General features: G+C 36.6%; 2 protein-coding genes and 2 pseudogenes across 4 annotated transcripts; 2 read left to right on the top strand and 2 right to left on the bottom strand.

The window, feature by feature from the left end:
* Window positions 1-21,796: 21,796 nt before the first annotated feature.
* Window positions 21,797-25,806, top strand: LOC145052409 (putative pentatricopeptide repeat-containing protein At1g10330 pseudogene; annotated as a pseudogene). 2 transcript variants are annotated; one of them, XR_013684059.1, is made up of 3 exons: window positions 21,797-23,218; window positions 23,589-23,647; window positions 24,296-25,806. The product of XR_013684059.1 is annotated as a putative pentatricopeptide repeat-containing protein At1g10330 pseudogene, transcript variant X1 (transcript). The 2 variants fall into 2 exon arrangements; XR_013684060.1 differs by lacking the exon at window positions 23,589-23,647.
* Window positions 25,807-26,703: 897 nt separating this feature from the next.
* On the top strand, window positions 26,704-31,837 carry LOC145049490 (pentatricopeptide repeat-containing protein At4g18975, chloroplastic-like). The gene is made up of 7 exons (XM_078997887.1): window positions 26,704-26,805; window positions 30,146-30,205; window positions 30,436-30,509; window positions 30,794-30,890; window positions 30,970-31,113; window positions 31,235-31,447; window positions 31,540-31,837. Exons 1-7 carry the CDS (start codon window positions 26,704-26,706, stop codon window positions 31,729-31,731), a joined length of 882 nt encoding a protein of 293 aa, XP_078854013.1. The 3' UTR covers window positions 31,732-31,837.
* Window positions 31,838-32,486: 649 nt separating this feature from the next.
* On the bottom strand, window positions 32,487-40,085 carry LOC145052408 (alpha,alpha-trehalose-phosphate synthase [UDP-forming] 1-like). Its single transcript, XM_079000233.1, has 18 exons — window positions 40,035-40,085; window positions 38,790-39,153; window positions 38,512-38,609; window positions 37,715-38,103; window positions 37,242-37,356; window positions 36,937-37,038; window positions 36,606-36,756; window positions 36,162-36,250; window positions 35,771-35,819; window positions 35,253-35,353; window positions 34,866-35,053; window positions 34,641-34,758; window positions 34,386-34,559; window positions 34,015-34,134; window positions 33,738-33,825; window positions 33,510-33,640; window positions 32,956-33,054; window positions 32,487-32,829 (listed from the first exon to the last, which is right to left on the bottom strand). The coding sequence occupies exons 1-18, from the start codon at window positions 40,083-40,085 to the stop codon at window positions 32,515-32,517; spliced, it is 2,742 nt and encodes a 913-aa protein (XP_078856359.1). The 3' UTR covers window positions 32,487-32,514.
* A 28,155-nt stretch (window positions 40,086-68,240) lies between these two features.
* Window positions 68,241-68,358, bottom strand: LOC145056298 (5S ribosomal RNA; annotated as a pseudogene).
* Window positions 68,359-72,089: the final 3,731 nt, after the last annotated feature.

The following is a 72,089-nucleotide window of genomic DNA, read 5'->3' as shown; positions in this document are numbered from 1 at the left end:
CAATAATTAAAAGGTAGCGATTTAAATAATGGGTTTAAGGGATTTTATGGTTAATACAATTCATTAAAAGATATAAATGATGTCGAGAGGTTGGAATGTCATTAAAGGAAACATAAAATTATTAAGAAATCTATGGTTGGAGTATGTGACATCCTCATTTTCACGGCTAGAAAAGGCCGATTTCATTATGTTTATTTCATTTCAGAGTATCATTTTTAAAGAATTATAATGCAGAATTTGTTCCCAATAATGTGATAATATTATTACCAAGCATTTCCAAAGAAATGCGTTTCATTAATAATTTTGGGAGGTCATCGTCAATACAGAAACATAAGCATAACAAAAATATTACAGGTCTTACAATAGCTAATGGCATATATTTCCATTAATCTCTCATCATATCCAAACATTAAGTACCTTCGTATCGATACTAGTGATACAAAGAAAACGAGTGGGTCAGGTTGGGAAATCTGGCGAGTACATATGGATTTCAATCTCACGATGTTAAAATATTGTAACATCCCAAAAACAACAATAAATTTTAACTTTTCAAAAACAACCCATTAACCATAAAGTTTCTACAAAAAAAAACCCATTGTTTCAAAAGTATTAATCAAAATCAGAGTATCCCAAAATCCAATGTCATGAAAACATGAATATATGCATGATTAAAACTTCGCTTTCCCACAATCCTCTGAAGTACCTAAAACAATAAACCGAAACTATAAGCCAAAGCTTAGTAAGTTCCCCCAAAGTATCATCACACAACATAACAAAAATAGCATGCAAATGTGACATCCCCATTTTCACGGCCAGAAAAAACCGATTTTGTTTATGCTTTATAAAAATCAGATTATCTCTTTCAATAAAAAACGTTGCGAAATTTGTTCCTATAAAAACATGATAATTTCATTATCAGGGCATTTCCAAAGAAATGTATTTTTATTCCTTTTAAAACATTTGGGATGTCATCGCCAATACAGAAACATAAGCATAAACAGAACTTACATTCATTTACACCAGTGATCTATATCTTCTTAATCTCTCAGTGTAATGTAACTTCACATCGTCACATGTGATAGAAGTAAACTGAGCGGGTCAGGTTGGGAAACCTGGTGAGTATATAGGGTTATCAACCCACAGTAATATAATTATTATGTTTAATCATCAAACAATTAACCCAATTACCCATCCCCATTATCTTCTTTATTCCTAAGTACCTTCCCTAAGGATTTATCCTAAGGGTTGTCTCCTACATCATATTTACCTCTCATCTCCTTATATCGCATTTCCTTATATGTTTTGTTCCTAAGGACTTTCCCTAAGGATCATCGCCTACATCGCATAGAAAGTATTGATTCAGGGATTACTCCCTCAATACGTGCCCAACAAGGGTTAGGGTATCATCGCATTAATACATAGTTACAACATCGCCTGAACTCGTAATTCATAGTAAGGGGTCAGAGTATCATCGCATGAATACGTAGTTACAACATCGCCTGAACTCGTAATTCATCACCTACAGGTTATGAGTCTGCTGGTGTTTCCACGGGGTTGTCTATAATAGTTTGTGGTCACCATCTATACTCTGGTAGATGACTACATCTCCAAATTGTCGAACAATGTTTTAGTATCTTTCATCCTACATCACCGATTCATCATCACCTATCTATCCTCACCTAATTATCATCACCTTCCTCTCATCACCTATCTCTCATAATTTTATTTCATCATACACCAACTATTTCATTTACCCATGTTTTATCCCAACATAATTGTAGATATAAAATAAATATACAGTTTGAATCATTTAAAACATGTATAAAATCATTCATCCAACATAGACAGCAAGTATTTAGATAATATGCACACATAGCACGTAATTTATATAAAATACTTCATATCTATGTGTAAGATGAAAGTAACTATGCACTCACTTGATAAGGTGGTGACTCGGTACTCGGACAACGCTTCGTTTACTTTAAAATAATTTCCTTCGACGAAACCTAGTATTATTACCACTAGATTTTAGTCTAATATTTACCGTGACTAATTATTAGTCTTATTATTATTATATAAGCATTTAAACAATACTTTTCAACTACTATATGCAGAAAGGGGTCAGACATAAAACACCGGAGGGCAGGACCATTTTGGCATATAACACTTCTGAAATCCAACAACCCTATGCAGTCCTTTAAACCAGATTCTCTGTACCGCGAGTAGTTAAAAAGATATTATAACGACACTTATATAATAATAGCTCAAATATTTATTATAAGGTCATAATAACAATACTAATTTTAAATATAAGCTATATTAAAATAGGGTAATCATAACTTACTTACAAGGGGGTTTTAGCTAGGAGCCGGGCTCTGCAGGGGCAGAACTTCGTCGCTGAATCTTTCTAAGAAAGATTCGTGCAGTGCTTCAACGCTCACCTTACTATACTAAAACTACAAAAAGAGAAGTCGAATCACGAGGGACAAAAATGGTCGGGGGATAAGAAGAGAAAGACTCTTGAATCAAGAGAATGGTGCAATAAATATGAGAGCCTAAGCCTCTTATTTATAGTAATTGAATTTATAAAAACTACCCTCCATAATTACTTAATGACCTTATAGTTATATAAACGACTAAACACTCCTTCATAATACTATTTTAAATAGATTTAACGATATTTGTACAAAACTAATGTTGAAAGTACTCAACACTAGTCTTATAATAACCAAATCTTCGATACCTTTCTGTGTACGTATATATGATTTTATACTTTATTTTAATACGTAAATATGCTATTATAATTTGTAACTCGTTCATACGAACTCCATTTTTGACATTCTTTATATCCACGCGTTGGTATTTACGAGTACTACAACTTTCATTTATATGCCGTCAGGCAATTCTCATTCTATCTCAGATTTACAAAACTGTATCGAATTTATCGCGCTCGAAGAGTAGGGACCAAGCTTCGTCCATATCTTTCGCATACGAGCTCCGTTTTTTACTGTCTTTAATCGTTTAAGTCCTATTTGATGGGTTTTGGTCATAAGACATCCTATGTGCTCATACAAACCCTAATGCTTGGATCTAGGTTTCTCTATTGTACATGCTTTGAATCCAAGACTATAAACCCTAATTTTAGCATATGGAAATCAGTATTAACATAAGAATAGGTTTATAATGTTACCTTGATTGTTATGTAGTAATAACAATCCCAATTCCTCCTTGAATTGACTTTGGAAGGCTGAGAGTCACAAGTGTCACTCCTCTAATGGCTTACAAACACCATAAGCAAGTGGAGAAGGTATAAAGAGAGAGGAGAGAGGTAGGAATTCGTCCTTAGGACTTCTAGGGAAGGCATACACGAATTCATGACCCTTGGGGGGTTTATATAGGTGTAAAGATTAGGGTTTTAGTCCTTATCCTTATCTAGTTGCTTGTCCACCAAGCAACCATAAGATAACTCTTAGAAACCCTTATCCTAGTCGAATTCTAAGGCATTATCACCTCAAATTCGTTCACCCTATATATAAGATAATCCTTACCTTATTTTGTAACTATCACATAATTACAATTCAGCCCCTCTAGTTTAATTAATTACACTTGATCACAAAATTAATTCTTAATTAATTATTGACCAATATTAATTAAACAAATATGATTTCTCCTTTAATATATTATTCTTATAACATATTAATAAATCATAATAACCTCTCTCTCTATTTATTTCTCCAATCAAGTTGCTTTGGTGAAGGCAACCCAAAAGGACCATGCACCATCGGGTCAAGTACATACCAAAATAGTTATGGACTTAGACACTAATCCAACAGTCTCCCACTTGGATAAGTCTAACAACTATTCTGCGTATGACTTCAGATCCCGATCTGCAATCGTAGCTTTCCAAAGCCGTTGTCAACTCTGATCATATCAGATACGCGTGTCCTTAGATAAGGGATCATATATTCCTCCATTCTAGATATCATATGAGATATGATTTCAAATCATTCTCTCTGTACTATAACTCGATTTCTGATTTATGACGACTGACCAATTGAACAAATCAAATTAGCCCTAGCCCGGCCGAGCATTTACGTTTATCATCACTAAACCATCGAGGGGCCCAAAGATATCGCTTGTATCCTACTTTGAATAAAAGAAACGGATAAACTTTGATACAATGCTCGCTTGCACTCACGCACCAAATCACACACAACAATCTGTTTTATAACACCAAGTTACTAGTGCGTTTACATATTATCAATGTGCAACCGATTCGCAAGATACAACTCACACATCTCGGTTTCAAAAATATAAGATGTTATCGTCTCACCAATCACTCATGATACAATTCCATGGAGTGATCCAAGTGAGCGTGGGTTTGATCCAATGCTCAAATCATATTCATAAGCACTCATGAACGTTGCAGCAAACATTTGCCTATGTCTAATGCTCTTTAGACAATCCACACACCAATTCACAACAGTCTTCACTCATACCTACTTCCAACATATGAACGACTGTGGCGCGTTCGAATAATTTGACTGTTCTTAACCAATTAAGTTATTCTGGAAGTCAAAACATGCAAATGTGAAACACAAGAATAATACTAATCCTATATGGCCTCAAACCTTTGAGTATAAATAAAACGCCTTTTATTTATCACCATATCGATTACTCATTATTCGTCGTTTCGGTTAATCAACTTCTTACTTGAATTACAACACTTGTCTCATGCTCCTAGCATGCACACAATGTTTACCTATGGTTCTTATTTTCTGAAATAGATCACATTAAACACATTTCCAATCCTTCTCATTTCACAACTCCAAATCCATTTTCATAAGTGAAAGAATATCAAATTCTTGCTACTTATAGAATATGCTAGATTCTAACATTTTATGCAATGATCCTTTCGTAATGTCACTGCACCAAAGTCACAAAGACTATTGCCAATGAAATTACAAAGTCCTCTATCGGAGATTGTTACAAGACAATTCCTTAGATATGATGTCTCTCACTCAAAGTACATTCCTTTGAACATCCTTTTGCATAAAAGTTTCTAATCTAGACATAGATTTTTCATTATTCAATTCCCAATATAGATACATTTCCATATTTTCCATATGACAACTTATTTTTAATAGAATCTTATCTATTCCTAATAATGTCGATATGGTCCATCCAATATGAGAACATTTCCATATCTTCCAATATTATACTTCCAACTACTCACAAGCGACCAATCCTCGTCGAACTTAGAATTGTCCTTTGATAGTTGTTTAATTATTTTAGTCAAAACCGATTCTAGTCCTTTTTCCCTCTAAATGCGCTAGACATTTGGAAAATTTTAGAATGGTCAAACATTAAAGCATTTGCAATCGATCCTATACCCGAAGCGTATGGGACATGACGCATAATGTTTTATTTGCTATGTTCTCAAAATTCGAATTGCGAAGAGGAATGTCGTAATCATAATTGAAATTTTAAGAACACACTATGTACCCTTGACTAAGTTTATTAACATTTCTCAACCTAATCCTTTAGATTTGAAATGAAGCATAATACTCTCTCCCTTAATTATAGCAAAACAACCTTTCAACCCTTACTACTTTGCAAGGTATAACTCTTGTTTTCTATAATTAATATTGCCAACTTGCAATAAGTGCCTTAATAATCATACAATCATAACATTTATGCTCCCACTATCATGATGATTATTATAAAACATAACACTTATGCTCCTACTAGCTTCGACATGTATCTTAACTTTCAGAAAAACAATGCTTATTGAATTTCTTAAGTTCATGTTTCTAATACTTAGTGCTTTGATAATCTTTTATCAAGGCTTCTTGAACTTATACACCTTTGCCTTCGATAGCTCATATGTGTGTCTAAACTATTAAGACTAGTTGCCAAACCTCACAATTCAAATTATGGAAAGGGATACCGTAACCATAATCGAATTCGAGAATGCAATTTTACAATCACTATCTTCTTAAAATCTTTCTTAGTGAAAGCATTTCCTCACAATCATTTTCATGAAGGAGGAAATCTTATGACACTTAGATTTAAATGGTGTATGTGTTCTTATCCATGTGAATTTGTTAAAGCCAGAGTTTACGACAAATTCAAACTCATATGGACCGAACTTTCTTAATCTTGATTTCTTGCCTTATGTTAGCACAGCTGCCCACCATGTCTTCCAAACAGTTAAGCAGCTCACCCTTTCCTATCAATGTACCTTTCATTGATTAAGGTGCTTTGCCTTTTATGCGTTCAAAATGAGAACTCATAGAACTCACATGCATAATTAACTTGATTGGATTGGCATAGAAACCAAGTAATGTCATCACGATAGGTTGTAAACCTCAACTCGTGTGCTAGTGATGATCGATAAGGTTTATTTGATTTGTTCTTGAACCTTTTCAAGATTATAAAGACTCCCACTGACTCCTTGACATATGAGATTCTCTTGTCAAAACATTTCTTGACAAACAAATATTCAAGAGTTAGTGTAGCTTTTATCAAAACTCTTTATAAATTGGTCCTAGTTGGTCTTTGTCTTATCCAAGACATCACAACTTACCACATTTAATGAATGTTATAAACCTTTAATACTTTTCACTCATTGTCACAATCTTAACTTTAAGACTTGTTTTGGAACGAAGTATGATAGACTTCTTGATTTGACCATTTCTTCAATCCTTGATTCCTCTTCTTAAACATACAATTGTACTAAGACTCACTTAGAGGATCAATTGAGATATGGTTCTTAATCATTAAGACCTATCATAAAGCATAAAAGCTACTCTCCCTTCTTCTTAGAACGGAGAAACTTTTATCTTTCTGCCTACTTGATTCTTCTTATTCGTTCTGCTATTAATTTAAACATTTTCAATCAATTCAGAATTACACTTAATCTTGTAAGTATAATCATATTTACTAGACTTTTAGTAAATCATGACGAATATCTTTGTTACTCTTATGGTGGACTTTGATCAACACGCAACTATGTGTGCTCGATCTCCTAGTCCTTCACTTGACTCTTTGTCAATGAATTAGTCTAATTTCCAAATACGAAATTTCTCATTCATCGTGCATCCACGTTGCAAGATTCCAAGTTTCTGTCCAATTTAAACTTGGGCGATGAGAAACTCTCCCTATTTGGTAAATTCTCGACTTTTCCATAAATACCATAAGTAAGAACCATATCCATTTGTTGTAGAAATATGCAAACACCAATTTTCATAACGATTTCATTGCAAGGAAATAAACAAATAAATAAGTCAAACGAAAATTTATTTTATTTATAAAAGCAGCGGAAAACATTTGTCCTTATAATGCAAAATCCATTGAAAACTATGTATTTGAAAAGGAAAATTTCTAACAACTCTATCATAACTATCTAAGCTCAAAATCTAATCTTCAAGTCCATGCGATCAAGATCCATTCCTTGTTATTAGATTCATCTTGCTCTTTCACCAAGTTTCCTTTCTTTTCACCGATCCTGCAAAACATTCAAATGCAATCTTATCACATTATGTATTAAGAATTAATGAATAGGAACTTAATGGAGTTAGATAGTGGATTTTACCTGAAGCGCAGCCATACTCTTTGACTCTCCCATCTTCTGGACTCTTCAGGCTCTTTGGGAAGACTTGTATCCAACGCCCTTTCTTTTGGCAGCAAACGCAGGTCGGTTCTCCTAGAACGTCCTCGGAAGTATGGTCGGTTGACTCTCCTAACAAATACGCTCCATTACTTCGCCAAATCATTTCTGATTCAGCAGCAATGAGCATGTAAGTTAGGTCAATGAGATTGTTGTCATGATCCATCATATAATACTTTCTTTTGAACTCATTATATGATTCTGGAAGTGACTGCAAAACCCAATTCACAGCCAACTCATTCGGGAATGACACACCCAACATTATCAACCTATCAATGTGTGATTTCATTCCTAGAATGTGGGCACACACGGGTTTACCATCTTCATGTTTCATTTCCAATAGGGCTTTAGTGATATTGAACCTTTCAATTCTTCGATCTTGTGGGTTAGGGAGAACGATTGGAGGAGGTGGAGGAAGTGAAGCATGATTTCTTGTTCCTCGATCGAATCGTGGAATACCATCTTCATGTGGAATGCTTGTTCCACGGGATTTGGGAAGACCATAGTTGTCGAACTTTGACATCTACAAAACGGGAGAAAAACAAATTCAAGTTAGTTGATCGATTGAATCCTTAGTAAATCACCCAAATGAAATACTAAGGCTAGGACCCAACACAATATTCTACAACTCGAGAGAGGGATGCCGTAACCCTAATTGAAGAATATTTGAAGGTAAGTGAATGACGATTCACTAATTTCCACCACGAAAAACGAAAAAGAAATTTAAGTTTTATATCTATGAAAACTCCTAGATCCTTTGAGATTCATTGAACTTTCAATGGCATGTTTAAATCTCGATATGCCCCTCTTGTTTGTGACTGGGATGCCGAGGATCACAAAGCGGGTGTGAATAACCATGCAAACTTACATGGTGCCCTCACATGTTACAGTCACCTATTCGATGTGCCGGTAAACCACACACGCTCCACCGAAATATGACAAACATTGAGTCACCCTTTGCTACCTTTGCTTAGAACCATTTAGTGTGCCGGTTAACCACACGCGCTCCACTAACGTCTCAGCAAGGGCACAAAGTGTAATTTCATGGAATTGCATCAATTCACTTTTGCCTAAGTAACTAAGATTGGGAATTTTATGAAAACATTTAGTTACTTTAATAATTCATTATACTTATAATGGAAGGTTTCGTCCTATCCTACCCGTTCGGCTAACGACCCTCCACTAGTCAAGAGTGCGGTGGGTAAGAGTGGATACCCATTCAATCGTAATTTTATAGACAATTTCCTTAAACACCCCTTATAGACCAGATTCGTGAATGAGGCCTACTAACGGTAAGACTGACTTTTACTCATACATATATAATGTTATACCTTTAATGTTATATATAGTATAGGGTGTATTTTATACTTTCAAAATACTAGGTGGTCTAATTTAACAATTATACTTTTAATTCAATTAAATTGTAAACCTAAACTTTTATGGATTTATTAAACTTCTTTTAATTATACACCTTAATTAATTAACAAAACCATAAGCGTGTGATTTGAACTTTTTCAAAACAATGCTAGGGTTTTAGAATTTAACATTCCTATTTAAACTTTTAATCAACTTTTAAATTCCAAAACTTGAGGGCAAGTTTTGAAACATTTCAAAACATTAGGGTTTAGAATTTAAATATACATCAAATTAAACTATTAATCCAAAATTTTAAATTCCAAAACTTGAGGGCAAGTTTTTGAAACCTTTTTCAAAACATTAGGGTTTTAACTATTTAAATTTCAAAACAACAAAACTTTTGGGTTCAAATTTAAACTATAAAACCTAAAGGGAAAAATGTGAAACTTTTCATAACAACAAGGATCAAATAACAAATAATTCAAATTAACATTTAATCACATAATTATCCATATTTGATTTATTTAATGATTTCTTGCAAAACAATTTATCAATTTAGTCAAAATAATTAATCAATTATCTTATAAGGAAACAATTATCTTATTAATTGATAAATATCTTCAATTAGATCAAAAATATAGTCAAATATATCATATAATCGGATTAATATTGATCTAACATGAAAAGGTAACAATCCATAAGCAAAAACAGCAAGAAATCGCGAAATACCCTCCATCTGACGAGTTGACTCGTCGAGTCAGGCTTGGACTCGTCGAGTCTGCATGGACTCGGCGAGTTCAGCCATGGACTCGGCGAGTCCAGCCTCCAGAATCCAAAAAAATCGAATTTTTCAAACATGTTAAGCATCAATACAATAGAAACCAATCTAGGCTTTGATACCACTAATGGGTTTTGGTCATAAGACATCCTATGTGCTCATACAAACCCTAATGCTTGGATCTAGGTTTCTCTATTGTACATGCTTTGAATCCAAGACTATAAACCCTAATTTTAGCATATGGAAATCAGTATTAACATAAGAATAGGTTTATAATGTTACCTTGATTGTTATGTAGTAATAACAATCCCAATTCCTCCTTGAATTGACTTTGGAAGGCTGAGAGTCACAAGTGTCACTCCTCTAATGGCTTACAAACACCATAAGCAAGTGGAGAAGGTATAAAGAGAGAGGAGAGAGGTAGGAATTCGTCCTTAGGACTTCTAGGGAAGGCATACACGAATTCATGACCCTTGGGGGGTTTATATAGGTGTAAAGATTAGGGTTTTAGTCCTTATCCTTATCTAGTTGCTTGTCCACCAAGCAACCATAAGATAACTCTTAGAAACCCTTATCCTAGTCGAATTCTAAGGCATTATCACCTCAAATTCGTTCACCCTATATATAAGATAATCCTTACCTTATTTTGTAACTATCACATAATTACAATTCAACCCCTCTAGTTTAATTAATTACACTTGATCACAAAATTAATTCTTAATTAATTATTGACCAATATTAATTAAACAAATATGATTTCTCCTTTAATATATTATTCTTATAACATATTAATAAATCATAATAACCTCTCTCTCTATTTATTTCTCCAATCAAGTTGCTTTGGTGAAGGCAACCCAAAAGGACCATGCACCATCGGGTCAAGTACATACCAAAATAGTTATGGACTTAGACACTAATCCAACACTATTAACGATATCTTCATTTCTCGTTTAGATTATTTTGGTTGAAAATCGACCGATCTAAAATTCGAATTTCCGGGTTGTGCACTGTTATGCTAAATCTTAGAAAAATCATAACTTCCTCATACGAAGTCAGATTTGGGCGTTCTTTTTATGGACGCTCTCAGTTTAACATATTCTACGACTTTTTTTTAGATTACTAAGGCTAAAAATTCATCTATCGTAAATTCACTATTTACGTCTCTCAGTGCCGTGCTGGTTTTGTCGAAAAACTTCGACAAGTCATAACTTCTTCGTTATAACTCGGATTTCGGCGTTCTTTATATGTATTGAACCCTTGTAACATATACTACAACTTCATTAAGATTAATCCTTCTAAATAATCTTCCATAAAAAAACTCATTTTTGATGTTTATTGTCTCTAAATTGGCTAGCCCGGATCTGCGGGCATTACATCAAATATGAGCCTTCAGCCTAACTAGACCGCCTCGCAGGGCCTATGTGACAACAGATAGTTCTAGGTCAATCAAAGTCAACAAGTCAGAAAAAGTCAAACAAGTCAACTAAAGTCAACTGATTAGGACATAAATTTTGAGTTATACTTTGCTTCTAGAGTTTTCGGTTTAGAACCGAAAACTCCATGATCTCGCTTTTAGAGTTCTCGGTTAGGACCAAAAACTCTATGATTTCAGTGCTACTGGACCAAAATCACCATGTGATTTCAGTGGGCTAATGATGTTTTTGGTTGGGTAGAAAAAGAAAGGAGTTGACTTGTGACGTGTGTGACATCCCCAAAATCACGGCCAGAAAATACCGGTTTCATTTATGCTTTTAAAATAATTTCAGAGTAAGTCCTTTTGATTTAAAAGAGTTGCAGAATTTGTTCCCAAAACAAAATATGATAAAATAATATTACCAAAGCATTTCATAAAGAAATGTATTTTCATTATATAATCAAAACTCGGGATATCATGTTCCGATACAGAAACAAAAGCATAAACAACAAAAGATAGACCATACAACAGTTACATATAACAACTGGTCTAATAAACAAAATAACTTTGATGATTCATCCATCTTATGCCCTCGTGCCACTACCTGTAATACAAATAAACTGAGTGGGTCGGGCTTAGGAGCCTGGTGAGCATATAGGGTTTTCAACCCGCAACAAATAATTATATTTACTTTTACCAACCAACAATAACCCGATTACCCATTCCCGTTATCCTCACTTTACGTCCCTAAAACAACATATATCTCAAGGGACCTAATCTAGGATTTTCATCGGGACAGACATTACTGCTAAGGGGTTTCCTCAACAATAGATGTCCTAAAGGCAACCATGAGGGGGATAGAGTACACCGGTGAACACATCGTTTACAACACCTACAAGTTATGAGTCTGCTAGTGTTCCACAGGACTGTCTAGAAAGATTCTGTGGTTGTTATCCATACTCCGCTAAATAACTAGATCAACAACAACAACATCGAGGTCTCTCATCTGTTTATCACACATCAACTATCTACCCATGTTCTACCCAACATATTAGTAGATAAAAATATATATTTTTATACATAGTTTAAAACCTGTATAACATTCTCATTCAATACATATTCCAAACAATAGATGAGACACATACAAATAACACGTATATCATAGAGAATAAATCATATCTATGAGATAGAAGAAAGTGAATATACATTCATACATATAACCAATAAAATATACATATAGCACGTATTTTGTATAAAATACTTCGTAATTATGCGTTAGAAGAAGGTAACTACACACTCACTTGATCAGAAGATGATCGGACAGCGCTACGGCTTGTAGAAGTAGTATTCTTCGGTGAAACCGGAAGATCTTCACAAAAACCGGGCTTCTCGCGGGCAGAGCTTCAGCTCGGGAATTTCACTTCTCGGGATCTTCGGAACTTCGGGACTTGCTTCGGGTCTCGGGAATGATACCGGGGCTTCGAGGTATTTCTTGCACGTAAAACGAGGTAAAAATGCGAGAGAATGAGAAGAATGGAGCACCAAAACTCGGTAGCCCTCAACATCTATTTATAGGGTGCTGGAAGAAGGATTACGCTGGGCGTAATCTTTAGTTACGCTGGGAGTAATCTGGATAAGGTCGCTGACTCCCCCCCCCCCTCTGGATAATATCGAAATTTATAATTAAATTTAATATTTTAATTATTTAATAAACTTCAAAAATTCATATCTTCCTCATACGAACTCAGTTTTCGACGTTATTTATATCCACGCGTAGGTGAGACTATGCTCTACAACTTTTGTTTAGACTCCGTCGGCGAATTTTAATTTATTTTTATTATTTATTTTTAGTAGGCCGGGACAAGAAAACTCCGTTATAAATTCATAACTTCTTCATCCGACGTCTGTTTTCGTCTGACTTTTTACCGTTGGACTACTATCGACGAAATCTTAGATTCTCGTTTAGATTGTGTCAGCTAAAAACTGCTAGATCTCAAATCGAGTATTCGGGCTGCATACCGCTAAGTCGAAACTTCGAAAAATCATAATTTCCTCATACGAAGTCAGATTTGGGCGTTCTTTTTATGCACGCTCTCAGTTTAACGTATTCTACGACTTTATTTTAAATTACTAAGGCTAAATATCGCTCTATCGTAAATTCACTATTTACGTCGCGCTGTGTCGTACTGGTTCTGTCGCGAAACTTCAACAGGTCATAACTTCTTCGTTATAACTCGGATTTTAGCATTCTTTATATATTCGGAAAGCTCGTTACGACCACTACGTCTTCATGCAAAGATATCGAGCTTATCTCACACTTTAATTTTGACGCATATTTTATTCTTAATCATTAAATTATAATAATTAAGAAAATAAACACATAAATCACATAATACTCAAATATTTCATCATTAATACTTCAAAAAGAGTTACAAGGGTTAACCTAGACTATTACATCAACACTGATGCCTAGCCTAGAAACGCGGGCGTTACAACGTGAAAGATGCATCTTTTCCCAATAAGAAATATTACACAACATATAACAATGCTTTTACCCAACATGTAATGATGCAAGCATCACTTCACCCTCCCCCTCTTTAACTTCGGCCGGGAGCTCCTCCAACCCCCACCATCTTCAAACTTCTTCACTTTTCTCTCAAGAAACAAGATGTAACATCCCAAAATTCAATGCCAAAAATTCCATTTTTAAATAAGTTATTATAAAGCCATAAGTATAAAAATATCCATCATAACATCTTATGTCAAAACCAAAGTGTTAATAGTCAAACATGTTATCATAAAATAATATCAGAGTGTAATCCCAAAGATTTCCTGTGTGGAAAACATAGTGTGATGTGTTGCAATCGAGCCAACACTTTCCTTTGAAAACAAAGTACCTAAAACCAAAACTGAAAACCGTAAGCACGAAGCTTAGTGAGTTCCCCCATCATACCACATACCATATAACAAACATATTGCCAAGCAATTCTAGGTTGCCCAACCTACCCTTTGGTCCTTATGACCGGATACTATCTAGCATACAAGCACATAACTCGCGTACTATAATACATAACCAAGAGCCATACATATATCATAATCAGTAAAGATGCTATGTGCCAAACATAGTCTTGCCATTATGCCACGGGCCGCCACGTGGTCTTTCTTGCCAAGCCGGGGGCCACCCCCTTGATCTCACAGACAAATGCCAAGAGCCACCTCTTGGTCTTCCATGCAAGCATCACAAAGACAACTAGCATACATACTACTCTACTTAGCTGATCAGCATATAGTGTGCCAGGAGCCACCTCCTGGTCTTTCATATATAATAGCATACAGTGTGTGACAACCCGAAATTTCTATCTTATACAAACCTTACGTTTCAATCTAGTCAAACTTACTTCTACTAACTTTTAGCACTTTTGGTGTCCGTTTGAGCATTCTGAGCTTATGTCTTCAAAAGAATAAGTAAAAGGAAGTGTCCATTGGAGTGGTAACCCATCAAACTAGCCCTATCCATCATCATAAGGAGTTTACGCCAAACCATGTGGGTTTACGCCCGTAAACACATGGTGGCTGTAAACCCCTAGTATATATATGACACTTGGTCATTTTCACCCATTCTTCACTTCTAAGCTAGAGAACTCGAGATTCTCTCCCAAGGATCTTCAAGTTTTCCTTCCAAACTTCACTAATGTAACCAAAATCTTCCATCTTTGTGTTAATTACATCACTTCTACTTGATTTACCTTTGAATCCATCCACAATTCCATCTTTTATGCTTAGATCTTCAAGATCCTCAAGAATACCAAGAACAATTGTGTGTTTTGGGCCGAAAACTCCATTTATTAGCCTTCAAACTGTAAGTCCTTAACCCCTTTACATGTTTATAAGTTAGTATTATGGATTAGGGGCTTGAAAACATCAAAAATCAACCAACCAAGGGAGTATACAGCCAATGCAATCTTCCTTGGCCGTAAACTCTAATAAAGGGTGCATAGTTGCCATACATTCCTTCCTAAGGCTTGGAACTAGGCATATAATACCTTCCCTTTGAGCTAAGGACCTTAAACATCGATTTGGTACAAGACACCATGGGTTTACGGCCGTAAACTCATAAGGGCCGCAAACCTTAGGCCGTAAACTCATTGAGAGTTTACTCCTGTACCGTAAACTCCAATGCACACCCCTACAACCCTTAGATGTAACCCTATGATCTTATAACACTTGAATCAAAGTGTTTTCCATGTTCTAGGGTGTCTTTACTTGCTTAATTAGTGTTATAATCACTAATTAGATACATATATGTGTCTTTATATGTTAAATAGGATCATTGTGTGTATGTGTGTTCAAGTCTTCACTTGACACCTAGCACCTTATCCAACACTTTCATCCAAACCACTCACTACAGGTGATTTCATACCCCTTAATGAACATTTTAAATGCTTTTATGTGGGGGGGGGGGGGAATACAACTTGAATATCATAGTTATTATATCAATCACATGTGATTAATAACTATCAAACATATTGATTTACTATACTTTCAAACTGTTTTACCAAAAAAGTGACTTCAAACTACTTATCAAACTCTTTTACATGTTAAACTCTTTATCAAATTCACTTTTGTATACCAAACCTTTCTTTTACAATTTTTGAAACTTATATATTGTTAAAACCATGTCTAATACATATATAGTTATATAAATAAGGTTTGAAGGACTTAGGACTGATAACTCCCTTTACTTCTTGTTCCTTGTTTGGTTGTGGACTTAGAGTACCCGGTTATTTGTCCGAGTGTCGTTTGATCCTTAGTTATATATTATGTATATATGTGTAGATATAAAGACTTTCATCTTAATTCAATACATTCAGTCATACAAACTAGTCTACTATTAACTATAATAGGTATAGTTAGGGATATACTACTCATTACTTCTAGTTCAATGAAGCATACAAAGAGTCAGTTCATTCATGAGTCAATACTTACTATTATGAGAAACTATACAATTATACTATGATGAGAAACTATACAACTATACTATGATGAGAAACTATACAACTATACTATGATGAGAAACTATATGACGATACTATGATGAGAAAATATACGACGATACTATTATGAGAAACTATACAACGATACTATTATGAGAAACTATACAGCTATACTATGATGAGAAACAATACATTCACTGCACTAGTACATACATTACATATACAAGTATACTATAACATAAATGTGAACCACTGTTTCGGGGCATGTCTTCAATGAGGGAGAGTCTGAGTTTGCGTATAGATCTATACTAGATTGACTATCCTACACCTTGCTGCTAGCTATAGTGGGACCTGCAGGTCTATGGGTGCCAAATGTCATTACTTCCGACGTCTTTCATCGTCGTGTTTATAGTCGATAGTATGGTACAATTAATCACATAATACCTTGATATAAATCTGGTTTAAGGTAGTTAGTACAGCAGTAGTTACTATAATGCAACACTGCAATACTATATTAATTTCCCCTTTACATTCACTTTATGATCATTTCACATAAACAATACTATATAAACTATATTTTGATAATGATAGTTACACTTGGGAAAATTATACACTTTTACAAGAAACAAATATACAAAACAGTCGTGCCTTGGTAGAAGGCTACTTTTAGTAGAACATATAGGATTTTCTAGGAGTTACAAACAGTTACAAACATTTACAAACATTTACAAGCATTCACATACTTTTACTACAAACATTTACAAACTCATACTTCAAATAGTGTCACAAACATTTTGATGAAACACAATGACACTAAAATACTTATGAACTCACCAGCTTTAAAGCTGATAAACTCTTTCAAAATAACTTGTATTATCAGGTAGACAGGTACCGATGCCAGCTTTTGAGAAGATGGGTCGCATTCAAGACTCATCTTATATTTTGATTTACATTTTTGGTGTCATAGAAACTATACAGAACACACTTGTATTAAATTATATTATTAATGCAATGGATGATGTTGTTTGCTTGTTTATTATTATGCTGTGTTGTGATACTGTACATGACGTCCTCCACCCCCGAACGTTTCCGCCGTTTTGGTTTTGGGGTGTGACACAGTGCACCAGGAGCCACCTCCTGGTCTTCCTACCATACATACTAACATACTGTATGTCAAGAGCCGCCTCCTGGTCTTTCATGCATAATGCCTAGGGCTAAGCCCCAGGTCTTCTTATCATACATAAACTAAATAGGAAGGCATTGGTGCCTTAGAACCATACAAACAGTGAGGAGACTCACCTCACACTGTTGAAGTCCTGCGGATAAAGTTGTGGCTGCTGGATAACAGATTTCTGAATCCGTCAACATCAAAATAACACCCAATTAATAATTGGGCCAAATGTCATTACTTCCGACGTCTTTCATCGTCGTGTTTATAGTCGATAGTATGGTACAATTAATCACATAATACCTTGATATAAATCCGGTTTAAGGTAGTTAGTACAACAGTGGTTACTATAATGCAACACTGCAATACTATATTAATTTCCCCTTTGCATTCACTTTATGATCATTTCACATAAACAATAATGTATAAACTATATTTTGATAATGATAGTTACACTTGGGAAAATTATACACTTTTACAAGAAACAAACATACAAAACAATCGTGCCTTGGTAGAAGGCTACTTTTAGTAGAAAATATAGGATTTTATAGGAGTTACAAATAGTTACTAACATTTACAAGCCTTCACATACTTTTACTACAAACGTTTACAAACTCATACTTCAAACAGTGTTACAAACATTTTGATGAAAACAATGACACTAAAATACTTATGAACTCACCAGCTTTAAAGCTGATAAACTCTTTCAAAGTAACTTGTATTCTCAGGTCATCAGTAGACAGGTACCGATGCCAGCTTTTGAGAAGATGGAGTGCATTCAAGACTCGTCTTATATTTTGATTTACATTTTTGGTGTCATAGAAACTATACATAACACACTTGTATTAAATTATATTATTAATGCAATGAATGATGTTGTTTGCTTGTTTACTATTATGTTGTGTTGTGATACTGTACATGATGTCCTCCACCCCCGAACGTTTCCGCCGTTCTGGTTTTGGGGTGTGACACAGTGCGCCAGGAGCCACCTTCTGGTCGTCCTACCATACATACTAACATACTGTATGTCAAGAGCCGCCTCCTGGTCTTTCATGCATAATGCCTAGGGTTAAGCCCCAGGTCTTCCTATCATACATAAACTAAATGGGAAGGCATTTGTGCCTTAGAACCATACAAACAGTGAGGAGACTCACCTCACACTGCTGAAGTCCTGCGGATAAAGTTGTGACTGCTGGCTAACAGATTTCTGAATCTGTCAACATCAAAATAACACCCAATTAATAATTGGGCCCCAACACATATCCATAAGTTCATGCTTGGGGTAAAACACTGCTTTACCCCTATCTTAGCTTGATTCAAGCCTAAGGCCCAATCCAAGGCTCGAAAGTCAACTATGAGTCAAAGCCCAACATTTGGCCCAATTTTCCAAATTAGGCCCAAAAATTTACATGGTCTTATTCTAAGGCCTAACCATTTAGTCCAGTCCAAACATTTGGCATTTTTAATGGCCCAATATCTCATAATCATAAAGACCCAATTATGGCCCATCTATGGCCCAAATTTCCAAATTAGGCCCAAACCCCTTACATGGGCCTTACCCTACAACCCATTAAATTATTCTAGTCCATATGCTTGATTTTGGATGGCCTACTAATAGCCCAATCACCAAAGCCCAATAGAATGACCCAACACAAAGCCCAAGTGAAATTAGGGTTTCACATAAAATGACAATTAAGGTTAAGTGTTTCTCACTTAACCCATTAAGGACTTAATACATAAAGTCCATCACTCTACTAGATAAGTCATGTGGTGTGATTGATGTAATTCACAATTCCATTCCAATGACCCAAATGTGGGTCCCGATAAGTCCAAGGTCCATATATCCAAAATTTGGGTTTCTAACCCAACCATAACCCAATAGGCCCAAAAGTAAAGTCCTTAGATCCATTAGGGTTCATTAGGCCTATTAGGGTTTCACTAGGCCCATTAGGGTTTCGCTAGTCGGGCACCACCCACTACTACCTCGGGTAGTGGTGGTCAACGGTGGTTTATGGCGGCGACCACCACCTCACAGTGGTGGTTAGGGTTTCTAGTCCATTTTTGTCCCAGCATCCAAAAAGTCACTACACGCAAACAAAAGCACACCGCCATCCAACACGACGGTTGGTGGTGGTAGCCACCACCCTACGGCGGTGGTTTGAGTTTTCTTATTATTATTCTTTTTTTTTTCTAATTACAATTTTACAATGAAATAACCTAAAATAAACAGAAACACACACTCGAAATAATCACACACACAACCACCCTTGTGGTGGCCGGTGGTGGTACATGGCGACAACCACCATGGTTGGCTACCAACTGACTACTCAACTTGATCAACAACACAAAAACAAACAACTCTTGAGATGAACACGAAAAAGAAACACACCCATCAGAATTCTTATGGCAGTAGGCGATGGTTGCGCGAGATGGCGGCAGCAGCGGTGACAGTGGCTTCACAGCGGAACAGTCGCTTGGCGGTGATAGCAGCGACGAATCCAACAACAGCAACTCGACCGGTCACGCCGGAGAAAGGATATAGCTACACTCGGTGGCTCGACCGGTCAGAAAAACGCAACTAAATGGCAACTGTGACCGTGATGCTCACACATGGCAACTGAGATGCTTACCGGAGGTGGGTTTGCTTCCTCTACCCACGACGTCGGGAAGTCACGACGGTGTTTCATTGGCACGATAGCAAGTGGCGGTTCACGATTACGATGTCCTGCAGTCACGGTGGTGGTGGTGCTTCGCTGGCGGAGTGGTCGCTTGGCAGCACGTCTGACTGGAAAACAAATGAAGAAGAGTGGTGGCGGCTGACAACTCTCACATGTCGGTTGAGGAACCCTTGCTAGGGTTAGGGTTTGTAGGGGCGACGGGTTTTATACCCGGTCACATGAGGTCTTTTGCAATAATTCCATTTCAGTCCCTCCCATCAAATTCTTTTCAACTTAAGCCCAAAAACTACCCTTTAGCCCCTGATTCCATAATTTCCTTTCATAATAAGTCTCGAAATTACCAATCAGCCCCCCTAAGCCTTCAAATATTTGCAATTTAAGTCCATTAATTACCAAACGCACCCTAACTTCTGAAACCCTTTCAAATTAAATCCAGAACTTACACTTTTAACCCCAAACTTCTAAAATTGTAACAATTAACCCTCGGGACCAATACCTTGCTATATTATTATGGATTTTAAGGCTACTATTAATTTATCAATTTGCTCCTTTATTTTATTTAATAAACGAGGTGTTACAACTCTCCCCCACTTAAATTAGATTTCGTCCTCAAAATCATTCCTTACCATTCCTTACGTGCCAAACCACTCAAGTAACATGATCACCATCTTGGCACACCCTAGCCTTCCCAGAGCAGCCATGACCAATCTTCGTAAAGCCCTAAATCCGCAGGTGAACGAATTCCTCACAACGAGAGCACATATACTTCGTCTGAAATCTGCTGTCTCGAGATGGTCTGAATCCTTGACAGACCACTCATATTGAATCATTATCGTTGAATCCAATCCGTTTATCCCTCAACTGACTACTCAAATTTTAATAGCTCGAGGATCCCACTATAAAACAGGATCACATACCTAATTATCCCTGCAGTTCATTTAGCATAACCCAAGCAATTTGTTATTCCATCCAAACTTGCAACCTAAACACAAATAATAATACTGCCAATCGCTGAAACTGTCCAAACATTAAACTGCCTGAAGTAGTATGCACATGGCTGCTTGCCAAAATCTACCGAGACCTCCTTGGTCTTAATTTGTTCACCAATCATCTGAAATACCGGGTTCCGGCCCGGCTGCGGAGCCAAAGGACTCCCTACTTAGTTGACTCACATGACTTCTGCACGAAATCCTTCTCTGGAACTAGTTTCCACTAGTTATCATGCCACTGTGACTCTAACAACTTTATGATCTAACTGATTGGGTCCTTGCGTCGAATCTTGTCATCATCAAATCCAAGACTAAAAGTGATTTCTACCTGACCAATGGTAGCCTTATATCAGAAACGACCTCATACAGTCCATTGCTTTCCCTGATCTTATATCCGTAGAGGCGTTCCAACGGTCGTATCGTTGGCTCAATCAGATCTAATCCATTTGGGTAAATTTGAATTCTAATCCGTGGATTTCCATATCCTCACTACTACACCCGAACTGGTGGGTACTACTGTTCCTTCCGCATCCTAACAACGTACTCATGCTATCTACCAACCTAGTGAATGCTACGGCTACACCCGCAGACTTACAACACTCTATCACTATCTGCCGACCTCATGAATGCTACGGCTACACCCGTAGACTTACAACATCCTAACACCATCTGGCTGTTAGTGAATGCCACGGCTACCCCCGTAGTCTTACAACACTTTCCATACCATCTGACTGTTAGTGAATGCTACGGCTACCCCCGTAGTCTTACAACACTTTCCATACCATCTGACTGTTAGTGAATGCTATGGCTACCCCCGTAGTCTTACAACACTTTTTATACCATCTGACTGTTAGTGAATGCTACAGCTACCCCCGTAGTCTGGCAACACCTTCCATATTGGGTCGAACACACACTCGACCTAACACACAATCGAACTTGAGTCCTAGCTGGACCTCTAACCTGGTTCCCTAAACCCGTTATCTGGTGCCAAGGAAAACGTGAACCAAATGTTGGAACGTTTTATGAACTCCCAACTCACCCAATCCTCAATCAAGAAGTTTTAGCCTGAGATGTTTACTCTGATAAAAAGAACATGTTTTGAGATGAAACTCTGATTTGATATAACGATTTTGGTTTATGAATGAAATGGTTGATAATTATGGTTTTTATTAATGATTTTAAACGGAATTTTTGGATCGTATTTTTGGGATGTTACATTTTTCCTCTCTCGATAGAGCATTTATGCTAGTAAATATTTGAGCTCAAACTCTATATCATATGAAAGGGAGCTATTGATTAAGCGCCCATAATGTTATGTCTTAGAGCTCGTACTGTAAATAGTCTAGAGTAGGGATGAGCTTTTTAACTGAAAAACCGAAACAGAGTCAGAACCAATTGGACCCAAATAATGGTATTTGGTCCGGTTTTCGGTTTTCAATTTACGGCTTATTTGGTTTTCAGTTCCGGTCCGGTTCCGATTTCGAACACCTTCTTAGATGACACATTTCTTAGTAGAACCAAATCAAAACCGAAACCAAGTATTCAGTTCGGTCTGATTCTAGACCGGTTTACATGCCTAATATAAAATATACATGGTAAAGTGATTATCGTTAACACCGATGATGGAAAAACATCAAGTTGTTCAACTACAAAACTGCAATTAGAGACTTGTGTATAGGCCCAACCTACTCCTCAAATTTTCTTAAATAGTGTTAATTTTTTTTTCATATAAATACAACCATTGAAAAATACTTGGGCTACACTTAAGTTTCTATGTCCAAAGAAACAGTCTAAATTTGAAAGATTGACAACCCAAACAAAAAGAGCTAAATGTAAAAAGATAAAAAAATACAACAAAGGAGTCTAAATTTGAAAGATTTGACAACCCAAACAAAAAGAGTTAAGTGTAAAAAGATAAAAAAAAAAGAACAACAAAAAGCCCAAGAGGTTAAACACCCTCTTAATCAATTTGAGTCTTGGGATGATACAGATAAGCTGATGAGGGAATGAAAAAGAAACAGGCACATGCCACTGTCCAGCGGCACATAGCGCCTCACCCTCACGACCCTGCTCCACCCACTCCCATCGACTTTTCCGGCAGCCTTCACTGCCACGCCGGCAGTTCCACAGCTTCAGCGACTTCCCTCTGAACATGCAAGAATGCAACAAGTAAGCATTAAGCATTTAAGCAAAGTTCTTAGAGTTATTTCAATTATGTGTCATTTTCTTGAAAACTTGAAATTAGCAATTAGGTTTATTTGATTAAGGTTAGCATGTAGTTATTACTTGTTGAAACTTGAAATTAGTTATCTTCATATCTTGATGTTGAATTATTGATGAAATATTGAAATTGGTTGTAGGTTTGAGTTTCCAAAGTTCACCGGTAGGTTTCTGAAATTAGTAATTGAGTTTTGTTGTCTATCTGTTGCCTAAAGTTCCAATCTCATTGACGACAATTTCACTTGTCTAATTGTCTTGCTTACATGTTGAGTTTTGTTGAAATCTTTTTGCTTAAGTTGTTTAAATATTTAAATTTAAGGTCCCATTGGGTCTTTTTTTGGACAAGAAGCTCCAACTCCAACTCCAAGAATGAAACAAGTAAGTTACTAAAAATCTAAAAGTAGTTGTTCTTTTGCTTTGAGAAGTAGAGATTTATAAGTTGTCTTCATGTCTTGATGAAATATTTGAAAGTAGTTGTAGATTTTGGCTTTCCATTGATGAAATATTGAAATTAGTTGTTCTTTTGCTTGTAGTTATAGACAAATTCTTTATTAGATCCGTCATGATAATACCTTGTTCTAGTTAGTTTTATGCATTTAAAAACCAAACTTTTTTAAGCTATGATGCATATTACGTTTAAGATCGACTCACATATTTTCTATGGTTAGTATTAGTTGAGGGATGAACTGTAGAATGAAACCATGCAGCTTTGAGTACATAATTTTGAATTAATAGCATGTAAAGTTAACATGATGCTTATTGAATTAATAGAATGTAAAGTTAACATGTCGGAAGAAATCATTGCTATCTACGATTTCGTCACTGCAAAATGACAAAAAGCCCATCTACAATTTTGATAGCTATATATGTAATTTTTTTTTTTGGATATTCTTTTTAAAAAAAATATAAAAATAGGTGAAATTTTGTCGTTTCTATTTTCCTTATTAAAATTCAGAATCTATGCTTGCATTTTAAAATTTTTAATTAATAATTAAATACGTATCTTATACTGTCTCGTTACTTCAGCTGACCATCCAATGAATTGGCTCCGGGATGTTTCTCTCGCCGGAATCTCTACTGCAACTCCTTCAACGTTTCATCAAAAACTCCATCCAAATCAAGCAAATCCATTCCCTCCTCATCATCAGCGGTAATCTCCTCCCTAACCCTAACCCTAACCCCAACTCATCTACCTTCAAATGGATACCCACCTTACTCTACAACACTCTCATCAGAGCTTACCTCAATATCCATCTCCCTCACACTACCTTACTCCTTTTCACCCACATGCTTTCCCATAACATCCCACCAAACCCCCATACTTTCCCTTCACTAACCAAAGCCACCGTTGCTGCTTATACAACCCCTTCCCTCATCGCTAAACCCCTTTACACTCAAGCCCTCAAGCGCGGAGTATTATCAGATCCCTTTGTACAAACATCATTCATTCATTTGTATGCTAAAAGCAACTGTCTTTCCTATGCACAAAAGGTGTTCGATGAAATGCCTGAACCATGCCTTGTTTCCTGTAACGCTATGCTTGATGGGTTTTGCAAGAATGGGGATATGGGTTCTGCTGTTTCCTTCTTCGAATCAATGCCTGTGAGGGATGTTTATTCATGGACTACCATCATCAACGGGTACAGCAAGAGAGGGTGTTACGACACTGCAATTCGGTTTTTTCAAAGGTGTTTAAGAGATTGTTCTGTGAAAGCTAATGAAGCTACATTCGTTAGTGTACTTTCTGCTTGTGCTCATTCTGTTACATTTGGGAAGCAGATACATGGGTATATTATCAAGAACGAGAATCAAATAACTCCCTTTATCGGGACATCACTGATATATTTATATGGGAAAACGGGTCATTTAGATTACGCCACAAAAGTGTTTGAAAGTATGTTGAAAAAGGAAACATGCACATGGAATGCAATGATTTGTGCTCTATCTTCACATGGAAAAGACAAAAAGGTTTTAGAAATGTTTGATAAGATGAAGATTGAAGGGTATCATCCAAATGAAGTTACTTTTGTTGGGATTCTTGCTGCTTCTTCAAATTGCAACCTTATAAATTTAGGTTTAGAATTATTCTACTCAATGTTGCCTCAATTTGGTGTTGTTCCAAAAATGGAACATTATGGATGTGTGGTTGATTTATTGGGTAGATCAGGGTTTTTAGCAGAAGCAAAAGATTTCATAAGTAGGATGCCATTTGAGGCTGATGCCTCTGTTTTAGGTGCTCTTTTGGGAGCTTGTAAACTTCATGGGGATATTGATTTAGGAAATGAGGTGGCTAAAAGGCTTCTTGAGGTAGACCCTCAACAATGTGGTCAATATATAGTTTTATCGAGTCTTTATGCTGATGTTGAGAATTGGGGTCATGCTGCCTTTTTGAGGAATGTTATGGTTGGAGTAGGTGTTCATAAGCCTCCGGGTTATAGTGTGGTTAACTCAATGTAAAGAATTAGTTTGTGCACATTAACGAATGTTAGGGTTGCATGTATTAGATTTTTAGTATTAACAAAATAGTTTCTTTAAAAGAGTTGACTTCGAATATATTATGAGTCATGGGAAAATGTAGTGTAAATTTGAAGCTTGGTACATGGATTTTCATTTACCATAGGCATACGAAAAGTCTACTTGAAGGCATGAAAGAGAAGAGAAATGGGTTCTTTTTCTTTTTATTTTATTCCAAAATAAAATAACAGTAATATTTAGTTGCTACTTGCTACCACTCCTTACAAAATTACAACATAGTATATAGATGCTATCATTATCTTATCCTATATGGCTTTAAAAAAAATCCTATGTACATCCTTAACAAAATGCCATGTCATTTAGTGTAGTTAAATACTACGGAAACTAGAGTGTTTTGTTACATAAATTGAGCAAGAATTTAATATTAGTTTTTGAAATAAATAGTTGATACGCATTGAACAAGGCGACAAGAATTCAAGAAGTAGTAGTTTGTGACCAATGGAAATAGGAATAAAGTCCATCTTAGGGGTGTTTGGGATTATTTTTGATGTTAAAAATTCTTTTTGTAAAATGATTTTTTGGTTAGGGACTTTTTTCAAAATATAGTCATTTTTAAAATGTGTTTGTATTAAAAGTCATCTTTTCATATTAAAAAGCCCTAAAAGTCAGGATTTTATAACTTTTGAAACACTAAGGTTGCGTTTAGTTACGGAAAAACAATTTTCATTTTCCGTTTTTTGTTTTCCCTTTTCGATTTTCATTTTTCGTTTTTATTTTTCATTGAAAAATTTAGAAAACGCGTTTAGTTAAACTTATTCGTTTTTCATTTTCAATTTTAGAAAATTAGAAAACATGTTTAGATGTGTATTTTTCCATCGGTTTTTATTTTTAGAAAACGGTAGCGTTGGTAGGGTGTGGGTGGGGGCGGTGACGGTAGCGGGTCGACGACGGTGGTGGTGATGACAGGCGATGGTGGTGGCGGCGGCAATTGTGTCAGTAGTGGTGGTGATGGTGGCGGCAGCGGTGGTGGTGGTGCTAGTGACGGGTTAGTAGTGGTGGTGGTAGGTCGGTGATTGTGGTGGTGGTGTTGGGTGGTTGGGGGTGCGAGTGTGTGTTTTTATGTGTGTATGTGTGTGTTTGTGGGGGTATGTGTGGGTTTGTGTGTGTATGGGTGTGTGTCTGTGAGGGTGGGGGTGGGGGTGGGGGTAGGTGTGGGTTTGTGTGTGTGTGGGTGTGTGTTTGTGGGGGTGTGTGAATGTGTTTGTGTGTGTGTGTGGCTGCGTTGGTGGGTATGTATGTGTGTGTGTACGGGAGGGTGTGTGTGTGTGTAGGTGGGTTGGTGTGTGTGTGCGGGTGTGTGTGTGTGGGTGGGTATGTATGTGTGTGTGTGCGGGTATGTGTGTAGGTGGGTGGGTATATATATATGTGTGTGTGTTTGTGGGTTGGTGTGTGTGTGTGCGGGTGGGTGTGTGTGTGTGGGTGGGTATGTATGTGTGTGTGCGGGTGTGTGTGTGTGGGTATGTATATGTGTGTGTGTGTGTGTGGATGGGTGGGTATGCATGTGTGTGTGTGTTTGTGGGTTGGTGTGTGTGTGTGTGTGTGCGCGTGGGTGGGTATGTATGTGTGTGTGTGTGTTTGTGGGTTGGTGTGTGCGGGTGGGTGAGTATGTGGGTGGGTATGTACGTGTGTGTGTGTGTTTGTGGGTTGGTGTGTGTGTGTGCGCGGGTGGGTGTGTGGGTGGGTGGGTATGTATGTGTGTGTGTTTGTGGGTTAGTGTGTGTGTGTGTGCGCGCGCGGGTGGGTGTGTGTGTGTCGGTGGGTATGTATGTGTGTGTGTGTGTTTGTGGGTTGGTGTGTGCGGGTGGGTGAGTGTGTGGGTGGGTATGTATGTGTGTGTTTGTGGGTTGGTGTGTGTGTGCGGGTGGGTGGGTGTGTGTGGGGGTGGGTATGTATGTGTGGGTGGGTGAAGGGTGTTAAGGTGGGGGTAGGTAGAGGTGAATGGGGTGGGAGTGGGTGTGTGTTTATATTTTAGAAAAATTTTTAATTAGAAAAATATAGAAAACAATGATTATCAGTTTTCCAAAAATTTCCAACCTATTTGTAATTTTAGAAAACGGAAAATTTTCATTTTCCATGAAAAATTTAGAAAAATAGACGAACTAAACGTGTTTTCAAAATTCTCATTTTTCTTGGAAAATTTTTCCGGAAAACGGCTCATTTTTCCGCAACTAAACGCACCCTGAAATTCTATCACTCCCAAATTTTCTGAAATCGATTTTCTTAAATTGAGTTTATGAAATCGATTTCTCCAACAACCACCACCGGTCACCGCCTTCCTCCAGTCTTTCTCTGTGGGTGTGTTTTTCATTCTCCAATTTGAAATCGATTTTCTCATAATCGAGTTATTAAAATCGAAATTGAAACCTGAAAATTGTTTGAAATCGAGATTTTTAAGAATCTAGGCAGAAATTTATGTCTAAAAATCGAGTTTTGAAATTCACTCCCAGTTTTATGTTTTTCTACAGTTTTTTTTTTCTTTTCATAGGTATTAATTTTGTTTTTCGTATAGGAAATTAATAAACAGTAGATGTAATTAGGTATAATTATTTTGATTCATACTTGATTGGTTCTTCCTTCGTCATGTTTCCATTGATTTGTGGTGTAGCTCATGGTTAGTAATGAAGAATATACATGAGAGGATTGGTTCTTCATAAAATTTTTATACAAGTTCAACTGATTCTTCAGATAGATTTTTTTTATAGAAAATGTGTTCCTAATTGCTAATATAAGTTGCTGATTTTTTTTCATTTGCTGAAATATGTTGAAATTTATTGTTGACAGTGTTATGTTTGATTTGGATTAATATTAATTTTCAGTTATGTTTAATTTGGATTTTATATAGTGTTTATAAAAAAAGTTGATTTGGTATTTGGTTATTTTATAAAAAAAATTATTAAATTAAGCGAAAAATAAAATAGAAGGGTAAAATAGTCATTTTTATAATTCAGCACTGTAATTCAGAGGTTCCAACCAAACAACATTTGAAAATTCAGATCTTAAAAATTCAGACCCTCTTAGAAATTCAGACTACTTAAAAATTCAGCTCTTAAAAATTCAGATCCTGCCAAACAACCAAAATTCATACATCTGACATAGTCTGAATTTAACTTATATGTACACAAATAAACTCAAATATAAAAATCTTTAACTTAAGGCTGCTGATTTGACTAATCCAAGTTTTGTAAAAACGTAACGATTTCTCAAGAGTTGAAAGTAACAAAAAATTTGGGGAGTTTGAAGTTAGGTTACAATATACCTTTTTCTTGGTTATGTACAAAAAGAGAAATGCAATGGAATGAAAATACTTAACAATTACAAAAATACCCATACAACACAAAATTCATAGAATTCAATATATTCAACATTATCTAGTCAAAACTTATAGTTTTTATCATAATAATGAGATACTAATTGAACTAAAAAACATATCAAAGTCTTTTGACTTTTATTTTGTTATGTGGCAATTACAGGTAGAGAATTTGATTAAAGATTGTAGTTGGGGAAAGTTAATGTGGCTAAACTATATAATTTGATTAAAGATTGAGTTCAATTAGTCACATAACAAAATAAAAGTCAAAAGACTTTGATATGTTTTTTAGTTCAATTAGTATCTCATTATTATGATAAAAACTATAAGTTTTGACTAGATTATGTTGAATATATTGAATTCTATGAATTTTGTGTTGTATGGGTATTTTTGTAATTGTTAAGTATTTTCATTCCATTCATTTCTCTTTTTGTACATAACCAAGAAAAAGGTATATTGTAACCTAACTTCAAACTCCCCAAATTTTTTGTTAATTTCAACTCTTGAGAAATCGTTACGTTTTTACAAAACTTGGATTAGTCAAATCAGCAGCCTTAAGTTAAAGATTTTTATATTTGAGTTTATTTGTGTACATATAAGTTAAATTCAGACTATGTCAGATGTATGAATTTTGCAAATTACAAAAAAAAAAAAACACTTGCTAATTAAGTAGTGGGTACCGTTTTCTTTTACGATTCATTAAGGTTAATCTAGCTGCTAATTATTTTTATATGCTAAAAATCAGTATGAATTTGATTTTGGCAAAAGTGCAATATGATTATGTACTATTATTTGATGATATATGTTTATAAGGTGGTGTTGATTTTTAGAAAGTTTAACAATTCATTGCAAAAGCTTCATATTCAGATCCACCAACAGAAGTTTATAGATCAAAGATGTTGAAAGCACAAAGCATGCTGACAACTCAAATGTCATTTCCAATTTCATCAGGTCAAAAGAATGGTCTTTTCTAAGCTTCCTTCTACTTTAAATCTTATATTCATTTTGTATTTGTTTCTTATTCTTGTTGTTAGATAGGTGTGTTTGGAATCCAAGATTCCTCCTTTATTAAAACCCCTTCCATTAGACAAAAGGTAAACATACATTCCTACCATTCAACCCTTTATTTGTTTTCAATTTTCTTGTTTTTTTCTCTTTGATGCCAAACTGAGTCCTTTATAAATACAAATCAATTTTCTTGTTTTTTCAATTGTTTGTTATAACATTCTGCTTGTTTTCTCATTTTAATCACTATTAAAATACATTCGAATGTTAGTTGCCTTTGTTTCCTCTCTTAAATTCATGATTTTGAGACTTTACACAGGAAATTTGGCATGTTGTCAAGTGTTCCAAGAATCAAAGTTCTCGACAGCTCATCAAGTTAAATGATGTGGACAGGTAAGCAAGCTACTTCTTTGTTTTCTTTATTTTGATTTATGATTATTTACTAAACCACCCTTTTCGAAATCTTAATGAACTATTTTCCCCCTTTTAACTATTCACCAAGTTTTTCTGTCATCAAGATCTATACAACAATTTTGAAATTATCTTTTATTCCTGCCATTTGTCATCATGCATTTTTCTTTGTATATTAAATAATCTATTGAGACATGTTGTGACTTAGTTTGTTGTTTTAAGGATTTTGATTGTTGAGGTTAAAGTTTTATTAACAAATATTGCAGAAAAGTTGCCAAAAAGCCAAGTAAGACAGAACACCACTTATGGAATAAGAGAGATTCTGCTGCATCTGGCCAAAAGGCATTGAATCTTGTTCGGATTGTAAGTGCTTATTATTATTATTATTATTATTTTTTTTTTATTGTTATTAAAGTTATTAAATTTGTGAATTTACTTACAGGTTTGTGGTTTGCCAAATGAGAAAGAAGCTGTTTATGGAGAACTTGATAAATGGACAGCTTGGGAGTCAGAATTCCCAGTGATTGCAGTTGCCAAAGCTCTTAATATCCTTAAACAACGCAAACAATGGAAACGAGTCATTCAAGTATGTTCTCAACATATATATATATATATATATATATATATATATATATATATATATATATATATATATATATATATATATATATATTTTAAAAAGCTTCCAAACACATGGCATTGTACAGGTGGCGAAATGGATGTTTGGGAAAGGTCAAGGAATGACAATGGGAACATTTGACACCCTCCTACACGCATTTGATATGGAGCAAAGGGTAGATGAAGCAGAGTCATTTTGGAACATGATTTTGCATACACATGAAAGATCAATCTCAAAAAGGTTGTTTTCAAGAATCATATCCATTTATGCTCATCATAACATGCCCCAAAATATTATAGAGGTAAACAATTCCTGTTGCTTTCCAACATACATACAACTTAAATTATTGTGTAAGTTGTAGTAAAGTTTAATCTCTTGTAAATAATGAATCAGGTGTTTGCAGACATGGAGGAACTTGGAGTGAAACCAGATGAGGACACCACAAGGAAAGTTGCGCGTGCTTTTCAAATAGTGGGTGAAAAGGAAAAACAACAATTAGTCCTTAAAAAATACTTAAGTCAATGGAAATACATTCATTTTAAAGGTGAACGAGTTAGGGTTAGAAGATACACATCAGATGAATAGAATCTATAACAACTCATTGTGTAGCACCAATACAGACATAACAGGTTGTACTGTGTTTGTCTGACATGTGACATGGGACTTTGACTAATGTCAGTTGGACAAAAGTTATATTTTTTTGTCCTACTCAGAAAAGGTGGGACATGGTCTTGTTGTTAGATCTTTCATATGTGGAAAAGACAAAAATGTCCTCGTTATAACTCATCCCACTTGTATATAATTGGAAATAACCCTTGGATCCATTGTATTGTATGTTATCCATGTTTACAATAATAGTTTGTACCTTGTAACAAAAATGTCTTCTCTGATTTTTTTTTAAGAAAAAAAATCGTTTTTAAACTTTTACCAAATTAATGTAGTACACAATCAACAAAATACTATTCTCAATTTCTCATACATTAATACATAATATAATGTTTCTTATTTCCCCACACGATCTATAAACCATATAAACAAATTCCAATATTATTGCACTCAAAATAATATGTAAATAGCTCAGTGAATTTTTCATACAAGGAGGTGACTGCTTTCCACATCTTAAAAGCTACACAAAAATTTGCTATCAACAAGTGTAGAAAAAATTGGCAAGCCGACAACTTTCAAAACAAAAATGTGCAATCCACCGACTCAAGGGGCCCCACAGAAGTGCATTTTAGAACATTTTTCTAGCTTTTGAGATTTGTAACATGAGTTACTATTGCAAGAAATACCTTTTATCCATGCTAGCAATGTATTTATCACTGTTAACATTTTGTGTGTGTGTGTGTGTATTCACTATTATTACGACTATAAAACATCTGCCATTTGTTTTAACAGCGAGACAACATCGGCTGATGAACTTAAGAGATACCTAGCACTGGATCGCTTTCTTTTGACTGAACAAGAGAAGTAATTATTACTATTGAGATCAAGAATTGATGGTGTGGCATCTTTTTTGTCCCCATTGCTAATATGTTTGCTGTTGGAAGGTGGAAACGGATGAGATTTTTTATGTCCTGTGGACCCGTTTCGATCCGAAGATGATCCGTTGACCGGGGTCGATAAACTTGACCTCACCGGAGTAGGTGGCTCTGGCTCAAAAAATGTGTAAAGATCTTCATCCTAATACAATAAGGATTTAAATAGATTATAGAGATAGTGAGTTGTATGTATATGATAGTATTTTGGTTAGATGGAAAGGTATATATATATATATATATATATATATATATATATATATATATATACCTTGGGGAGGAAATGTCCCACACATAGAACATAGTCGATTGGTTCCCTTGTGTCTTTATAATGTATCACTTGTCCTAAAATACGTTTAATTCCTGCACCCTAAAAAGGATTGGAGAAAAACGGATCACATGATAAAGTTGCAAATTTTTGTCTCACGCAAAAAAGCAGGAAGGAATCCCTCTTGATCTGTTGTATGTGAAAAAGACGTGTATACCCTTCTCATCCTCACCATCAAACATAGCCCTAAAAAGCTTGTTCAGTCTGTCATTTCCTATCAAGTGTAACAAAATGCATTTTGTTACATGGGACGAGACTAGAAAAGTTTTCTAGGGCTATTTTCAATGATGAGGATGAGGAGAGCATTTATGTCTTTTTGCAGAGTCGAGAGATCCCGAGCAAGTCCTTTTGACATCGGTCCCAGTCCAATGCACATCAAATACAGTATGGCATGTCACATGGGATGGGACATGCCCATGGGATATATATATATATATATATATATATATATATATATATATATATATATATATATATAAAGAAGTAGAAGGGGAAACCTTGGTGACTCCAGTGGTGCGAACCTCAACGGACCTGCCACCCTGAACAACTTCTACGGATGCATTTGATATGGGTCCTGTACAAAGGTGCTGCAACATGTCTTTAGCTTGAAGCCTTCCAAACTCGATATCTGTAGCCCATAATTAAAGTGAAAATCGAATTAATCTAAAAACATATATAATATATATATAAAAGGAAATATAAATTGACGACGATAATAACCTAACCTGCATACTTATAATTCCAAACCAATGATGTCTCACGAAGCTCAAACTGAGATCGAGGAGTTCTCTCGGTGAAATACTCAAACACGTGCTGAAATCAACATATCATAAAGTCTCCCAAGGATATGATTTCAATCGATTATTATTGTAATTGTATAATCATATTCAACACACACTAAATATTTATAAACAGTTTAAATTTTAGACAAAAGTGTTTAGGGTTTGTGGCACATGCTCATGATGATATCGAAAAGGGGAAATGTTGGCTGAATGGACTGACCTTGACACTATCAACCCAATCCATGTGTACTTGAGGCATGTTTCTTGTCCATTTTTTATTGGGTGTTCTTAAAAATACTCCATGTTCAGCAGCTAACCATATGTTTAATTCTCCAAAGTTCTGCATATTCATCAAATAAAACACCAACATTTTATTTGCTAATGATATGAGATGCCTATTTCTTACATTTAATTAGACCTGACAATTCGTGTATTCGTGTCATGAAAACGTGTCAGCCACAAATTTGACACGATATGATTACACAATGAGAAATAAGCTTTATCTCAATTTTTAAGATGTATTCGTGTCGTGTCGTGTCTCTCACAGATTCGTGTCTTCGTGTCTGAAATTGCCAGGTCTACATTTAATACCTTATCAAGGACAGAATGATGGCTTCCACTTAAGATGACTACTGTAGTCTTTGGATCATCACAAAGTCTCTTTAAAGCTTCTTTTGCTTCAGGGTGTAGTCTGGGTTCCATTTCTTTGAATTGATCGAATTGTCTACCCGTATCCATAGGTTCAGTCAGTGTTGAATTAAACCCCTATGAAGTTGAAAGTATACAAACTAATTTTAGAACAACATTTTGTTTTTTTTTTGTATTTAATTTAAAGGGAGAGAATACCAAAATGAGTAAACGGTTGTTCGAATCCAAATATCGGTCAACTGCTTCATTTGTTTCAAGTAGAGGTGGAATTTGTCTAATCCTCAATTGAGCTTCCACAATTGTATCATTCAATTCACTACACATCAAGACAATAAATAAACCACATGCTTACATTTACATTTATTTAATTGATAAAAAAATAAAGTGAATTGATAATATTTGGTAAACAAATAAGATGCATACCTAACAAATGTTTCAGCCCATTCTTGGGATGTATGACTAGTGACATGGACAAAGTTATGGTGGTGTCTTTTTTCCCTTTCCTCAGCAGGCATATTTAGAGCATAACCAATTGAAGAAGCTACTTCTGTAATGTTCCATGGATTTACCAAAATTGCCCCTGCACCTAGAGATTGTGCTGCTCCTGCAAACTATGTGTATGAAACATACAAATTACTACTTCATCCCTTCCATGAAAATTGTAATGTTTAATAACTATGCACTTACTTTTTTTTTTTTTGGAAAAATAGAGAAAAGAAAACTAACAATGTACTTTTACCAATTTTTTTTTTCAATTTACCCACTTGACTATCTTTTTGTAGTGATTGAATAACAATTAGGAATAAATACCTCACTTAAGATTAGAACGCCTTTCTTTGAAGCTTGACAAGCTACAAATTCATAACTCACAAGATTCATTCCATCCCTTAATGATGTAATAAGAGCCACATCTATGTAAAAAAAAATTGTATATCACTTTATCCACCAATTCGAGAAAATATGATTGTGTTAGGTAGCAAAAAAGGACTTGTTAATTGAGACTTTTAAAGGGAGAAAGAAGCATAGTTTAGCATCTATGAGTAAAGTACAAGTGCATAACATAGGGTTAAAATGCAAGAAAGAGCAAACTACTTTCAATTATTTATGTGCTATAGTATCCTACTTCCATTTCAAAAAAATTGAAAGTATAAAGCTATAATTGGGTATCTTTTCAAAGTAGAATATGTTAATAAGAAAAAAAAAAGGAAATACAATGTTGTAATAGAAAGAAATGAAAGTGAGATGTTATAATAGACAAATAAATAAAAGTACGTTATTTCTTGCATTCAAACAGCATAACACATGATTTGGTAGGGGTTAAAGCATACCCGTAATGGCGTATAATGCACATAATCCATGAAAGTCAAGAGAGCGATCCTGTATAAAGAAAAGGAATCACAGATTTCAAGGCTAAAAAATCATGGGATATTATTCTATTGATGCATCTACAAGAAGAGAAGAATCTTTCACACAATCATCATCTTGTATTTTGTAGTTTAATTAACCTTTTTCTCCCATTTGCATGAGTGTACTCTTATTAGTATTGCTCCCAAAGGTATAACAGTATTTGTAGGGGGGAGGGGGGGATCGAATACAAATTATTCAAGTTTTAAGATATTTCTTGATAATATAATAATCAACCATTATACATTGAATCAATATCTTGTGTTTTAACTCAAGATTCAACAAGATGTTTTTCAATTAAAAGAAAAGACAAACCAAATGATGAATAGGGACAGTTGTAAGGCTCCCAAATCTTCCATTAATTCTTCCAACAATTTCATGAACTTGACATGTGAGCTTTTGATCTGTTAATCCACAAAGAACAAAAATAGAAATGACACGAGTTTCATGCTTCGATAATTGATCCATTAATCATAAAGGAAAAAAGAAATAGCAACATACTTTTATTTATTTGTGTATCATAGCATCCTACTTTCATTTCTTTCCAGTAGAATAATATAATTTCAATCTTTTTATTATTAAGGCATTGTACTTTAAAAATCCTACCCAATTTTAGCATTTTAACTGGGTAGCTATTTCAAATTACAATGTTGTAATAGGATAAAATAAAAGTAAGATCTTATAAATAATAAATAAACAAATAAACAAAAGTATGTTGTTATTTCTTGCATTTAACCCTTAAAATGATTGAAAGCATACACTCGGGAACATCTGTTCTTGTTGGCACTGCAATCTGAAGCAACACCACTTTGTCATGCCAATCCGGATTTTCTTCCAAGAATTTTTCAAATGCCAAAATCTTTTGTGGAATTCCCTTAATCATGTCAAGGCGATCGACTCCTAACGTTACCTTCATATAAAAAAAAAACCAATGAGAAATGCCAAGATATGCATGTGCATACCCTGAAAAGAAACTTTTAGTTTTTTTGTAGTGTAACAAATTATTGAAAATTTGAAAATTCCATATTGTATTGCATCCCTTGAAAAAGATTTGTTTTGGTAGTGCATACACAGGTAGATTATGATTTACCTTTCGACCAACAAATCTCTCCTCCAATTCTTTTATATGTTCTTTGATTTGAGGAAGTTGAATTGCTCGTATAAACCTACCAGGATCTATCCCAATAGGAAACTGTGCTTTCAAAACCCAATATATGAATCTGAATCAGTAGCTGCTTCAAGATTCTAAGTTTTGTGCTCATAAAACATAACAAAATATACATAACTGAATATATATATATATATATATATATATATATATATATATATATATATATATATATATATATATATATATATATATATATATAAACGAAAGATGATCAAGTAATTTACCGCAGCAACACGAGTAAGTTTCCCTTGATCCTCCACTCCATCAGGAGTACCCTCAAGGCCAAGAATTCGAGTACATGCACTCACAAAGTGCCTTGCATAATCATAAGTGTGGAAGCTGACATATATATAGCACATGTTAGCATCAATACTATCTCCGTTAGGCATAGGACTGACAATTTGTCCATACACTGTCTGTCCCGTCCAAAACAAACGTGTGTCCCATCCAAGATAGACTCCAGGACGGGACAGACAGACAGTCTGCCCATCTGTCCAGGACAGGACACGGGACAGGGCAGACTTTTTGCCCAAGCCAGATAGTCTGCCCAAAAGGCAGACTGTCTGTTCTGAGTCGTCTTCCCGCCAGACTGTCTAGGACATAGTGTAACAAACATAGCCTTAGGGATGAAAGTAGTGATTGAGGCTGAAAGGGGCTAATATTTTTACGGAACAAATTTTAGAATGTAAGTCTTTACCCAACAAGATCGGCTACAAGAACGGCTCGTAGCAGCTCAGATCGGGAAGGGAGTGTTCTCTGAATCTCGGAGGAAGGAAACGGTGTGTGTAGAAACCAACCAACTTTCATCTTATTATTACGTTCTTTCAAATATTTAGGTAGAAACATCAAATGGTAATCATGACACCAAATGACACCCCCTTCTATATAATGCTCACTCACCACATCAGCAAACAACTGATTAGCTTTCTTGTAAGCATCAAATTGAGATTGAAAACTACGAGTAGTAGCAAGATGATCCTCTTGTGGGAGACCAAGGTAATGGAAGAGAGGCCATAAGATATTATTACAATATCCGTTGTAATACAGATTAACAAGATCTTCGTCAAGAAAAACCGGGACACACCTCTGCATACCAACAATTGCTAGAGTAACAACCTTGTTTTTTTTTTCTTCAAAATATTAACACATCTTCTTTAAACATGAATAAATGGAAGAATAGCAACGTGCTTTAATTTATTTGCGTGTTATAGCATCATACTTCCATTTCTTTCTATTACAACATTCTAATTTAGTTTTTCTCTTATAAAAACGCATTGTATTTTTTATATCATTGTACTTTTGGTTTTTTTTTCTTCTTATTAAGGCATTGGATTTTTAAAAATCTACTCACAAAAGTAGGATGCTATAAACGTTGCGATTTTCTTCATTTAACCGTTTATATATACACAATCTATAATAGAAAGAAATGAGAGTAGGATGCTATGAAGGTTGTTTTTTTTTAACCCTTTATAAATAAATATACATACAGTCAACCTTGTCAGCTAAAGCTTTGGTGAGTGATTTCTTCCCGATTTCATTAGTTACATTTACTCCAGCCCATCCGATCCATCTTGTTTCAAATTCAGTTATACCTTTATCAAAGTTTTCCCCCTTTAGAATCTTTTCAAATATAAACATAAGGAAAACACTTTATCTAGATAGCACTTAATTTGGTTATTTTAATGGTGTTTAGAAAAGAAATAATAATATGTTACTATTTACTGCAATTTTCCCTGATAATCAACCATTAGTAAAAAAAAAAAAAACCTCACCTAAAAGTGCACTGACTAAACCCCCAACACTCATTTCAAGTTGCCATGATGCATCACCCTTTCTAGTGGCAGAAACAGGTAGACGATTTGCTACTACTAATAAACGTTGACTGTTTGTTGGAGGGTGAATTCGTAATTCTTCATCAGGATGGGTCCCTGTTGAAAATATTTTACGATTCCCAATCGTATTATTATTGTTATTATTATTACTACTATTATCATTTCCATGAAAATCATCAGTTTGAGTACTCCTGGAAGATTTTCTTAACTCTCTTTCCTTCAACAGTCTTTCGAGTCTTGTTCTAAGTATAGCTGATGTGTTTTTGTAATCATCTGCATGCATGTCTGATTTTTGTAACTCATCCTGCAATTCATGTTGAAATTTAGTTACTCATTCTAGTCATTGTAAATCATGGTTTAAGAAAAGCAGTTGTAACATTCTCCATCATAATGGTGAAATAATTCAACTTTAAGAACCAAATTTTCATCAAACAATGCAAGGAATTTAACACTCCAAAAGGAATAGAATGATTTCTAGTTGAAAAATACAAGCCTCAAACCATGCTTCGATTACTTAGTCCCCTTGACATTAAGTTTGAAATTTTGAGTATTGAAAATTTGGCATAATAAATGGAGACAACTGATAATAACTGTTTGCTTTTATAAAATTGGGACACAACTATTTGTTATGTTCTTTTAAGCTAACAAACTTATTAGTGAAAGGAATCTGAATACCCTCCATACACATGCAAGGTTTTACTTTATAATTAAATAAAATAAATTTGAGCTTTGATCAAATGATTATAATGTTGAGGGTTAACTATAAAAAGCTCCTTTATTTTGAATTTCTCTTTGATTTAAGTAAAGAAAGAGAGTCTCCATTAAGTTCATTAAATCGTGTCTCCATTAAGGTTCAATTCATTAAGACCTGTTTGAGAAAGTAAAATTGAGGATAAAAAACAAACACAAGCATGTTTTTGGGGGAAATTAGTAACAAAAGAGAACAAGAGAATAACTAGAGTAAAGAAAATCCTACTCACACTGAATCATTTTGTGAAATGTCGTATAAGATTCATGAAAAGAATGCAGTTTTTTCATTGTTGAAACAATTGATTTCAAATTGAGCTTAAGATTTTATAAAACTCAAATCAACAAAAATCCATCGAAAACTGAAGTAGGTTTACGTAGAAATTGACGAAACACAAGCACGAATTAGAGAAAAACAAGTAAGGGTTCACGTCTTACCAAATCGTGTTGCAGAATGCCGATCTCTTCACACGATCTAATGTTCTTCATCTTTTTATCAAGAAAATCAAAACCTAAAACGTTTCTTGTTATTTATACAGAGAATTTGTATCCATCTAGATAGAGAGTGATGAGGAAACATGAAGATGGCGTTGGGCGAAAGGTGGGTGTTCTGTGGTTGGAAGATTCGATGCTGAAGTGTGTATTGGCGGTGATATGATGTAAATGTTTCGAAGATAATGGGAGAAACAAGAAAAATGAGAGAGGGAAGATTTTCTGGGCTACAGCTATGGTATGGTATCGGTTGGGGATTTTATACTTCTCACGACGCAGCTTTTAAGCCATGCATAAATGCTGACGCACAGGAAAGGGAATTTCCCTTTAATTTGCATAAAATAGTAAAATATAGAGTAGATTACCATTGATTTGAAAAGGTAACAAAGTTTTAAAAATATTATTGTATTTTTTTAGTATAAAAAATACCAATAAACTAATGAATTTATATAAAAATAACATCTAACATCATGTTTTGTTCTTATCTTAACCATGGTAATCCGGTAGTTTAGTTAATGGTTGACTTGGCATTATATTTGACATGTAGATTGCTTAGTTGTCATAACAATAGAATATTTTCAGTTATATAACCCATTTTTAATGAAATGAACTGTGACAAAAATCTCCTCCTCTGTGAACGACTTCTTCCTTCTTTTATGGCTTCTTCTTCTTCCTTTAAATCCATGATCTCCAAGTCAAGCACCAACATTTCCAAATCAAAGAGGACACTTGAAGATGGGAAGCTTTGTGATTGTGGGTACATTGCTCGAACGTGGTCATCAACCACCAAGGCCAATCCTGACAGAAAGTTAGGGTTTGTCCTTACTCTTTGGTAAGTGTGTTTGAAAGCTTTATCTTACCTTTCTCCTAAATAATTTCTTCATTACCTGATTTTTTTTTCTGAATATGAAGGATCCAAATAAGAAAAGTTCTAAGTTTTGGAAATGGGTTGATTAAGAACCAATAAACCGGACCAAGATGAAGCAGAACCAAACACAAGCTCAATGGAAATGAAGATTTTAAGATTGAAAAAAGATTTCAATTTGTACAAGATGAAGACAAAATATGATTTCAGTTTCTACAAGATGAAGACAAAAAACGATTTCAATTTGTACAAGATGAAGACTGTAACATCCCAAAAATGCGAGCCGAAAATTTCGTTTTTAAAACATGTACTTAGCAAAACATTTAGGAATAATTCATTCAACAATCATTTCATTTCACCAAAAGATGTATGTCAGAAAACATTGTCATAATCATAAAAATGTCAGAGTAAAATTTCCCAGGAAGATATCATAATGCGGAATACGAGCAGGTGTGTGTGCGTGATGTACCGCTACCGCGCCAGCTCCTTCCCCTTCGAAGAAGAGGTACCTGAAACCAAAACTAAAAACTGTAAGCATGAAGCTTAGTGTGTTCCCCCATAATACCTCATACCAGGCAAGCATACAATGTACAACTAGGAGATACGGGCCTTGCCCACACTCATGAAGATACGGGCCTTGCCCACACTCCGCTAGCCGGGAGATATGGGCCTCGCCCACACTCCACTATCTGGGAGATACGGGTCTTGCCCACACTCCACTCTCGGAGAGATACGAGCCTAGCCCACACTCAGCCGCAAACCCATAACATACAAGTATCACATAGACAACAAGTATAGACAACTCTATCATATTGGCATATATCATAATCAACTCGACCAAGAGATACGGGCTCGACCCACACTCTAATACTAACATCTCGTCTATACGTGCCGACCTTGGTGCCTTAGACCCGTTACTACTGGAAGGAAACTCACCTCAAAGTAACTACCAATCTGTGTGGGAACTGACTGACTGTTGCTACTGCCGCTCCGGAGATCCTCCGACTATAATTCCCACAAAACCCTTAGTCAAATACTGCTAACCGACTTCAGGGTAAATTGACCATTTACCCTTAACAAATCTAGAGTCCAGTCACAGTCAACTGCCAGTTAACCAGACTCGCCGAGTTGGCTTGCCAACTCGCCGAGTCCCTCTCCCTTAGTCTGACCATAAATCCGTCTCTACTTGTCGAGTTAGACGTTGACTCGACGAGTTTTCCTTCTATACCCAAGGCCAATAGTCCTTCATCCTACTCGCCGAGTTGTATGAACAACTCGCCGAGTTCATGTTCATCCGATGAACACTTTATGCTGTGACTCGCCGAGTTGTATGAACAACTCGTCGAGTCTGTTCTTGATCTAAGAAGGTTGCCTTGAACTCGCCGATTTCCTTCCCGGATGAGTTCAGCTTCCAACTCACCGAGTCCACCCAGGACTCACTACTCTACTCAGCATAAACGAAAAGGGGGAAAACTCGGGGACTCGCGACCCGACTCGCCGTGTTCGATGAGCAACTCGCCGAGTCTGCCACATGCAAATACTATACACTCGATTTTGTTCGAATCCAGTCCATGCCATTTACAGATCTGAGTTCTTAGGGCAGGATTTTCACGTAAAGTTTCCAACTTTACGTGTAGAAATGCATGGAATGGGGATTAAAGGCGAAATAGGGGCTAAGAAGGTAGATCTAGGACATTCAAGCAATTTACTCCCATAAAGGTTATAGATCTGAGCTTCTGGAGCTCAAACATGACTAGATCTAGTGGATAATCAACCTATAACGGATTCTACTTCATGCACAAGCTTGGAAAAAGGTTCAAGAAGAGCTCAAAAGGTGCTCTAATGGGGTTTAAGCATACAAACATAATGGAGCAGAGATATACCTTAGAGAACTCTGAAATAGCACCAAGATATCTGGTCTCCTTCTCCTCTTCTTGATCCAATCTCCTTCTTCTCCCAAAAACTTCAAGGAATCACTCTAAACACTTCAATCTCACAAGAAACGAGTTAGGGTTTGATGTAGGGCGCTCTGAGGGTGAAAGGGGGCGAGCTTGGGCCGCACAAGCTAGCTTAAATAGGGGGCAAACCCTTGGAATTAGGGTTTCATCAGACAGCGGGGACTCGCCGAGTCCGGAATATGGACTCGCCGAGTCGCCAACTTAAACATGCTCCGGGTCCCATCTCTACTCGGCGAGTCGGACCTACAACTCGTCGAGTCCAAGGCTAAAAATGAAAAAAAAACACAAAGATAAATTTTACGTACCAGGAACTTGGTGCTACAAAGACAAAGAGGATAGTGTGAGTTTTAGAAAGCAGTTTGATGAAATGACTAAGAAATTGGTGATTCATAATTTTTTTTTATGGATGCTTTTTGTTATGTCTGTAGTGAAAATCATGACAAGTTAATGGTATTTGTATGCTTTTATAAAAGGCAATGTACTTTGAAAGTAGTTTTAATAAAATCAAATGGGAAATGTACTTAGGTGTTGTTCTTTTAATCACATGGTGGGAGTTAAGGCATTGTAATAATTAGAGTTCATCATAGCAAAGGAAAAATTGTAACGGCCCAAATTTAAAGAAAATTTTAACTTTTATAATCATAAATACCAACCACAATTGTTTCCAGAAAAAAACCCATTACATGACCATAGTGATTTAAAAGATTAGAGTATCAAAACTAATTATGAAAACACTGGAGAATGCACGCCGAGCCGTCAAACCAGACCCTTACCCTTAGAACTAGAAGTACCTGAAACATCCAACAAAACTGTAAGCATAAGCTTAGTGAATTTCCCAAAACACACAAAACATATAATCACATAATGCCATGCACACATACATATAAGTTTGCCATGGACTCCTTCCATGGTCTTCATTTGGAATGTCATGGGCTACCCCCATGGTCTTGTATCCCTGAGCCATGGGCTCCTCCCATGGTCTTGCCAAGTGTCATGGACTCCTCCCATGGTCTTCACATAAGTTCACACATATATCAAATAGCAAACCGTTACATACTCCATTACTAATCATATCATATCAATTAATGGGCCGACCTTGGTGCCTTCGACCCATGAGTGTAGTGAGAAGACTCACCTCAAATACTGAACGACAGATGACTAGGTCTTGGCTCCAAATGTTAGTTCTACTCAACCCCTAAAACAAAAATGATTCCTTAAATACAACTCAACATGCCCCAAAACCCATTATAGGTCAAACTCGGTCAAAGACAAAGTCAAAAGTCCAGGTCAACAGTTCGAGTTGACCAAACACGCCGTGTTTCTTCATCTATTGCAATATTGGGAAAAACCTTATTAACTTGCCCTTGTTCACTAAGTAACACGCCGAGTTAGCCAGAATTTCAACAGCTTAATGTATTAAGATATTTCCATCGAATTTAGGAGCTCCAAATCTCAGGTCTCCTCCAAAATGATGTCTAGAAGGGTAAAGTTTCCAACTTTACCCTTAGGAACCACCAAAATGAGTCAAACCCGAACCCCAGACTCATTAGAGTGAAGCTTGACCCGCTAAGCCCTTAATCTCCAAAGACATAGTCCCAAAAAGCAGATCTGAGATCCAAAGGCTAGAAAATCACGTAAAGTTTCCAACTTTACGTCCCTGCACACTAAAAAGAAGCTCTATGGCTCAAGAAGGGCCTAATAAAGGACTTCATGCATGAATGGGACCTAGAACCTAGTAAAGCTTGCAAATTTAAGCCAAATGACGCCACAAAATGGCCAGATCTAACATGACAACCCCTAGAACACACAACTTCTTGGACACCCAACCATGAGTCTGAAATCAAGATAAAACCCAAAACAAAGAGATCTAAACAATAACAAAGCAAGGTATAAACTTGATACCTCCAAGAGACTGCAACAAGTAGGGAGATTCTAGATCTAAGTCTTCCCTCCAAGCTATACGCCTTCAACTTCAAAGCTTCTTCAAAAGAGTACAAAAAGATCAACACTCAAGGCCCTCCATAAGCTCACACACTTACAAAGGACGATGATACACACTATTAGGGTTTCTGGACAGAGGAGGTAGGTAAGGAGGCCAACCAAGGGACTTAAGGCCTTTAAATAGGGTGGAACACCCTGGAAATTAGGGTTTCCTTCCTAACCACCAACACGCCGAGTTGAGACACCTCGACTCGTCGTGTTGGTTCATTAATTTCCGAGGCCAAAGTCATCTTTGTTGGAATAGTGTCCAAGGTCATTAACTATTAGTAATATTTCTAATAATAGCAGGGTCCTTTTGGGTTTCCCCCAAGACCCAAATTGAGTAGAATAAATAAATGAGAAATTGGTTTATTAATTATTATGGTTAATAATGAATTAGAAACTAATTGGAAATATATTATGGGAATTAATTAACAATTTAATTAATTAAAGGGTTGAATGTTCATTAATTGATAGTTGGTTAATCAGGAATGTTCCAGAACCTTTTATGGGATTAGGGTTGGATGAAAATCACTCCATCCCACATGGGAAAGGAGTGAAATTTCATGGTTAAGCCTCCATCCCACATGTGAAGGAGTATCAAACCCTAGGAGGCATCCAAGGCTATAAATAGGGCCTTAGGGATTTCATTCCTCCTTGCACCTTGGCTTGAAGTTTTCGCCAACCCTTCTTCCTCCCCTCTTAAGGGACGATTTCTAACCCCTTTGGGTTTGTGAAATTGACCCTTCTCCTAGTTATTTTCATTCCACTCTTTGGTGTCATTGGGTGTGATACCATTAAAGGGATTTTGGTTTGGGTCCTTTCATCCAAGCAACTTCATGGAGGTTCAAGATCTCAAGCATGGAGATCAAGGGCTACATAAAAGGTATGTTTTCTTACTTATGTTTTAGTTTTCTAGGGTTAATATAATTAGCATGAAGCCATAGATCCATAGGATGCATGTACACTTAGGTATATCGTTGTTTCGATTTTTCCGCTGCCTAGTTTTAGAGTGTATTTGATGCATAGAAAACCCAACAGTGGTATCAAAGCCATTGGTTCATGGTTAATTTCACCCTAGATCCATGTTTTCTGTAAAAACTTGTTTGGAATTGAATGATGAAAGAATAATTGAAAATTTCATAATGTGTTGAAACCCTAGTCGTAGCTCACGACGTGAACTTAGCAGATTCGGGATTTTCGAATTTTCCTTTAATTTTCAAATATGAAGCTTTGATAAACATGGATAAATACCTAATTTAAATTGTTTTTGAATCAGAAAAATTAATAAATATTATTTAAATGTGTTTATTTAAATTTGAATATTTATTTGGTAATTGATAAATATTATTTAAATATGTTTATTTGAATTTGAATATTTATCTATTATTTAAATAGTGAATTTCATATTTAAGATTATTTGTAATAGAGAATTATAAATTTGAATATTAACCCCTCATGATTTATTAATTGTTACATTGCGTCCTCGCAATTAATTAGAATTAATAATAGACAACTAAATTTAAAGAGTTTTAAATTTACCCCTTGTATTTATATATATTAGAATTGTGTTTATTATATGTATAAGAAAGTTACAACATGCGCCCTCGCGTGTTTAAATGTTGACATTGTCAGTCTTACCTCGACTGTAACACTCGTTTATTTATTAGTTAATAAATAAATTAATGAACGAATGGTAGCCTAAAATAAATAATTATATATGCAGGGTGTTGGGTTCGAGGAGTTAATTGCCACATTTTTAGAAGTCGGGGGTTAAAAACATGAGTTTGAGACTCATTTTATAAATATTTATGAAGACAGGGGCTCTGTGGTAATTACCGAGAATTATTTTTTTAAAAGAAATGAGGCGGAGGGGCTGAATATGTTATAATTAAGACCATGGTTGCAGAAATCGGGATTAATCGTTTGGCGTTCTCCAACCGTCGAGGATTAGGGCATTAATTGGGTTTGGCGGGATTAATCGGTCAACAAAAATCAAAAAAGTCGAAAAAAGTCAAAAGATTTTTTAAAAATTCAAAAAACCAACTTTGTTTTTTTACTCCAAAATTTTCAAATTTTCAAAATTTCAAATATTATACAAAAATGTTCATATTTTCGTATTTCCAAATTACAATTTATCTTATTTTCTAATTTTGAAGTACTTGTTTTTCTTAAGATATATTAATATTTAATTAATTTTAATATTTTATTAATAATCTATGGTCCTCGATTAATCCTCGATTAATCCCCGCCAAGACCGATTAATCCCTTAACACCAGTCGACCGTCGAGCTACTGTCAAACGATTTTTACAACCTTGATTAAGACATTGGGGAACTGTTTGGTAAATTGTGTACCTAATTTGTAAAGGGTTTTAGATGGTGGGGTTCAGATGGTAACTTATGGACTGATTGTGAAAGGATTTTAGATGTTGGGGGCTGCTTTGTAAAATACGACCTTATTTTGAAAGAAAATGTCATGGGGAGGGATCAGTCTTACCATTATGGTAACAAGTTTGGTGTGGAGGCGGGTATATAAGTCACAGCAAACCCTAAACCTAGCTAAGAGGGTGCAACCGCTATCATCGGAGATCTCCAGCCGCCACCTCCACTCTCACGATCTCCGACGCTGCTCCACCACCTCCGTTGAGGTCGCCACCGCCGCAGTCAAAGTTGAAGACCACCAGGAGCACCATCGTCGTCTCACCGCTGACGAAGAAGGGGGTGTCGGCTTCCAGTTGTGATGCTCGGAGGTTGCGTTTGTTGTGGTTGATGTTATCGTTTCCTCCGTGTTCTCCCGCAGCTACACAGCGGTTTACGACCGTCGGCGCCGTCACCAAGGGCTCGTCACGATTGGGATGCATCCGACTAGCTCTTGCCATCAGGAGGAAAAGGTCGTCACCGGTGAAGACCGTGAAGCGACGAAAGGAACGATGAGGACATCGGGAGAAGCCGGAAAGAGCTGGAATGTGGCTGTGACATCACGAAAACTTCCTCTTCTCCGGTTCGTTGCTGCAATGCCGCCTTAAACCATCGTTGTGGCTGTTGCCACCACTCGTGAGTACTCTACCACTGTCGTACGCCGCTAGATCGATGGTTGGAGTGCACCTCATGAATCAGAAGCATGTATGTGTGTGTAACTTGGCCAGAAAAATGAAGGAAAGGCCCCCACCACCACCGTGAGGTGGTGGCTGCCGCCATGCACCACCGTCGGCCACCTCAAGGTGGTTTGTGTGTGTATGTTTAGCTTAGTTAGTGTATGTGTGTTGGTTTGGTATTTTCGTTGTAATTGTAACTCAAAAGCGAAATAATGGAAAGAAATTGGAAACCACCACCCTAGGGTGGTGGCTGCCGCCACCGGCCGCCGTGTCAGGTGGCGGTGTGCTTTGCCTCGTGGTGTTGATTCGTTTGGGGTGCTTGAAACCCTAATGGGCCCACTGAAGCTTAATGGACTCTAATGGACCCAATAAAACCCTAATGGGCTTAATAATATTTTAGTGGGCTTAATAGGCCCAATAAAGCCCTAATTGATCTAAAAGCCCAACAAATTAATAAATGGGCTAGTATTTAGGTTGGAAACCCTAATTAGGGTTTGGAAAACCCTAATGCCATCAAAACCCTAATTTTGGGGGAATTAATCAAGACACACGAGACTTATTAATAACTTGGAATATTAAATAATAATCATTGGTGAAAATTAATCTAAGCAATATTGGACTTAATGGATTAAGTCCTTAATGGGTTAAGTAGGATACTTAACCCTAATCATTATTTTATGAGAAACCCTAATTCCACTTGGGTTCATTGTTGGGCCTTCTATTGGGCCTTGATGATTGGGTAATTAATGGGCTTTGAGGTAAGGCTTATATGAGGAGTTGGGCCCAATTTGGAAAATTGGGCCATAAATGGGCCATGGTTTGGCCCTTAATGATTATATGACATTGGGCCATTAGAAGGTCAAATGTTGGACTAGACTTTTGGTTGGGCCTTATGGTAAGACCTTATAAAGGTTTGGGCCCAATTTGGAAAATTGGGCCATGTGTTGGGCTTTGATTCTTAGTTGACTTTGGGCCTATAGATTGGGCCTTGGGCTTGAATAAGCCAAGCTTAGGGTAATGTAGTAATTATCCAAGATTGTATTATGGTTATGTGTTGGGACCCAATTATTAATTGGGTGTTATTTTGGTATTGACAGTTCGGGAACCTGTTATCCAGCAGCTGGGGTTGAGTCTGCGGGACTACAGCAGTGTGGGATTGTGTCTACGGAACTTCAGCAGTGTGGGATTATGTTAGTAGCAGGGAATAGTTTTTCCCTGACTCGGTTGTTAGGACCGAAGGGTAGGTCAGTACCCCAGATATGGCTAAGTATGATTATATCCTGTCATTGTATGATAGTGGTAGGGTGTGAAATAGTCCCCAGTTACCGGTTGAAAGATACCGATGGCAGATACCAGTTGAAAGATACCGATGACAGTTACCGGTTGAAAGATACCGATGGCAGTTACCGGTTGAAAGATACCGAAGGGGTATACGGAACCCATGCAACGCTTATCTGTCTGTTTATGACATGTTAGTATGTAATCAGCATGTTTATGATGTTAGTAGGTGATCAGTATGTTTATGATATATTATTATGTGATAGTGGTAGGGGTGAAATAGTCCCCGGATACTGGTTGAAAGATACCGATGGTATTATGTGGTATGTGGTATGATGGGGGAACTCACTAAACTTCGTGCTTACGGTTTACAGTTTTGGTTTCAGGTGCTTTGTTTTCAAAGGAAAGGAGTCGGCTTGATCGCGGCGCATCACACTATGATTTCCGCACATAAGATCCTTGGGGTTACATTCTGATATGGTTTTATGTTATTATGTTTTATTATTGACACTCTGGTTTTGACATGAGACATTATTATTGACGGTTTTATTACATATGGTTTTATATTAACTTATTTAAAAACGAAATTTTTGGTCTTGAATTTTGGGATATTACAAGTTGGTATCAGAGTCTTGGTTTGAGGGATTCAGGCATAGTACTCTCGGGTGTGTCTGAACTCAAACTGAGGGTTTGGCATGAAAATTTTCAAAAGAAAATCATTTTTATAAAAAGAATTTGAAAAGAATTTGGAAGGAGAAAAGAACTTTGAAGAGAACAAGGTGTGTGATGCGTGCAATCAGCCGAGCTCAAGTAAGTTTTCCCCAAGATACTCATACATGTTATGTTATGATATGATATGATGATGAGAACTGCATGCTAGATTAGGGCTAAGGATCTAGGAAGATGCCTTATATGCCTACTGTATGTGCTTGTTAAGCTACATGATAGTAATGATTAGTTAGTGATAAGATAGCCTGTTTAGGTTATGCCTGACTGTGTGAGCCTTAGAATCGCATGCTAGTATAGATCCCTGGCAAGAGGATAGACTGATCTGACTGGAACATGTTGGTTAGATTTTCCATTGTCTGAATGCTACTTTCTTTGTGCTTTGAGGGACTCTTAGTAATGTGAACTATCTACTAAGTGAATATGCTAAGTCGCGAGTGGCTATATTCATGAGGTAGCAAGTTGACATTAGTGGGAAGTCCTTTAGCAGCTAAGGACTAGGTGAGTACGGGAACCTAGGAAAGCCTAGGAAGTGCTTTAGTGGGTTTGGTTGTGTTGTTAGCAAGCATTCAGGGTACCAGTTTGAGGAAGTGACTTGGAGGATTCAGGAGGATTACTGAGGAAAGTATGGATAGGTGTGGAAGGTAGTATTGGTCCCGTACTACTGAAAGCACATGATCCATACTCGAATCGGCGATAGTCTTGGAGAATCTAAGAAGCTTCGGGGAGAAGTTTGTGACCCGGTTTGGGGACAGAGGATGTTCCAGTTGTTACAGCTTAGCCATTGGCAAGCGAGCTAGTAAGCGTGACAGGGTGTCAGGCCCTGAAGGATATGATTTCCAAGAGGGTGCAAATGCGAGATCGATTTGGAGCACTTTGAGAAGAGAGGTTCGTGCCAGGTGTGTATGGTAGAAGGTCCCGAGGAGAGATCCATGACCTCCGATCATCGGGTGAAAGGCTAGCAGGTTCGGGGTCAGTGCAACACGTACGAGAAAGTACACAAGGGAGTTTGTCACTCTAGGGGTTTAGGCTGCTACAGGTGTGGCCGGGTTGATCATGTCAGCTGGAGATGATCGGTATTCCTCCAGATGTTGTGGGTATGTCATCTTCTACTGCTAATAAATGGATGATGGGAATACGTATCGCTTTGGGATTGTGAGCGAGTTTGGGTAAGTCAGATCTCGGGTCGGTTTTCTGCTAGTGTTTGGGTTATCAAGGATCATATATGCCATCCAGCATGCCAAAAGGTTCTTGATGAACCCACATAGGGACGTACCTTGCAGAGTGGGTTCCACGTGTACCGTTATCATTCCGGATCTTTGTCGAGATCTGTGCAGGAGTATTGTTTGGAAGATCCTCGGCCAAGATTAGAGCGATAATTCTCCAGTGAAGTTAGTGTTCAGTGGTACTGTGAGATTGGAAGTGGGAATGAGGACTCGTCAGCCAGAGTGAAGATTAAGGCCTCTAGTGTCAGCACGGGAGATGGATTGAAGTGTTAGATTGGACTAGATTCCAAGAGTACTCTTCAAGATTTCAGAGGATGGGCGATCTTAAGGTTTAATCGGTGATTAAACATTAGCAGTGGTAGGCACAGGTTGTCATCTGTGGGATACTATAAAGCGAGAAGGATTGAGAATCCTTCAATTATCGCGTGCTATGGAGGCTTAGTGGAATCTAAGTGGGGGACAGACTTTTTATAAAGTCCTCCAAATGCGAGTTCTGGTTGCACGGGGTACAATTGATGGGTTATGAGCAAAACATCATTCCTATGGTTTACATGCAAACCATAATAGCTTTTGTATCTAGTTTGTCTAATGAACATGCAATTGAATATCCAAAGCTATAAACCCTAGATCTAGTATACAATTAATCATATTAACATAAGATTGGGGTTTAGATCTTACCTTGATTGTTATGTAGCAATAACAATCTCAAATCCTCCTTTGTAATGGCTTTAGAAAGCTTAGAGTCACAAGTGTCATTCCTCTAATGGCTCACAAACACCAAGAGCAAGAGGATGAAGAATGATAAGAGAGGAGGCACCCAAAAACGTATGGAAACCCTAAGGAAACTCTTCACCACGTTTTTGGTGCTCTAGGGATCCTTAAATAGTGAGGCTATCAGGGTTATCTAACAAGGATACCCTAATTTGACTGCTTAGGCCCTAAGCAACCCATGGACTCCCTCCTTAGAGGCCTTGGACGATTTCTAATGGGTTTCCCCATAGAATTCGTCCACTCCATCCTCTATGGAGTCCATTAGCCTAATATTTATCTATCACACAATTGACAGTTCTAGTCCCCTTTATTTAATTAATGTCTTTTAGCCACAAAATCAATTCTTATTAATTATTGACTAATATTAATTAAATAATATGATTTCTCCTTTAATTATATTATTCTCATAATATATTAATAAATCATAATTAATCATCTCTCTCCATAATTCATCTTATCAAGTTGCTTTGGTGAAAGCAACCCAAAAGGACCATGCACCATCGGGTCAAGTACATGCCAAAAATAGTTATGAACTTAGACACTAATCCAACAATCTTCCACTTGGATAAGTCTAATAACTATTCTGCGTATGACTTCAGATCCTAATCCGCAATCGTAGCTTTCAAAAGCCGCTGTCAAATCTGATCTTATCAGATACACGTCCTTTAAATAAGGGATCATATATTCCTCCATTCTAGATATCGTATAGATTGAGACATGGATTTAAATCATTCTCTTTGTCTATGTATTTGTTACACCCTCGTCCGCCGGCGGAAGTGCCAATGTGCGCGACGTAAATCAGTAATCACAGTTATTAAACATACATTAAACAGTACAAATATAATCTTCTATTATTACCGAAATATAAATTACATTGACAATGACTATTGCTAAATCGTGACACATGCCTGACAATCCGGCGTTTACAAAGATATAATATAACTAACGGAGAGTCTTCTGAGTGAACATTTCCGACCTGCTAAATAACCTGAGAATACATGCATTAAAATACGTCAACAAAATTGTTTGTGAGTTCTACAGGTTTTGACACAGAGTATTTTTATACCCAACATTGTTTGATAAAATTTAGCTGGTTGACCAGCTTTTATAAATGTTTACTTTTCTATTAAAAGTATAAAATAATTGAGTTATAACAATGTGTTATGACTCATTCATAAATACCATTTGTTCAAATTCAAATGTACAAAAGTTGGAAAATACATATATGTAATTCTGACTTATATTAAAATGCATTTTTATATAAAGATTTTGAATATCATATTATATAAAAATAGGAAATGTTACCCTTTGAGAGAACATAAAATAACCAACTTTACTCTTGAAACCTTATACAAGAATTTGTATCATTTATATGAAAAATTCATAAGTATTGAATTTATGAACTTTGTAAAATCGTATCATGACAATAATTAAGTATTATCTGACTTAATTTGAAAACCGACACTTAGCCGGTGGGGCAAACTCCTCCCACATAAATATTGTGTTTTCTTATAAAAACAAATGGTTTATATAAATAACTTATTTTATGTAAGTTAATAAATCTTGTCGTGCCGTGTCATGATATTAATTAAGTGTTATCTGACTTAATTTTTGGTACTGACACTTATCGCTCTGAGTCACAAGCTATCCCACTAAATATAGTTTCTTTCAACTGGAATGAGTGAACATAAACCTCGTATAAATCCAATATCGATTCTATACGGTAACGAAAGAAAACTGGGATTTTATAATAAAATCATAACCGAACTCGTGACACTGTACTTTATTAATGCACCGAAACCATAATAAGGCGCGCGTGCTAAAGTCATTCACCCCGTTGTAACACGTGGTAATCTTTCGATAATGCTAACGTCGACGCCAAAATTCATCTCGTCAGATGTAGTTGTAGCTAGCAACTCCAGGCGGGCGGTCGTACCGTATAAGATCAATAATATGACACTTACACCCGACGTTAGTCGTATTGGATTAGTGTCTAAGTCCATAACTATTTTGGTATGTACTTGACCTGATTATGAGCATGGTCCTTTTGGGTTGCCTTCACCATAGCAATATGTAGGATGATTTAAGGAAAGAAAGGTTTAAATATGATTTATTAATATATTATGAGAATAATATATTAAAGGAGAAATCATATTGTTTAATTAATATTAGTCAAGAATTAATTGTTAATTAATTTTGTGGCTAAAAGAGATTAATTAAACTTAGGGGACTGAAGTTGTAATTATAAGATAATTATAATTGGGCTATGGATCACCTAATAATATATAGGTTGGACGAATTCTATGGGAAGCCCATTAGAAATCGTCCAAGGGATATGTATAAGGAGTCCATGGGCTGCTTAGGGCCTAAGCAGTCAAATTAGGGTTTCCTAGTTGTAAACCCTAATAGCCTACATGTATATAAAGGGCCCCTATGCCCCAAAAACGTGGACAAGTCTTCCATTAGGGTTTCCAGCCGTTTTGTGCAGCCTCTCTTCTTCTCCTCTTCATCCAAGTTGTATATGGTGTTTGTGACTCCATTAGAGGTGCAGCACTTGAGGCACTAAGCTTTCTAAGTCCAATTCAAGCAAGGAATTGATTGTTATTGCTATATAACAATCAAAGGTAATTCTCTAAACCCTAATTCAGTTTATAATATGTTAGATCTAAGTTTGTTAGTCTTGGATCCAAAGCATGTACAATAGAGAAACCTAGATCCAAGCATTAGGGTTTGTATGAGCACATAGGACTGTTCTTATGCCTAAAACCCATCAGTGGTATCAGAGCCTTGATTGGTTTCTGTTGTATGTGATGCTATGTTGAATTATTTACTGAAAAACGAGTTTTTTTCGCCTCTGCCCGACTCAACTCGGCGAGTCAGTATCTGGACTCGGCGAGTTGGCCCTACTCGGCGAGTCCAGGTCTGACTCGGCGAGTCAGTGCGTCAGGCAGAGGGTATTTCAGGATTTAGCTGCTGTTTTGACTTGGATTTAATGCTTAAATTGTTTTATGAAGTTAAAATCCGAATTTTATCTTAATTATATGTTTATCCTTGCCAAAACAATAGATAATTTCAAATCTTTTAAATATTGGTTGTTTATATGATAAATATGGATTATTTCAAATTATTTGGTAATTATCTAATGACTAAAATAAGATTAGGTCAAATATAGATAATGAATAAATTAATTGTTTAACTTATATTATTTGTTATTTGATCCTTATGATGTGAAAAAGTTTCAATTGCACCCTTTAGGTTTTATAGTTTAAATTTGAACTTAAAAGTTTCGTTTATGAAATTTAAATAAGTTAAACCCTAATGTTTTGAAATGTTTCAAAACTTGCCCTCAAGTTTTGGAATTTTAAATTTGATTAAAGGTTTAATTTTGAAATGCTAAATTCTAAAACCCTAGTAATTTGAAAAGTTCAAATCACTCCCTTATGGTTTTTATTAATTAATTAAAGTGTATAGTTAAAAGTGATTTAATAAACCCATAAAGTTTTTTGGTTTACATTTAATTAAACTAAAAGTATAATTTACTAAATTAAACCACCTAGTATTTTAAAAGTGTAAAATACACCCTATACTATATATAACATTAAAAGTCTAATATTATATATATGTATGAGTAAACAGTCAGTCTTACCGTTAGTAGGCCTCATTCACGAAGCTGGTCTATAAGGGGTGTTTAAGGAAATTGCCTATAAAATGGCGATTGAATGGGTATCCACTCTTACCCACCGCACTCTTGACTAGTGGAGGGTCGTTAGCCGAACGGGTAGGATAGGACAGAAACCTTCCATTATAAGTATAATGAAGTACAAAGTAACTAAATGCTTTTTCAAATTCCCAAATCATAGTTACTTTAGGCAAAATGTGAAATTGCATGCTAACCCATGGAATTACACTTCGTACCCTTGTCAAACGTTAGTGGAGCGTGTGTGGTTAACCGACACACTAATTTGGGGATGAAATTGGTGGCGGAGGGTGGCTCGATGCTTATCATAGATCAATAGAGCGTGTGTGGCTAACCGGCACATTGATTAGGTGATTGTAGCATTGGGTGCACCACGTGATTCGTATGGTTATTCACACCTTATTTGTGATCCTCGGCATCCCAGTCACAAATAGTAGGGCATAATCGAGATTAAACATGCCATTGAAAAGTTCAATGAATCTCAAAAGATCTAGGAGTTTCAATTCATTTAAAACTTAATCTTCCTTTTCGTTTTTCATGGTGGAAATTGGTAAATCGTCATTTACCTACCTTCAAATATTTTACAACTAGATTACGGCATCCCTTTTCTAGGTTGTAGAATATTGTGTTGGATCCTAGCTTGATGTTTCATTTGGGTGTTGCATCAAGAATTATAATCAACTTAACTTGAATTTTCTCCCGTTTTGTAGATGTCTGAATCTTACAATGGTCTTCCCAAACCCTTTGGAACAAGCCTTCCAAATGAAGATGACATTCCGAGATACGATCGAGGAAATGAGAGTCATGCTTCACTTCCTCCACCTCCTCCAATTATTCTCCCTGACCCACAAGTTCAAAGGCTTGAAAAGTTTAAACTCACTCAAGCCCTTTTGGCAAGTAAACACGAAGATGGGAAACCTGTGTGTGCACACGTCTTAGAGATGAAGTCACACATTGATAGGTTAAGCATGTTGGGTGTCGAGATTTCAAGCGAGTTGGCTGTTGACTGGGTTCTTCAGTCACTTCCTGAATCATATAGTGAGTTCGTTAGAGAATACTATATGATGGACCACGATGTGACCCTAATTGATCTCACCTATTTGCTTATAGCTGCTGAATCAGCAATGATTTGGCGTGCTGGTCAAGCAAATTTGTCTAGTGAATCAAACTCCCAAACTTCAATGGACACTGGCAACATTGGAAGTCCAGAAAGAACTAAGCCTGTGATTGTCCGATGTGCTGTGCCAAAGGAGTCCATTTGCTTTTATTGCCAAGAGAAGGGGCATTGGAGACGAAGCTGCCCTAACTACCTGAAAGATCTAAGAGATGGGAGAGTCAAGATGTATGGCTCTACTCTAGGTAAAATCCATTATCTAACTCTTTTGAGTTCCTATTCTAGATTCTTAATACATGATGTGATAAGATTACATTTTGATGTTTTATAGGATCGAAGAAAAGAGAGGAAGCTTGAGGGAAGAAGTGAGCTGAATCTAATCATGAAGAAATGGATTTTGATTGCATTACTTGATGAATGGATTCTTGAGCTACTACTTGGAGTTAGAATAGATTGTTAAGAAATATGTAATAACATAGTTTTTCAATTGAATTGCATTGTAAGGACAAATTTTTTCCGCAATAAAATGAATTTTGACTTTATTTATCCTTGCAATGGCATGTATGAAAGAATTAATGTTTGAATGTTTCTATTATTAGCAATAATGGATTTGATTCCTAATTGTGTTATTTGTGGAAATGTCAAAAGTTTACCAAATAGGGAGAGTTTCTCATCGCCCAAGTTTCAATTGGACAGAAGCTTGGAATCATGCAATGTGCATTGTATGATGAATGAAAAACTTTCACATTTGGGAAACTTAGACTAATTCTTTGGCAAAGTGTCAATTGAAGGACTAGGAGATCGAGTACACTAGGTCGTACGTTGATCAAGTCTACCACAAGAGTGACAAAGATATTTGTCATGATTTACTAAAGTTTAGTAAATATGGTTATACTTATAAGATTGAGTATAATTCTGAGTTAACTGAAATAGTTTCAATCAATAGCAGAACAATAAGAAGAATCAAGAAGGCAGAAAGATAAAAGTTTCTCCATTCTAAGAAGAAGGGAGAGTACCTTTTATTGTGTTTTATGATAAGTCTTAATGGTTAAGAACCATGTCTCAATTGATCCTCTAAGTGAGTCTTAGTGCAATTGCATGTCTAAGAAGAGGAATCAAGAATTGTAGAAATGGTTAAATCAATAAGTCAATCATACTTCGTTCCAATATCAAGTCTTAAAGTCAAGATTGTGACTTTGAGTGAAAAGTATTAAGTAGGTTTATAACACTCATCAAATGTGGAATTTGGAAAAAGTTTTCTTATTCTTGCACATTTGAAATTGGTAAGTTGTGCTGTCTTGGATAAGACAAAGACCAACTAGGACCAATTATGTGAAGTATTTTGTCTTGATAAGAACTACACTAACTCTTGAATATTTGCTTTGTCAAGAAATGTTTCTTGACAAGAGAATCTTATATGTCAAAGAGCCAGTGGGAGTCTTAATGGTCTTGAAAGGTTTCAAGAACAAATCAAGAATAAACCTTATCGATCATCACTAGCACACGACTTGAGGTTTACAACCTATCGTGCTGACATTATTTTGTTTTTGTGCCATTCCAATTGAGTTAATTGCGTATGTGAGTTCTATGAGTTCTCATTTGAATGCATACTAGATCCTTAGTCGATGGAAAGTACATTGATATGTAAGGACAAGTTACTAAACTACTTGGAAGACATGGTGGGCACTCGTGTTACCATAGGGCAAGAAATCAAGATTAACAAAGTTCACTCCATATGAGTTTGGATTTGTCGCAAACCTTGGTTTTGGCAAATTCACATGGATAGGAACTCATACACCATAAAATCTAAGTGTCATAAGATTCCCTCCTTCATGAAAATGACTGTGAGGAAATACTTTCACTAAGAAAGGTTTTAAGAAGATAGCAATTGTGAAAATTGTATTCTCACATTCGATTATGGTTACGGCATCCCTTTCCATAGTTCGAATTGTGAGATTTGGCAATTAGTTTGAACATTTGGAACTTAGTAACATAAATTCTAAATTGCTTAAACACACATATGAGCTATCTAAGGTGAAGGTGTATAAGTTTAAGAAGCTTAGATAAAGGCTTATTGAAGCATCTGGTATTAGAAATATGAATTTCAGAAATTCAATAGGCTTTGTTTTCTGGAAGTTCATTTGTTTTCTAAATACATGTCAAAGCTAGTGGGAGCATAAGTGTTATGATTGTATGATTATTATGGCGAGTATTGCAAATCAGCAATATTAATTATAGAAAAACAAAGATTCAAATTTGCAAAGTTGCATGGGTTGAAAAGTTGTTTTGCTATAATTAAGGGAGAGAATATTATACTTCGTTTCAATATCTAAAGCTTAGATTAAGAAATTTTAATATTTTCAGTCAAAGGGTACATTGTGTGTTCTTAAAATTCGATTATGATTACGGCATCCCTCTTCATAGTTCGAATTATGAGAACATGACACATAAAATATTATGGCAAAAGATTGGTAAAGTATCATATCTTTATGTAAGACATTATGCATCGTGTCCCATACGCTTCGGGTATAGGATCGATTGCAAAAGCTATAATATTTACCATTCTAAAATTTTTCAAATGTCTAGCGCATTAAGAGGAAAAAAAGGACTAGAATGGATTTTGACTAAAATTATTAAACAACTATCAAAGGACGATCCAAAGTTCGCTGAGGATTGGTTGCTTATGAGTAGTTGGAAGTATGGTATTGGATGGACCATATCGACATTATTTTGAATAGATAAGATTCTATTAAGAATGAGTTGTCATATGGAAAATATGGAAATGTTTCCATATTGGGAGTTGGATATTGAGAATCTATGTCTAGATTAGAAACTTTTATGCAAGAAGGATGTTCAAAGGAATGTACTTTGAATGTGAGACTTCACGTCTATGGAATTGTCTTGTAACAATTTCTAAGAAAGTACTTTGTAATTTCATTAGCCAAGTCTTTGTGACTTTTGTGCTATGACTTTACGAAAGGATCGTTGCGAAAAATGTTATAATCTAGCATATTCTAGTAGTGGCAAGAACCTTGTGTTCTTACACTAACAATGGGGATTAAGGAATTGTGAAATGAGCATCATTGAAAAGGTTTTTCAATTGATCTATTTCACAAAGCATGGACCATAGGAAACAAAGTGTGCATGCTTAGAGCATGGGACAATTGTTGTTGTAATTCAAGTAACAAGTTGATTTTCTGAAACAGTAAACGATAAAAATAAGTAATCAATATGGTGGTTAAATAGAAGTGTTTTATTTACTCTCACAAGTTTGAGGCCATATAGGATTAAGTATTATTGTTATGTTTCAATTTGCATGTTTTGACTTCTAGAATAACTAGGTTATTCAAACATCCACAGTCGGTCATACGTTGGAAGTAAGTATGAAGGAAGACTGTCATGAATCGGTCTGTAGATTGTCTGAAGTGTTTAGACATAGCACAAGTTTGCTGCAGAGTTCATGAGTGCTTTGATAAGATTAGAGTATTGGATTAAACCCACGCTCACTTGGATCACTTCATGGATTTATCACGAGTGATTAGTAAGACGATAATATTGTATATTCTTGAAACCGAGACATGTGAGTTGTTATTTGTTGGTCGGTTGCACATTGATAATAAGTAAACGCACCAGTAACTTGGTGTTATAAAACTTATTGTTGTGTGTGATTCGATCAGTAAATGCAAGCGAGCATATGAGTCGAAGTTTATCCATTCCTTTTACCCAAAGTAGGATAAAAGCGATATCATTGGGCCTCTCGATGATTTAGTGATGACACCTAAGCGCTTGGCCAAGCCGGGACTAAGTTGATGTGTTCAATTGTAGTCTGTTATCAGTCGTCATAAATCGGAAGTCGGGAAACAGTATAGAGAGAATGATTGAAATTCATGTCTTTTGTCTATACGATATCTTGAGAATGGAGGAATATATAATCCCTTATCTAGAGGACACGCTATCTGATAAGATCAGAGTTGACAGCGGCTTTTGAAAGCTACGATTGCTGATCAGGTTCTGAAGTCATACGGAAAATAGTTATTAGACTTATCCAAGTGGGAGACTGTTGGATTAGTGTCTAAGTCCATAACTATTTTGGTATGTACTTGACCCGATTATGAGCATGGTCCTTTTGGGTTGCCTTCACCATAGCAATATGTAGGATGATTTAAGGAAAGAAAGGTTTAAATATGATTTATTAATATATTATGAGAATAATATATTAAAGGAGAAATCATATTGTTTAATTAATATTAGTCAAGAATTAATTGTTAATTAATTTTGTGGCTAAAAGAGATTAATTAAACTTAGGGGACTGAAGTTGTAATTATAAGATAATTATAATTGGGCTATGGATCACCTAATAATATATAGGTTGGACGAATTCTATGGGAAGCCCATTAGAAATCGTCCAAGGGATATGTATAAGGAGTCCATGGGCTGCTTAGGGCCTAAGCAGTCAAATTAGGGTTTCCTAGTTGTAAACCCTAATAGCCTACATGTATATAAAGGGCCCCTATGCCCCAAAAACGTGGACAAGTCTTCCATTAGGGTTTCCAGCCGTTTTGTGCAGCCTCTCTTCTTCTCCTCTTCATCCAAGTTGTATATGGTGTTTGTGACTCCATTAGAGGTGCAGCACTTGAGGCACTAAGCTTTCTAAGTCCAATTCAAGCAAGGAATTGATTGTTATTGCTATATAACAATCAAAGGTAATTCTCTAAACCCTAATTCAGTTTATAATATGTTAGATCTAAGTTTGTTAGTCTTGGATCCAAAGCATGTACAATAGAGAAACCTAGATCCAAGCATTAGGGTTTGTATGAGCACATAGGACTGTTCTTATGCCTAAAACCCATCAAGTCGTTCCCTTGAGGATTAACGGTTATATATTGGATAGTTTCTACTAAGTATTGAGATCTTAGCTATCGCGAAACCCGGAACAGTTTATAATGGAAACTCAAACATATTGGATATGGTATTCAGAATAGGTATGATGAACCTATATGGAATATATGAAGTAGGTATGATGAACCTACATGGAATAGGTATGATGAACCTATACGGAGTACATGGAGTAGGTATGATGAACCTACACATAATAGGTATGATGAACCTATACGGAATACATGGGATAGGTATGATGAACCTACATAGAATAGGTATGATGAACATATACAGAATACATGGGGTAGGTATGATGAACCTACATGGAATAGGTATGATGAACTTATACAGAATACATGGGGTAGGTATGATGAACCTACATGGAATAAGTATGATGAACTTATACAGAATACATGGGGTAGGTATGATGAACCTACATGGAATAGGTATGATAACCTATATCATCCATTCTAAATTCACTGGATATGTAACATTATTCACCGTTTAGGAAAACAATAACTGAAATTCTTAGAACTTCAAGAATTTATCATACTAGATACGGTTTCGATGTCGTGTTAGCATAATAGCTAATTTTAGAATTTATCGAAGTTTGGATCGACCGTAGATCTATATTCCCTATATTTTATATAAATCATGCGAGAATATTTTTAATACATTTAATTTGGGATGAAGGTAAAGTCTTTAAATACAATACTCGACAAGCATTTATTTCGTAAATAACGACTCTTACGCCCTGAAGTCGACCATGTTATTATTGGATTAATGTCTAAGTCCATAACTATATTTGGTATGTACTTGACCCGACCCGACATGGTCCATTTGGGTTGCACTTCACCAACACAATTTATATGGATAATCTTTTGAGAATAGTATATTTATGATTAATATTAATATATTATAAGTTCTAATATATTAATATGGAATCATATTATTTAATTAGTATTGATCAAGACTTAGTTTAGAATTAATTAAGTGATCAAAATGAACTAATTAAATATGGACTTTTATATATATGGAATGGGCCAAGTTCATTTAGGTTAGGCTAAGCTTTCATGGATAGTCCATGGAGTGTTTAACCCATGGATCATATGAAATGAAAGGTCATGGGTTTAACCCTAGTTTCCATACTATATAAAGATGTCCTTGGTTGGTGAAATTGCACTAGTGTGGTACACTATGAAGGGCTAGCCGATTTCACTAGATAGAACCAAGTATTCATATTCTCTAAAGTCTTCCAAGGTGTCTTGGTAATTTGTGATTCCACTTGAGGCTTCCACACTATTGGGGATAAGCTCTTAAAGCTTGAAGACATCAAGCTACATCAAAAGGTATGTTATCTAACTAGAACTTTGTAGTATAAGAACTTCATAATATGCTAGTTAGGATTAAAGTCTTGGAAAGTTCTTATTTGCATGTATAATAGAGAAAACATAGATCCAAGGTTTATAGGGTTGCATGTACACCATATGAGTGTTAGAATGCTTAAAACCCATCAGTGGTATCAGAGCCTAGGCTTGTGTTCAATTATACTTGATGCAAATTGCTGAAAAATGCTGAAAAACTCGATTTTCTGGCTTTCTGGGCACTGGACTCGCCGAGTCCACTGATGAACTCGCCGAGTCCATGAGTAAAATCATCGTACTCGCCGAGTAGGTTCATGCACTCGACGAGTAGGAGCCCCAGACAGCATATTTTCGAGGTTTTTGGCTAGAAATAGACTAGGAACATTACCCTAAGTTGTTTTTGAACTTATAAACGTGTTTTTGATGTGGTAATGTTCATACTAATCCAATTTCAAAGATAATTGTCAATAGATTCATGTTTTGAATTAGTTTAGTGATTAGGCTAATTACATGAAAAGGTTTGATTTGAATTATCTTGTTCTTATGAGTTGCTTAGATTAATAGAAAGTTTTGTGAAATTATTGTTTTCAATCCAAATTAATCTAAGAGTTGATTCTAAAATGTGTTTTTGTAACTTGTCATCAAGTTATATTAAAAGTCACATTTAAGTTTCATAAAACTCATAAAAGTTGGCAATGGTTACAAAAGATGAAGAGTCTTGTCCTTAAGTTATGGAGGTTCAAGAGTCACTTCATTAAGTAATAAAATATGTAACCTTAATTAATTCCATAAGTTATAAAATAAAGAAAAGTTATTTCTTTTATTAGTTTAAAGTCTTCCATAACTTGTCCTCAAGTTATGGAACTTGAAGAGTTTTTGGATTAAAACTACTTTAAACACATAAGTTATGGAATAGGAAAAGTTTTGAAAGTTACAAAACTTGCCCTCAAGTTTTGGAATTTGAAAAGTTTTCTCTTATGAATACTTTAATTCCAAGTTAGCCCTTAGAATTTTAAAAGTTAAAATTCAACCCTTATACTTTATAATATTATAAGTTAATAATATTTATATATATGTATAAGAGTAAAGTCAGTCTTACCGTTAGTAGGCCTCATTCACGAAGTCGGTCTATAAGGGGGGTATAAGGTTACTGCCTATAAAATGGCAGTTTAATGGGTGTCTACTCTCACCCACCGCTTCCTTGACCGGTGGAGGGTCGTTAGCCGAACGGGTTTGACAGGACTATAATTCTCCCTTCATTAAAAGTATTAATGATAAATACTAAGTAACTAAACTCTTAATAATACCCAATCTTAGTTACTTAGGAAAATGTGAATAAGGTGCTAATCCATGAAATTACACTTTGCACTTTGTTTAAGTCGGTTAGTGGAGCGTGTGTGGTTAACCGACACACTAACTCGTATTTAACAAGGTAGGCAAAGGGTAACTTAATGTTTATCATAGTATCGATGGAGCGTGTGTGGTTAACCGGCACATCGATTGAGGGGTAAACACTTAAGGGTACCAAGTAATTTGCATGGTTACTTCACACCTTTTTTGTGATCCTCAGCATCCCAGTCACAAAACCTGAAGGGCACACTCGAGATTGAAACATGTCATTGAACAGTTCAATGAATCTCAAAAGATCTAGGAGTTTCAAATCCAATTAAAACCTAATAATACATTTCGTTTATCTTGGTGGAAATTGGTGAATCGTCATTCACCTACCTTCAAATATTTTATAGCTTGGATTACGGCATCCCTCTTCTAAGTTATAAAATAGTTTGTTGGGTCCTAGCCTTAATATTTCATATTGGGTGTCATATTAAGGACTTTAGATCAACTATCTTGAATATCTCCCAAAAGATGTTTGGTTTAGACATTTATGATCTTCCTAAATCTCCTGAAACAACCTTTCCTAAATGAATATGATGTTCCATGGAACTCATACTTCTTTCACCTCCTCTAATTATTCTCCTTAACCCACAAGTTCTTGAAAAGTTTAAGGTCACTCAAGCCCTATTGGCAAGGCAAGGTCTAGGTGTGATCACATCTTGGAGATGAAGTCACATGCTGACAAGCCGGGAGAGTTGGGTGTCAAAGTCTTGAGAAAGTTAGTGATTCAATCACTTTCTAAGTCACATAGTGAGTTCCTTTGGGACTCCTATGAAATAGACTATGACAAGACCCTTAATGATCTTATCTATTTGCTTGGTGCTGCTAAATCAGAAGTGATTTAGTGTACTAGTAAAGCAAATTTGATTAGGAGATCAACTTCCCAAAACTTTATGGACAAGGACAATAGTGACACAGGAAATCCAGAAATGCATTCTCTTCCCAATGGAAATGGTTTGTCCATAGTCAACTTGGTTGACCAAATGGTAAAGAGAAAGGCTAAGTCTGAGATAGTCCCATGTACTATTACCTAAGGGTCCATATGTTTCTATTGCCAAAGGAAGGGGCTTTGGTTATGAAGCTGCCAAATTTACCTACGGATGATAAAGTCAATAAATTTGACTATATTTCAGGTAAAGTCCATTGTCTAACTCTATTAAGTTCCTACTTGGAGATTCTTATTACATGATGTGGCTGGGTCACATGTTGATGTTTTAAGAATCAAAGAAAAGTAAAGAAACTTAAAGGAAGTATATGTTGATTCTGATCGCGAAGATGGATTTCAATCGCATGGTACGGTGATCAGAATTTTGAGCACGTGCTTAAGAGTTATGATAGATTGCTTAGGAATAGATGACAACAAGTTTTCATATGCATCTGCATTGTAAGGATTAGTTTTTCTGCAAAGTTTTAAAATAAAAGAAAAAATTTTAATTTTATTTATTTTAAAGTATCCTTACAATGGCATTTGGGAAAAAAGATGTTGTTTATATGATTCCATTGATAGCAATATTGGAAATATGAATTTTATTCTCTCATTTGTGGTAGTGTCTAAATTTACCAAATAAGGAAAGATTCTCATCACCCAAGTTTTCAGTTGGATAGAAACTTGGAATCATGCAAGTTGTATAGTATGATGAATGAGAACTTTCGAGCATTGGAAAATTAAGACTAACTGCTTGTTCACATGGATGTGTGAGTCAAGAGAAGGACTAAGGGATCAAGTACACATTCTTGTGCACTGGTCAAGTCCACCATAAAAGATCGATAAGACTATTCGTCATAATTTACTAAAGCTTAGTAAATATGGTTATACTTACAGGCTAAAGTATAATTCTGAAACATTGGAAAATTTTCAATGTAAGGTAGAGCGAATAAGAAGAATCAAATTAGGCAGAAGGATAAAAGTTTCTCAAATCTGAAAAGATGGGAGAGTATTTTAGTATCAGTTTTTGTGATCATCTTAATGATTAAGAAACCATAGCACAATTAGCTCTCTAAGGAAATCTTAGTGCATTCTTATGACTAAGAAGAGGGATCTTGAACTGTTGAAATGGTTAAATAAAGAAGATGAGTCATACTTCGTTCCAATACAAGTCTTAGAGTCATACTCCAAGATTGTAACTTGAGTGACATGTCTTAAAGAAGGTTTAAAACACTTGTCAAATGTAAGAGTAAAAGTTTTCTACTCTTGTACATTTGAAATTGGTAAGTTGTGATGTTTTGGATAAAACAAAGACCATCTTAGGCCAATTTTGTGAAGTGTTTGTCTTGATTAGAATCCACACTATCTCTTGAATAACTGACAAGAAAGTCTAATATGTCAAGAGGACAGTGGGAGTCTTAAAAGTCTTGAAAGTCTCAAGAACTAATCAAGAATAAAACCTGAAGTTTTTTACTAGCACACGACTCGAGGTTCATAACCTATCGTGTTGACATATTCTATGCCCATTCCAATTAAAGTTGGCTTTGCATATGAGTTCTTAGAGTTCTCAATTGGTTGCACAACAACTTGGAAGCAATGGCAGGCCCTTGAGCTGCCAGGTGGCAAGAAATTAGATTGAGTTCAGTCCATATGAGTTTGGATTTGTCACTATCCTTGTCCTATGACTATGGTTTTGACAATTCACATGGATAAGAACACATACACCATTAAATCTAAGTGTCATAAGGTTTCTCCCCAATTCATGAAAATGATGGTGAGGAAACACTTTCACTAAGTAGATTTTAGCTAGATAGCAATTGTGATATTTGCATTCTCAAAGTCATTAGTGGAGCGTGTGTGGTTTACCGGCACACTAACATGGACTTGTGAGAAGTGGCAAAGGTCTAAACAATCAAGACTATGATTACGGCATCCCTTTTCATAGTTCTAAAATTGTTTAGACACTCCTATGAGCTATCTAGAAGAGGTGTATGATTTTGATAAAGTTTTATCAAAGCAATCTAGTATCAGAAATCTGAACTTTGGTAAGAAAGTCAGCTGATTTCTGAGTACATGTCAAAGCTAGTGGGAGCATAAGTGTTATGCTAATAATCATCATGTTAATGGGAGCATGATAATTATGATAAGTATTGCAAGTTAGCAATGTTAATTATAGAAAACAAAAGGTTTCAATTGGGAAAAGGTTGTTTTGCTATAATTAAGGGAGAGGAAATTATACTTCATCTCAAATCTATAAGCTTAGATCGTGAGGTTTTAATCATTTAGTCAAGGGTATATATGAATTTCATGTTGGAATGGCTCAACATAAGGAAATTCTGTATATGAGTCCATTATTTGCGTTCTAAAATTCGATTATGATTATGGCATCCCTTTTTCATAATCTGAATTATGAGAATTTGGCAAATAGAAATGGAAATGTTATAGCAAAAGACTGGTTTAGTCTTTATGTGAGACATCATGAGTCGTGTCCCATATGCTTCGGATATAGGATCGATTATTTGTAATATCCTCCTCTGGCACGTATCACAATATTGTCCGCTTTGGGCCACTCGGCACGAGAACTTCCCAGGGGGTCACCCATCCTGGTACTACTCCCGCCCGAGCACGCTTAACTGCAGAGTTCTTATGGGATCTGCTGCCCTCACGGCTTTAAAACGCGTTGTGATAGGGAAGGTATCCACACCCCTTATAAGGAATGCTTAGTTCTCCTTCCCAGCTGATGTGGGATCAGATCTAACCCACTTTCACCCCCCATTATAGGGTTCGACGTCCCCGTCGAACACATCGACCCGTGCCCTAGCTCTGATACCATTCGTAACATCCTCCTCTGGCACGTATCACAATATTGTCCGCTTTGGGCCACTCGGCACGAGAACTTCCCAGGGGGTCACCCATCCTGGTACTACTCCCGCCCGAGCACGCTTAACTGCAGAGTTCTTATGGGATCTGTTGCCCTCACGGCTTTAAAACGCGTTGTGATAGGAAAGGTATCCACACCCCTTATAAGGAATGCTTAGTTCTCCTTCCCAGCCGATGTGGGATCAGATCTAACCCACAACAGCCCGAAATTCCAAATATTGATATAATTATGTTTTTGGGGTGATTTAAGAGGGGACTCGGCGAGTTGGAGCCTAGACTCGTCGAGTAGGATCGCAGACCGGGTCGCGGGTTCGCGACTGGACTCGACGAGTCCGATATGGACTCGGCGAGTCGACGCTGTTCAGCGGAAACCCTAGCCGTTTGGTTTTGGAACGTATAAGAGGCACTTATAGGCCGTCATTGTCCGTCTTTAGTCGACTGAGAAGAACCCTAAACGGCTGTGGGCATCTGGAGCAAGATTGAAGGATATTAGGGCCTTGAAGGAATTGTTGTGCAAGGAGGAGAAGAGTTTTGACTAAAGGAACAGCAAGGGATTCGAGTTCTGCGGGTTGGGGACACAGAGAGTGCGTTATTCAGGTAATATTTCGGATCTTCTTCTGTTATGTTGATGTGTGCATGGATTTAGGGTTTATGGAACCCATTTGGTGATTAGATGGATTAGTACCTTGTTACCCAAACGACTATAACCCTGTATTAGGACCTTAGAGGTCCAGAAGGTCCCATGCTTGTGTATTTCGGGACAATACTTATCTCAGGAAGCAGTTTGATCGACTGCATGGCATGGACTCGACGAGTCCGATGAACAGACTCGGCGAGTAGCTTGAAGAATAACTGGGACTCGTCGAATTGTTCTTCAGACTCGGTGAGTTGAGTCGGGGTGGCCCCGCGATTCTTCCAGGAGTAACTCGTCGAGTAAAAAGGGGATACTCGACGTGTAGAAAGGGTGTCTTAAGGAATCGGTGAGTTAAGGGCGAGTGGACTCAGAGTCGTTGAACTCGGCGAGTCTTGGGGTGACTCGGCGAGTTAGGTCGCGGGTTGAGTGAAGTTCTGAGCCTGGAGACTCGGCGAGTCTTAGGGTTGACTCGGCGAGTAGGGTCAGTCAGGGGTTGACTTTGACCTTGTCTTTGACCAAGGATTTACCAGTGGTTCCGGGGGTATTTTGGTAATTGTGGTTTATCGTTTGAGTTCAGTGCATTGGTGGCTATCCAGAGGTGGAGATCGTATCAGTGATCGGAGCAGCTTGAGCTATCTGTTCAGTCGGCAGTTTCGAGGTGAGTTATCCTCACTATATCGCTAGGGTTTATGGCACCAATGCCAACCCTTTTATCGGATGGGAATCCGGGTAGTTGTCGGTTATTATATGTTATGGGCCGGAAGGCATTACTATGTGGACCGGAAGGTCATGGCCTGGAGAGGCGTATGTATGCATTTAGTATGTTGACTGATTCATAGGGTAATGTTATGATAGTGACCGGCTAGACCGGTATCTTGTTAGAGTAATGCTATGATATGTGATCTGTTGATCGATTGTTGTCTATGAACTGCTATATGATTATTTGTTATGTTATATATGCATTTTATGCTTATGGGCCGGAAGGCGATTATGTTGTGTGATGGACCGGAAGGTCAGGGCCTGGAAAGGAGTATAGGGGTTGGTATTCTGGGGTATCTCACTAAGCTTTCGGGCTTACAGTTGTGGTTTTATGTTTCAGGTTCTCAAGAGTCTGTGGAAAGGCAAAGGCGTGATCGTACCGTTCCTCGCGTTGGTGTTTTATGATATGAACCTGGGAAATTACTCTGTTTAATAATGTATTGAAAACCTTTTTGCAACAATGTTAATGAAATGGATGATTTTGAAAAGTTTTAATTGTTTTGAAATTTTGGATGTTACAAGTTGGTATCAGAGCCTTGGTTTGAGTGAATTGGGGAAACATTCGTGTGACTCCAGTCTCAAATCGAGGAGGATTTTAAAATGAGAAATTAAAATGGTTTTCAAATTTGGTAAAAGGAGGACGCGGAGGTACGATCAACCGGAGCCAGTAAGTAACCCCAAGATACCATACATGATATTTGTTTATTTTAGCTTGATAGAACAGCATGCTAGAGTTAGGCTAGGGATCTTCAGGAATTCATGATAATGTTGCTTGATATGTGATGCCTGTAGCCTAGGGTCCCTTAGGGGATGTTCTCAGTGTTCCTCTAGTGGTGAGGGTTGATAATTGTTATGCATGTTCCCTAGGGTATTGTGGTAGTACTTCATACAAATATGGGTAGGTGTGGAAGGTAGTATGGGCCCGTACTACTGAAAGCACAGGACCCGTACGCGTATCAGGGAAACCATGGTCTCTAGGGTAGGGTTGCGAGAGTTAGATCCCAGGATTTTGGGAAGTGTCTGAGATTGGTAGGGTGCCTTCATTAGGGAGATCTCGAGGCATGATGATAGTGGATCCGGATCAGGATCGGGAGCTGGAGGACGAGTTCCGGGTGGATCAGTGCCGTCGAAGGTTATCGATCGGACGAGCACGAGCGAGCGGGATGCGAGGATTCGTGAGATCCTACGTGATGGGGTTGCTGCATTATTCCGGGCTGAGTTGCCGGAGTCGTTTGGGTCGATCAAGACCGCCATGATTGAGTATTTCGACGAGCGATATGCGGCTCTCGCAGAGACGGTTGCCGCGGCGGCTACAACGGCTGTAGCAGCGACGAGGGGAGGAGCTAGTCGGGGTTTTCAGTATCGGGACTTCTATTATACGAAGCCCCCCACATTCGATAGGGTTCAGGACCCGATTGTTGCTATGAGATGGTTATCAGACGTGGAGGGGTATTTCTCCACGAGTTTATGCCCTGCTGATCAGAGGGTGAGGTGTGCTCTGAACCTGTTAAGGCTAGGAGCGAAGGATTGATGGAGATTGACTACGAGGTCATTTTCCGACGCGCAGAGGGCTGCGGTTTTAGGGGATCAGTTAGAGAGATGTTCAGTACTCGCTATGTTCCGCGGGATGAAAAGGAGAGATTGGCTCGGAAGTTCCTTGAGCTAAAGCAGGATTTGGAGTCGGTGACTGAGATCACCAGGATGTTTATTGAGAGGGCGATGTTTTGCCCTGAGTTCGCTTAGGAGCAGGCTCAGATGTCCCAATACCTGAGTATGCTCAAGGGGGATATCAGACAGTTCGTGTCTGCGCAGAGGTGTGAGACCTTGTTGGAGTGCAGGAGGCCGCCATGTGGCGTGAGTTAGAGGTTGAGTTGCAGTTGCGTGAGTTGAGGCAGGCCCCGATGTAGTCGCAGTCGGCGCCGAAACGGTCCAGGACCGTAGATGTTAGAATGGGGGATCGGAGCGACCACACTTATGAGAAGTGTGGGAGGGGTTACACCGGAGCTTGCTGGTCTGGTGGTGCATGCCGCAAGTGCGGAAAGGAGGGGCACGGTGCACGGGATTGTCGGCAGTCAGTGCTAATTTGGGATTTGAGGATTTGTTATCAGTGTCGGCAGGTTGGACATTTGAGGGTCAACTGTCCACAGCTTTCTGCAGGACCGGTGCAGGCTCTAGCACCGGCCACCTTGAGGAGTTCAGGAGGAGGACAGGATGGAGCGGAGCCCCAAGGGCTCAGGGTCGTGCTTATTAGCTTGCGGCAGAGGGAGACGGAGCAGTGCCGGAGGCAGCTGCGGGTATAATGCTTTCTTGATGTCTTGATTAGCTTGCGTTGATTGTGGCGTATTGTTTGTGCTGGTAGTGTGGATTTCGATGCGGTATTCGTTGTTTCGCGGGATTGGCATGGTTATGGATTGGTGTTTCAGGTTTTCGCTTTGGCATTCGTTGTTCCCTGATG

Source organism: Lactuca serriola, chromosome 5, assembly GCF_051521515.1.
Source record: "Lactuca serriola cultivar US96UC23 chromosome 5, Lser_US96UC23_V15, whole genome shotgun sequence".
NCBI classification, from domain to species: Eukaryota; Viridiplantae; Streptophyta; class Magnoliopsida; order Asterales; family Asteraceae; genus Lactuca; species Lactuca serriola.
This window is presented reverse-complemented; position numbering and strand designations above follow the sequence as displayed.

Bases quoted from the DNA above. Each gene is read 5' to 3' on its own strand.
- LOC145052408 (XM_079000233.1), bottom strand. From the start codon at position 40,085: ATGAAGAACATTAGATCGTGTGAAGAGATCGGCATTCTGCAACACGAT. The intron at 37,039-37,241 runs GTAAATTACTTG...TTGAAAGCACAG, and splicing joins AACTTACTCGTGTTGCTGCG to TTTCCTATTGGGATAGATCC. The intron at 34,560-34,640 runs GTATTCTCTCCC...TCAACTTCATAG, and splicing joins ACAACCGTTTACTCATTTTG to GGGTTTAATTCAACACTGAC.
- LOC145049490 (XM_078997887.1), top strand. From the start codon at position 26,704: ATGACAGGCGATGGTGGTGGCGGCGGCAATTGTGTCAGTAGTGGTGGT. The intron at 30,206-30,435 runs GTAAACATACAT...GACTTTACACAG, and splicing joins CCCCTTCCATTAGACAAAAG to GAAATTTGGCATGTTGTCAA. The intron at 30,510-30,793 runs GTAAGCAAGCTA...CAAATATTGCAG, and splicing joins AAGTTAAATGATGTGGACAG to AAAAGTTGCCAAAAAGCCAA.